The sequence below is a fragment of the Ascaphus truei genome, chromosome 1 (assembly GCF_040206685.1).
Source record: "Ascaphus truei isolate aAscTru1 chromosome 1, aAscTru1.hap1, whole genome shotgun sequence".
Lineage (NCBI taxonomy): Eukaryota > Metazoa > Chordata > Amphibia > Anura > Ascaphidae > Ascaphus > Ascaphus truei.
In genome coordinates this window covers 478,460,400-478,532,488 of record NC_134483.1, presented here as the reverse complement: position 1 = coordinate 478,532,488, position 72,089 = coordinate 478,460,400, and the positions used below count along the sequence as shown (strand labels likewise).

The following is a 72,089-nucleotide window of genomic DNA, read 5'->3' as shown; positions in this document are numbered from 1 at the left end:
TGTGTATATGGGAGAGTGTGTGTGTATATGGGAGAGTGTGTGTGTATATGGGAGAGTGTGTATATGGGAGAGTGTGTGTGTATATGGGAGAGTGTGTATATGGGAGAGTGTGTGTATATATGGGAGAGTGTGGGTGTGTGTATATGAGAGAGAGTGTGTGTGTGTATATGGGAGAGAGTGTGTGTGTGTATATGTGAGAGTGTGTGTGTATATGGGAGAGTGTGTGTGTATATGGGAGAGTGTGTGTGTGTGTGTGTGTGTGTGTGTGTGTGTGTGTGTGTGTGTGTAGGTAGGACACCAGAGGTACCCCCCCCACCTAGTCAGTCAAAGTCACCCAATCAGTCACCTCCTCCCCACCCAGTCAGTCACCTCCTCCCCACCCAGTTACCCCCCCAGTCAGTCAGTTACCCCCCACCTCCCAGTCAGTCAGTTACCCCCCCCCTCCCAGTCAGTCAGTTACCCCCCCCCTCCCAGTCAGTCACCCCCTCCCAGTCAGTCAGTAACCCTCCCCCTACGAGTCAGTCCCCCCCGTCAGTCAGTTACCCCCCTCCCAGTCAGTCAGTTACACCCCCCCCCCTCCCAGTCAGTCAGTTACACCCCATCAGTTACCCCCCCCTCCCCAGTCAGTTACCCCCCTCCCCAGTCAGTTACCACCCCCCTCCCCAGTCAGCTACCTCCCCTCCCCAGTCAGTTACCCCCCTCCCCAGTCAGTTACCCCCTCCACCCCAGTCAGTTACCCCCCCTCCCCAGTCAGTCACCCCCCTCCCCAGTCTCTCTCCTCTCTCTCTCCCTCTCTGTGTCTACCCTCTCTGTGTCTCTTCCCTCTCTGTGTCTCTCCACCCTCTGTCTCTCTCACCTTCTGTCTCTCTCACCCTCTGTCTCTCTAACCCTCTGTCTCTCAAACCCTCTCTCACCCTCTGTCTCTCTCACCCTGTCTCTCTCGCCCTCTCTCACCCTCTGTCTCTCTCGCCCTCTCAGTCTGTCGCCCTCTCTCTTTCTGTCTGTCACCCTCTCTCTCTGTCTGTCGCCCTCTCTCTCTGTCTGTCGCCCTCTCTCTCTGTCTGTCGCCCTCTCTCTCTGTCTGTCGCCCTCTCTCTCTCTCTGTCTGTCTCGCTCTCTCTCTCACACTCTCTGTGTCTCACTCTGGATCTGGATATCTTATTTACCCTATATATCTTAACTGCCCTATACCTACACCGAAATAACCAATACTGCTTTCTTCCAGATCTGACTCAAACTTCACACAGGAGACATCAGGATCCCCCCTAACCCAGAAGACAGGTAGGGAACACCTCCCCACCAACATATAATATTGCGGGAATGAGGTACCTGGACATTGAGGGACTGCGGATCAGGTAAGATCCCAGGTGGGATTGCTGCTTTAGATATTGTTAAGGGGTTCAGGAAACTAATGATTCACATCTGGCTTTTTTTTTTTCTAAATCCGACGTTTACACACACACACACACACACACACACACACACACACACACACACACACACACACACACACACACACACACACACACACGTAACAAGGACTAATTGTAGTATAATGTAATACAATAAATAAACTTATGTCAAAAACGAATGTTGTTCTTACTAGGAATTAACTCCAAAAAAATTTTTAAGCGGGCCTGGGGGACGTGGCTGGGGGCGAGCCTGGGGGGGCGAGCCTGGGGGGGCGTGGCTGGGGGCGGGACTAGGTGGCGAGTAGGTTTTTGGGTGATTTGTCGACCACTGGTCATATGTGTCTTTTGTTATGGTCAGATCTAGGAAGGTTATGCAATCTCTGTTGAATTCATGTGTAAGTTTAAGATTAAAATGATTTGTATTTTAAATCTCTGTTCTAATTCCCAAAATGGCTCCTGGTCACCACTCCAGATTATCAGTATGTCATTGGTAAATATAATCCATAGATCTATCAAACACATATATGCTGCTAAATCACTATTTAATACAACCATTTCTTCCCACCGGCATAAAAATAAATTGGCATAGGTGGGAGCACATGATGTTCCCATGGCTGTTCCTTGGGTTCGTAGATAATATATTTTGTTACACAAGAGACAGACAGAAAAATCCAGAGTTATAATAATGCATGGTTGTAATAAACGAATAAAGGTTATACACATTCAGTTTGCAGATATTTCATGGACAGTCAGGGATATGATTATGGGCATAAGTATTCTCCAGTCTGTAAAACATTTACAGACAGGATTACAATTGTGTTAGAAGAGGTAGGATAGACCTTCAATGTGTTATAATGCATTCACTACCTCTGCCCACCAAACCAATGTGGAAAGGGTTAACAGCATGAGTACAAGAGCCACTTCAAGGACCCTGGGGTCCATCAGTCCCTCCTCCCTGTATGTCTGACTGAGGTACTGTGTGTTGCCATGCTGCTTTTTTTCATTTCCACAAAGAATCTCTGAACAGCCGAGTCGCCCCAAAGGCATTAGCTTTTGACGACAGCCAAAGGGTATTGCCATTTGCTGATGTTTGGTAATGTTGCAGCTGCTCTATTGCTTCCAATACTCACCAACCCCCTCGTCCCCTTTACCCAATGTTTCAATGTATTCTTCCTATAGATTGTAAGCTCCTTGAGGCAGGGCATATCCTACCTCTTGTAACACCATTTTAATCCTGTCTGTAAATGTTACTTATACCCATATTCATACAGTATCTCTGGCTGTCCATGAAATATCTGTAAACAAATGTGTATAACCTTTGTTCATTTAATGCAACCATGTATTATTATAATTCTCTTGTGTAACAAAATCATTGTATTTAATTGTAGTTGTTCTCAAACTGACTGTAAAGTATTGTGATGCTCCTTTAAGTGGAGGCCTTCAGCTACTATAGACAGGGTAAATAGACCTTGGGTACAGGGGATGAGAGGGTTGAGAGTTTTAGAAGCAAGAGCAGCTGTAACATAACTGAACGGCAGCAAACGTCGGACACCCTTTGGCTGCTCTTCAGCTGACGCCAAAGGTTGTCCACCTTTGGGGCGATGCAGATGAAGACTGAAGGGGTTCTGAATTAATTCAGTTGGGCTTTGAAATTCCTTTGTCCAATCATAAACACTGCAGGGGTGGGGTTGCCGAAACACATAGCAGCAAACAAATCCCAAATGTTAACCCTTATCACACTGGTTCTGTGTAGAGGGGAGCAGTTTTTTGGGGAACCCTTTCAGACGTTCGCCTTTGTGGCAACGCAGATATAGACTTAAGGGGCTCTGAATGAATTCAGCTGTTGTTTTTTTTGTAATGGCCATCTTTAAGTTTCAATCAATCCTTCAGTCCGTGAAACTCAGCAGCTACAATGTATCATTATATTACTATGGTACATTATCTATTGTTACGGTTTACAGCTCAAAGTGCTGGGAATATTGGTAACAAATGATCACAAACAGGAAAATGTTGCAGAGATCTTCCACTGCTTGGGAGTTGGGCTAAAACCTGCTAGAGAAATCAAAGGATGCTTTAAAATTCATTAAAAATGGCATTAAGAGTTGGATTAAAAAAAAATATATATATTTTTTTCTTTTTAAGTCACAATTATCTAATATTACACAACTGATATTTTTTTTTTTTAAACCGATACGAGATTTCCCGTTTTGCTGCTTTCATGCATTCTCTACCATAAGCAATTATAATAGTACCTGTGGGTTACACATCAACCTACATTTGAGACAGGATGTTAGTTGGCGTGAGATTTGCCTCCAATATCCAAGGTACATTTTATTTTTTTACCATATCCAATCAGCATTGTATACCATGAACTATCTTTATAATGTCTGTCTTTTCTGACAGCTGCAACAAACAGTGTGTTTTGGGAATGCTGGGGTTGAGCTTTCATTTGCGTATATAACAAGTTGTAATGAATCTGTTGAACGCAAATAAAGATGTGTTACTCCAGCATGTGCGAATAAAGTTTCCTCTTTTATTGAGCAGAAGTGAAAAAAAACCGTCGCCAGGTTCACAAAGTGATACATAAAATACAAAAAACATATCTATATATACCCCTCGTCTCCAAACAATGTTGCAATTAAGGGCCTCCCACATTCCAAAATCATTCAAATGTGCATATAACAGTCTGTAAATAGATCATATCAGCATCATCCTACAGATGCAGTGCTATTTATGTTCAGTTTGGGCACGAGGGAAAGAGTTGATGAACGGAGCCCCCCCACGGCCCGCTCGCAGTCCCCCACGCCCAAAAGCCTAGTAATGCTGGCTGCCCTGAAAGTATTAACACAGCAGGGGTCCCTGCTTCTGAATGAACCTTACCAGGCTGCCACCAGTCTAAGGCTGAGTCCCCAGTCTTCACTGTGGCACGCGCGCCCGGCGGGGGGGGCGGCACATGCACAGCGCTACACCGCGATAGGCAGTTTGAGGAAGGTTTGCGACGGGAGGGGGCGTGGCTATGGGTTTGCGGGGGCGTGGCCATGATGTCCCGCGGCTGGTTCGCCATTATTGGCTGAACCGCCGGCGGGGGCGTGGCCACGCCTCTGTCGCAGATGTTAATTTCAAATTCCCCTGCCTGCCTGAAAACCTGTCGCGCACCGCTGGGGAAAGGTGCGCAACAAGGTAGGGACTGGGACCGGCCTGACTGGGGGGGCGGGGCTTGATAGCACAGCGCACGCCTGTAGAAGTGACTGGGGCCGCCCCTTAAGAGCTGCGCAGAAAGATCAGAGAGAAGCAGCACCTCTCTGTCTCTCCCTGCACAGCTCGTTCAGCAGATCTCACTCATTTTATTATTATTATTTTGTACAACAAGTTTTATTGAATTTTCCATCCATTGTACATTACATAAGGGAACCGTACATCCCAATATAATCTTAACTTTATACAACAGTTGTTACATGTATTATTATTTTTAGTACGCAGTAATGAAGCAGGGGGTCTCCGGAGCTGAACCAGTGCTCCGGAGAGGTACAGGCCTCCTTATGAGTTGCCGGTATCTCCTGCAATTTTAAATCTCACGCGTCATGGCCCACATGACCGGGACATTTAAACAGGCCCATCAGGTATCTCAGGAAGCAGTGGGTTCCCGGACCTGAAAAAAATATGGTTCAGCTCTGGCGAGCCCCTGCTTCAATCCTATGTACTAAAAATAAGCTAAAATCAAAGCTTCATTACCCTAGTGGCTAACTGCTAAGGTAATGAAGGGGTTAAACCCTCGCGCCACCCCCCCACCTCGCCCGGTGGCCTAACCACTCACTCCCCCCCCCCCCCTCTAGACTAATGCCCAATATCCCTATAAGCCAAATATGACTAATAATGGTTTTGGGTATTAACCAAAATAAGAGACACATAGTACAGTTATTACCCCCAAAAATTAATAAAATACATTTGAAACATAAAACTATTGATTGTCACTGTGGATAACTAGACCCTCTCAATGAGTGCCTAGATAGCCACATTGGCAATCAATATTAAGCTGTAATTTAAAAAAAAAAAATACATTAACGATTAAAATACATGAATAATCCCCCTTCAGTATCTTAGTGGCTAACCGCTGTAAGAGCTGTGCTGGGAGACACGGAGAGAGGGACTGCTTCTCTCTGATCTCTCTACGCAGCTCTTACAGACTGGTGCAGCCAGGTAGGATTAAAGCTGCGGGAGTCCCATTCAGAAGCAGGAACCCCGCTTCGTTAGTCCTTCTGGGAAATTCACTCTGTACTGGGCCGTGATCACGGCCCCACTTAGGCCTCGGCCAGGCTCCCTGCAGGCGTGCTGAGGCGCAGGGAAAGCGGGTGCTTTCCCTGCCTTGCGGTTGCTTACCGCACGCGCTGTCAGCGGGCCGTCAGGGGGCGGGCCGGGGGCGGGCATGTCACTGGCCGGGGGCGGGCCAGTGACGTCACGGAGCTGGTTCGCCCTCATTGGGCGAACCGCTCATGTGACCGGCCTGTCGCGCCGGCAAGCGGGGGAATTTTAAATTCTCCTGAGACCTACGCTTCCGCGCGCTTGCGGAAGCGTAGGCGAGCCCCTACTAAAGCCGCTCTAATTGCGGCTGTAGGGGCTCAGTGCTGAGCGGGAGCGCACGTCAGCACGCTTCCGCCAGCAAGCGGTAAACATGGCTGATGCCTTAGGCTGCGCTCCACCCGCTCTAGGTGCCGCACGGTGGAATTGAATCGCGCTACATCTGTATATCATTACAGGGAACATAAAAACAATTGTTAGAGCATAATTCCTTCAATATATATGATAAACATAACGGCATGAGTTACACAGACAGGAATCATATGTATAATATAGCTTAATAAAAGGCACCTATTTAAATATAACGGTAGATCAACTCTCACCCCTTAACAGTTTTTTACATACCAATAAATACAATCTCCTAGGCTTCATTTACCAAGGTTAAAAAGTAGCAGTACCTATCATCGGAAGCTGTACCGGGATATTGAATTTAACTAGCTCTCAGTGGACCTGGAAGATTACAATTGTATCAAGCATCTTGTGAGCAGGAGGATCGTAACTGTGGTTTAGGAATAAACAAAATAGAGTATTTAGCCAACATACGCCTTATGCAATATACCGATGAACAAAAAAAAGTGTATTTATGCAACATTACGTAAGCAATATTATTATACCCTACAACATCTTAAGTATACAAGTTATATTAAAAAAAAAGTAACATAATAGGTAATAATGTTATACAGTGGCATTGATTCCAGACATAAATCTATTATTCCAATATTACCTTAAATTACACTTCAAATTATCCGTTAATTCTCATCATCTACAGCCCAGGCTGAACATAATCATTGATTGGAAATCTGTAAACTCCTACATAACAGATGCTACAGTATATTAGAGCTGCAGTTCAAGCTGCCGTTTTAAAAAAAGATATATATATTTTTTCCCATTCAATATGCGCATCGATACAATCTGCACACTGGCAAGTGATTAGCTAAATTGCAGATCGATCTGTTTTCCTACAATCAATCGCTTGCTCCGGGTTATTTAATTCAGTTCTTGCACAGCATTCTGGGCAATGTAGTTCTTTGAATATGATTGACTGGGCAGTTACTAGATACAATTGGTGCACTGCTAGAGAGTGGGTGGGGCTCAAGAGCCAGAGCCTATCAGAAGGGGAAGGGGGCTGTCACTTTGGAAATGCTTCCTACATTAGAAACATTAAAATGTCTTTAAAACATTCTTTTTTTTTTTTTTTTAATGCTGCAAGTATTTTCTCATAGTACAGAACTGATTTATTAAATAAAACACATGTAGGATATTGTTTGAACTGCTGCTTTAAAAAAATAAGTAGTAGTACTAATCGCAACGTTCTGTGTCAACTCTCAGCTCCCCCGTTCCCTATAGTACAGGGAGATAACTACTAGAACAGACATCCCAGGGATAGAGCATACGTGTTATATGTAGTGTATCATCAAGAAAACTCAACCCTTAGATCCACAGTTTTCTCAAGGTGTAGCAGGAGGAAGTACAACATAGACACACTGTGACATAAAGTGCAACGAATACCTGAATGGTATAGCTTCCATGATTGGAAGAATGACCCAAAACTCCATGTACAGTATGTTAACTGTTAGACTTGCAGGCAGAGAGCAAAGAAATGTTCCTTACAGGGCTGCATCAAGTCAGCATACCACTTTTCATATGCATCACATGTATGCTATTTTGCATGGAGGCACCAGCCATTGCTGTGGTCCGGGTCCTCAGGAATTCCTTTGCACATTTCAATGGCTTATTAAAAAATGTTAGATCTCTAGCTTCCAGCCATTTCTCTTTCAAACAAATATCTACTATACTAAAAATAATCTTTGTCGCTCACTCTTCCTGATCCTTTTACTCACAGTGAGCTGCTCTATGCTTATAACTCAGTGACACATGTCTAAGCCCTGACTTTCCTCATACAGTAGGTGTGAGTCCAAAACTAGTACCTTTCAAAAACATTTCTTTTAGGATCAGACTAAGCTTTTAATGCCTGCATCACTGCTTAAAGTGTGTTTGCTTCCGCCCCAGGCTTTGCAATGCTCATTGTATCATATAACTCCAGTGCCTCATCCCTAATACTGTGTAATAATACGGCACTATTTGTTACCACAGGCTTTTCATCCAGCCCTGCTGTCTTGAGGTATAAATAACATATTTGTGACCATCTGTGCCAATTATCAACCAGATTTCTGGTCAGACATTTAGCCTGGAGAGGTCTAAAATGGTCCATGTTGCATACATTGTTGGAGGCCTAGCTGCTGTATGTCACGGTAGCTTGTGACAGGGTATAATATACACCAAAATATCTGAGTTGAATTGAACACGACTTAGATATAATAAATATAGTTTATTCCTTAAAGAAGGAGAACACACAAGATGATACAAATAACAGACAAGAAATAGACACTTACTTAAGAGTTGGACAATGAAGCAATCAGGTACAGAATTGGCAATTCATTCAGCAATACAGGTTCAAATGAAGACATCACGAAAAGACAATGGGTATAGGGCTTACACTTGTTTATATGGAGTTTCAGCCCTATTCTCTAACATGTGGGCGCCTGAAAGTCTAGCAGACTTCTTTGCAGTCAGGAAACCCTTTTGTCTGTAAGTGTGAATTATGACACTTACAGACCACTCAGGCTCTGCGTTTCTCCGCCCTATTGTACACAATCAGAGTGGCCAGGTCTTGGATCATGGAGGCTGTTTGTAGACAAATGGTCGCCATCCTGAACATTAACATAAAGCAGAGCCAGTAACTTTTTCTGGCTTTATCCCAGCCTTGAAAAACAGTATTTTCTTTACTATCTACATATATTAAAATAATGCGTTCTGTGGGTCTGAACGGGTTCAAATTTGCCAGGTCCTCATGCCGGAGGACCCTCGCCATAGTGGCCATATATCAGCCTTCCACGACCCCCAGAACCGGAGATACCAAAAACAAGTTAAAATCCCCTATTAACTTTAATGCAGGATTCTCCGCTATAAGCTAAAAGAAATCTCTGCTTTTCACTCTCCCATTGAAATCAATGGGTTCCGCCGCTATAGGCTTTCAATGAAGCAACATGGCCATTGAAGTCAATGGGAAAACCACAATTTTTACATTTGCCCATACTCCGTCTGGTTGATCGGAGAGGGCTGGGAATGGCCCTGCAGTCATGCCAGAACAGTGATTACCTGCAACCAAAATCCCAGCCCTCTGGTACTCACAGAACCGGAGATATGGGCTTACACTTTTCACACTTTCGGACTTAGCCATTTCAAAGCCACGCGGCTTTCCTCCATTAGAATCAATATGGCCGGCGCCTCCATAGGAAATGCATGGGCCGGCGCCGCTATAGGATTCAATGGGACCTCCACTCCCATTAGTCAATGGCGCGACCCTCGTGTAGAGCGCGACCCTTTACGGGGGTCCTTCATTCTCGGACCCGGTGGTGGTCGAGTGTGGAGGTTCCTAGGGTCTAGGGGCAAAAAGAATTTTATTCCTGGGTGCCCTAGAACCTAAGTTTCCCATGCCAATCATGATTGAACTTGACCAGGGAGTGATCAAAGCTCTTTTTTAGATAATGTATCCGCTTCTGCGGTCTGGATGGCTGCCAACCTGATCCTGGAGGTCGGCGTCGAGGAATCCCTATTGAAATGAATGGCTCCATTGACTTACAATGGGGAACCGCCGCTCCTCCTCTCGGGCGCCACCTGCAGGTCTTCTGATGAAAATGGGCCCACATCGCCAGTTTCCCCATAGGATCGTATGGAGCTGCAATGGCGACCTGCAAAATGGAGCCTGCAAAGGCGGGAAAATGGAACAAAGGGCTATAATCACTGAATTAACATTAACCCTTTCCCTCTCGCATAGAGTGTGAGTGTTGGTGCAGACACTGGAATGGGAACAATACACATTTACAGGGGAATACACATTTGGATGCTGAAGCAGGTTAAAAACACATAACTGGACCACTGTCCAGTTAACCCCTTGCTTCCCAAGTGAAAGCAGGGGGTGGCCAAATGGGGTGTAACCCCTTTAATACCGGGCCAAACTCCCTCTCCCATGACACTGTAGCAATCAGTAACAGGGTATTATTACTCACAAATACACAGATGAATGCTGACTTCAAGCTTCCAGAGGAAGACTCGGCTTCCTCAGCTCATCTGCTTGCAAGCACTGGCTACTGGGAAGTCTTTTTTAGGTCTCTATAGCAGAGCATATGCTCCTCACTCTGCCCCGGAGTCATCAAAGCGTGATCTGCTGTGTTGCACCCAAATTGCGATGTCTGCGATACAACAGAACATGCTTTAATGACTGCGGGGCTCTGTCCTCTGTGTCTCTGTACGGAAACATTCTTCAGGTACCATGTTGTGTACCATTTACTATGGCAATTTCTGATATTTCTGGGCGATTCACGGGAACATGTTTGCATACCAGGAACCTGTTACATCTTAAACAATGATGTTTACCCTCTTACTGCCTCTGTAAGTTCTCCCTACTTACCACTTACATTGTAAGGTGTTCGTGGAAGGAACCCCTTTTCCTAAAGTTACTTTTATGTCTCAAGCGCTTATTCCCATTATGAGTTATATTATTATGTCACGTGTATTACTGCTGTAAAGCGCTATGTACATAGATGGCGCTGTATAAAGGTATACTGTACATACATACACCATAAAACACAAATTAAATAGTGCATGCAGACTGCTTACTAATGTTCTTGACGCTGCAGCCATTACAGAACTGCCCTGTGCAATGTTTCCACTGTCAAATTTCGGATTTCCTGCTCCAAATCCTAAATAATTGACAAAACAAAGGGTGGGCACTCCGGTGATTAATCACAATAATTAGTCCAATAAAGTGCAATATAATAGCAGTGAAAAACACAATTTACAGTGATACTTAATGTGCAATATTTGTGACCACAAAAAGTGAATTGATAGAAATGCAGCACAAAAACCCTCAATGGATGGTCTGAAGGGTCCACTTGGTAGAATTCGTTCTCAAAAATTAGGGGAGCGCAGGTATCAGTGTAGTATATGAAAAATAATGATAAACAACATAGTGCAAGAAAGTTTTTAAAACAAGTAAAATGGCCTGGAAGATGCTCTCACGAATGGGGACTCGCATGATTCTAAAAATAAATGGGCACATCCAAAACTGTGGCAAATGATGAGTTCTGTGTAGATGAGTGTAGTTCCCCACTTAGATGTAGTTTTTCTGACGTTGGTGTGACGCAGTCTCACTCGGATGGTAACATCAGTGGCAGTATGGGGTATTGATAAACAAGAAAGCCTACAATAGTGTAATCCAGTAAAGATTAAAACAAACTTTATAAACGGATAAAAATCAACACTTATAGTTTCATGAGGTATAAGGCACATAACAATCTGGTGTGCGTCTAAATCAGGTACTCTCTGCTGCCATGTAAGTGACATGCCAGTGATAGCTCCAGCTCACCATGATGATATATAAATATAGCTGGGGTATTTTGATTTTGTGGTAGCCGCCAGAAAGAACTAGTGACGCACAAAGCATGGCGTGCCCCAGAGGTGATCTGGCATCATACCTATACATTTTCAAAAAAGTGATCAAAGGGTGATCACCAAAAGGTTCCCATTATGCTGCACTCAGCCTATTTAGTTCCTTGTAATTGAACAGTAGGTGTCCCTAAGTTGCATTAGTATTGCAGACACCAAGGAGGCAAGTACAATAAAAAATGAAAAAAATAAAATGTTATTAAACACTTCTATCAAAAAACACTCTAATAAAATATTTTAAAACCTTGTCTCTATTATTAGTACACTGTGTGCTAGTTACTCCAATAGTATTTATGCCAAAGAATCCTGGATACCAAATTGCCTCCAGGTGCTAGTATATGCACTGATACGGGAAAGGAAACACCCTAAATGTGGGTATACATCTCAAACTTAGTTTAACATGGTTTCCCAGTCTGTGACAGAGTGTTCATGTGTTCATTTGTATGGTAGTACAGTTTACAAAAGTTCACAGTGTATATGTATCTCTGATACAATCACAGCGACAGTGGATGCTGTATGTCAGGTAATGCTGTTAATGTTATACACATATGAACCCTATGATATAGAGTGTATCAATGCTGTTTCACTCTCGTAACACCTCTCAATATATTAGGATCACGATCAACACAAACAAATACATAATCTGTTTCAGACTCAAGCCTAATAGATAGGCTTGAGTCTGAAACAGATTATATATATGTTTGTGTTGATCCGTAGAGGGTATTAACCCCTTGCTGGACACACAGTGTTTTGGCTGTGATCCTGAGCCGCAACCAGCATCCACTATAGCCATCTGGGAATAACATAAGATAGGCTTGAGTCTGAAACAGATTATGTATATGTTTGTGTTGATCGTGGTACTTCAGTATTAGGTGATACCTTTTTTATTTGGACTAAAAATTGATATTATAAAGAAAAGCTTTTGAGAGTTCTCCTCTCTTCCTCAGGTTGAGCAGAGCAGGGAACTGCTTTCCAGTAAACTATCGCAACTGGACGAAGGCCGCGCTTATAGTCCCGTTGACGCTGACATCACGCTGCGGTCGCTGAAAAAAATAAAATTGAAGTGACTTCCAGCGATCGCGACCAAGACGTCGCGTTGCTCCTACAATACATTTGTTTTGACGCGACGTCGCGTCGCCGAAACTATAAGCGCAGCCTAAGGGTAAGTTTATAGTCCTTGCTACTGCGACGGCGACGCAACCTGTGATGTTACTCGTCGCCGTAGAACAAGTTGCACTCGTGCGATGTAGCCGGGTGCAAGGGGCGGTATCGTAAGATAGGGGGAAGACAGAGGGGCGGTGTGATTGGCTTGCTGCAAGTCACATGGGGCTTCTGTAGCTGCAAATATCAAAATCTTTCAGCTACAGAGATTTTGGTAGCTTTGTCACTGCTCGTTGCCCAAACTATATGCGGTCACTACGGACTACATTGGGTTGTCGCTGTTTCCTAAGGCTGCGCCTATAGTGTTGGTGACAGGACGTCGCCCGAAAACAAATGTATTGTCACCGCCGTGTGCGCTTATAGTAAGCGCGACGGCGACAAAGATGGGGCGACGCGTTTTTTCTTAAGCCGGCAATATTTGATTTTTCAGGGGCTGTCGCCTCATGTGACAGCCCCTGAACCAATCAATGGCCTGGTCGCCCGCGCCGCCGCAAAGCAAAATACAACTTTCGCTAGCGGCGACGGGTGACGTCACGCGTCGCTGGCACTGTACGCGTGGCCTAATGCCGAGCTGAGACAGGCCGCGTTGCGACATGTGTGCGCAGATACGTGCATGTGCATGTCGCAATTTCGGGTTGTTCGGTGGGAATTTTCAAATTGAAGACTCCACCAGCGGCAAAGTGAAATTTGGGGATTCAGTCGCGTGACGTGAGCTGGTTCAGCCAATAAAGGCGAACCAGCACCGTGACATGTTCATTACGCCCCCACACCCCGCGACCAAACTCCTGCAGTTTGAGCACAGATCGCTGGGCTGCAGGAGCGCGCGGCGGAGGAGCGAACGCAAGCACACGGACATAGCATCCTGTCTGAGCGGGGCCTAACAGTCCTGGCGACGACGACCGGGTGATGTCATCTGTCGTCGTTGTAGCAGTGGTTTTTGCTTATAGTGTCAGAGACAAGAGACGGTGGCCTGAGGGTGTGGCCGTGTGTGGTTCACCCTCTTTGTCTGAACCACTCATGTGGCCGCTGATGTCACGCTGATGTCGCTGAAAAATCAATTTTCATTGACTTCCAGCGATCACGACCAATCCGGTGCGCCGCTCCTACTATAGGCACACGCGACGGATTCAATACATTTGTTTTGACGCAACGTCGCCGGAACTATAAGCGCGGCCTAAGGCTTGTAATATAGTGCGCTACCGTGCACGCACGTCAATGATATCAGTGCGTGAGCCTGACGTTGCTATTCTTGAGACGCGCGCGTGCACAGCCATAAGTATTTGTATTTTCACACTGCGAACCAATCACAGCGCGGCCTAAAGCTGTGGGGCACGCCTCCTAGCTACACGCGTCACCGCTTGCCCTATAGAAACTAAACGCGCGCGCCACGTGCAACGCCGGGCGCGCACCCACACACGCACTATATTACAAGCCTAACACGGCTACAGTAGTTCTACTAAATTCATAAAGCGTTAAAGAAAACCGTTAGGTTAGCAGGACTCTTTCCTCATTGTCTTCTTTACCCCATCTCTGCTATTCATGTATTGGGGGAAGTAAGGGTGTTTTTTTTTTTTTTTAAACGTAGTTTATTTAGAAATGCATTTGAATTTGTAATAAATGGTTAAACTAAATACCTACTTACTAACCACTCGCTCTCACATCACTCGCAGCAGCAGCAGCAGCAGCAGCAGCAGCAGCAGCAGCAGCAGCAGCAGCAGCAGCAGCAGCAGCAGCAGCAGCAGCAGCAGCAGCAGCAGCAGCAGCAGCAGCAGCAGCAGCACTGAGAACTCCCTGTATCACGTGACTGCAGGCACGTCCCTCTGACATCACCAGGCCCTTCCCAGCTGTGGGGAGTGTGCAGTAAAGTGCAGGTTTGAAGCCTGTGTGAGAGGAGCAGTGACATGGCGGAGCAGACACACACCACCGGGGATGCCAAGCTGGAGCAGGCCATCACTGACTGGCTGAAATGGGACAAGGTAAGATAGGCCATGTGAAGGCAGAGTAACATGGGCACAAACATACATATATGTCTGCCATTCTCTCCTCTCTACCCCCTCTCTCTTCCTCCTCCTCTCTCTTCCTCCTCCTCTCTCTTCTTCCTCCTTTCATTCCCTCTCTCCTTCCATATTTCAGAGTCTGGAGGTAGCTAACGCCAGCATTAGGTATAACGTCAGGTTTAACCCCTTTGCTGACCTGAATGGCCTTTAGTGCATATGCAGGTCACTGACATGTTTTAGGGGTTAAATCTTGGTTGTTAGTATTATGGAACTCCAGCAACCAATTTTCAATAACTGTCAGTGTACTTAAGTATGGTTAACTTAAAACTTGGGAGGTATTTGCATTCCCTTAGTTACTGCCTTTTGTGTGATGGTGTGCTGCATTAATCAGGACCATCATTTTATTCCACCAATAATGCCATGTCTTCTTTTGGCTATTCTGCTCAGGTTTCAAATGTCTGCATCATTTCTAATTAGGCATACAAATTATTCTTGTACAGAATCCTCAAACATCCGAGGCAATCAAGCAGTTGAAGATTGATGGGAAGAAAGAAGAGCTGCAGGCATGTTTTGGCTCAAAGCTGGAGTTTGGCACAGCAGGTCTACGAGCAGCGATGGGACCTGGGGTTTCTCAGCTGAATGACCTGACCATTATTCAGACAACTCAGGTATTCCATTATTCAGACAACTCAGGTATTCCATTCTGGGAGGGCCTGCTGGGCAGTGCAATGCAGGGGTGAAGATTGCTGCACGCAGGCAGCTCAGGGACAAATATAGCTTATAATAGTTTTTTTCTTGTAGAGTAGACTGTGTACGCAGCGCTGTACATAGAATGTTTGAAGGCACGAGTGCCCCTCTTTGGGTGAACCGTTCACGTGATGCGGCCGTCGCCTGCCAGAAACAATTTAGCAAATCTCTTCAGGAGACTGCCACTGTGCAGCTCCAGGCGGCGCGCTGGTACGTAAACCTACATAGGATTTCTGCAATCTGTTTTTGTGTCGCACTAAGTGACGCCACCAGCGTTTTTTTTTTGGTATAATCCCGGCCCTACACACAATCTAGAGGCAAACAAGGTTAGAGTCAAAGGTTGCAGAAACTCTTAACCTTTTGTGAACATTTGAAGTAAAAAAAAAAATCCATCTACCATCGGAGAGTGCAACAGCCATCTTTCTTTTTTAACATGGGCAGACAAAATTGTGAAGGCTGTCACATGTCCAGTGGGTAATGTATATGCTAATGGGCATGTTTGGGGTTCAAGAGCAATCAATACCGGCTCTCCCAAGATGCACAGATAATGGTAGCCATAAGTATGAAAAAGAAAGAAACACAGCGCACGACTCATAGGGTTAATACGTAATTATTTTTAATTAATAACAAGTGATATTATTGCACGTAGAAAAGTCAGTTTTTCAAGCAGGGCATGTTTGGGGTACATGTTACCACAACTGGACACGGATGACTTGCTTCTTGGGGACTCCTTGGAAGCAGATTGGAGGCGTATGTTCTGTTGGTGTTCCCTGAGGAAATTGTTGAAAACCAAATGGTTTAATTAAATTTAGATGATCATAGTCAACTTCTAGTAATGTCATGTGAATTTTGTAATTGAAGGGAAATGAAAGGAAATTCAATATTAAAAAAAAAACCGTAATAACGTAAGTCATTCTCAAAAAATTAAGTTTCCAGTTTAACCTTATCTACTGTACACAACACTGAAACTGATCTAGAAAAATGCAGTCATTACGTACTTAAAAAGTAGAAGATATACAAATGAATAACAACATTTTACTATGTGTGCAATGCTCCTTGACAGTTTTGAATGGAGAAGTACAATCTTACACAATTTACCTCTGTTAAGGATGAAATATATAGTCAGGTGCATGTTGCAGTGCAATTGGTAAACGCACTTTCCTTTTCATCTCGAATTGTCCTCAAATAGTGGACTGTGATGCAATAAATACTAGAGATGGGCAAAACCGTGTGAAATCAGAACCTACCACAGTACCTTCCATTACAAAACCCTCCCAAAAGTAAAATTTTTCAAATAGAAACAGCAAATATAAATATCACGTGTGAGCACATTCACATGTCTGCAACTCTGCGTTACTCGATCGCTTAACATACAGTGCTTCCACGTCGGCTAAGGATTCTGGGAAACTATATGCAAATTAGCATTGTATGTTACTTTTTTACTTTTTGTCCATTTCTAACAAGGACTCCCCTATAAGTTTGTGCTGTCTGTATTACACAGCTTTTCAGTACAGTAAGGGTTAAAGAAGTGCAAAGCTAGTAAACCTCCTCAGTGACCTCTGTTTTTGACTTTTTGGGTCTCGTCAGCGTGAGGATGGTTCTACTGGCTTATATGAAGCTGGGATAGGTGTCAGCCACACATTAAATAAGTTATAGTTGGTAAAAAAAGTTTCAAAGACCCTTCGTGTACTGTTCGTCAAATAAAAATATCGCTTAAGGACACACAGGGCTGCAGACAAATTTCCCGGAGCACGGGATTACAGTTCTGACCGCCCCCCAGCCCCAATGCAAAAAACCTTCCAAACACCAAATGCATACAAAAAAATCCCCACCCCCGCAAATATATACAACCTCCCCCACCCCCCCAAATACATACAAAAAACACACCTACACAATACATATAAAAAAACAATACATATAACTCCCGCATACATACACAGAGACTCCATCCAATACATCTAAAAAAAGAGCCCAAACCATTAAAAAGAAAACAATACATATAAAAAAACAACCCTCCCCAATACGTATAACAAATATCCCAACCCATATAAATATCCCCCCAATACATATAAAAATACAGACTTACCTTGGGTCTGGACGGGCCCGGTGTCTGCAGGGGTCCGCTGGCTGGGGAGACCCGGCTGGCGCTGCAAATTTCCCCCGCCCTCTGGCAAGGCCCTGTTGCCGGTCGCAGCCGGGCCCCGACTCTCAGCTGCCTGTAGGACATTTCCTCTCTCTGTCCCACGCCACCGAGCTTCCACTACCGGCGCGCGCCCGGGCTCTGACGTCAACGCACAGCGTGCTGGTCGCTGGGCCAAGCTTGCTGACGTCAGCCCCGTCGCGTGCTGGCGTGGGACAGAGAGGAAAGGTCCTGCAGGCAGCTGAGAGCCGGGGTCCGGCAACAGGGCCTGGCCGAGATTGGGGGAAATTTGCAGCGCCAGCCTGGCACCCCACCACCCCAGCCAGCGGGCCTCCCCGCCCTTTCGGCGACCCTGAGCACACATTCACATATCTCAGACAGGTCTGCAACCCTGCTTTTCACCATTACCGCTTAGTATACAATGCTTCCACTGCAGCCAGGGATACCGGGAAATGGCATGCTGGGCTGCCGACAAGGGGCGGGGGGGAAGACAGCCGGGACAAGTGACCTGGGCCTGGTGGCGAGACGAAGCAGTTGGGCCTGACCTCTAGTTGCCCAGCTCTCCCGGCTGCGGGCCTCCTTCCACACTGACTGTCCCATGCTTCTGATGTCAGTGTGCGCCGGAAGCTCCGCCCGGCTTACTTTCGGCGCGTGCTGATGTCAGAGAGGTCTGGCATGCGCCAAAAGTTTGGTGTGGGGCGAGCCGGTGCCCTTTGGCAATGAGATGAGGACCGGTAGCCGCCCCCTCCACCCAGCCAGAGGCCTGACACATATGTTTTTGATATATATGTATTTGGGGGGTGGGAGGTAGTATGTATTGGATTTTTTTTATATGTATTGGGGGGGGGGGGGGCGTTTATATGAATTTATTTTTTTTGTATTGGGGTTTGTTTTATATGTATTTGTTACATTTATTTTGGAGATTGTACCTATTGGGGGTTTGTATATATTTGGGGGGGGGGGTTGTGAAGGGGTTTGTATATATTTGGGGGGGGGGTTGTGAAGGGGTTTGTATATATTTGGGGGGGGGTGAAGGGGTTTGTATATATTTGGGGGTGGGAAGTTTTGTGTATTTGGGGGTGTTTTTTTTTGGTATATATTTTGTGGGGGGGGGGATTGAGTGACAGTGGGGTAATTGATGGGGGGGATGAGTGAGGAAAAGAGGGAGTAAGCGTGAGACGCAGTGTAGAGAAATGCATGTGAGGTGGGGTAATTGATGGAGGGGAGATGAGACGGAGGGGAGAGAAATACATGGGAAGAGGGTGGGAAATAGAGGGGGCTCGCGAGTTGGGAAATGGCGGGGGATCGTAACACTGCTGATGGAGGTGGGGCCCCAGAAGGGGTCTTGGGGGGGCGCCGGGGGGTGTGGGGGGTGAAGGTCGTAACACTAGTCCTGGGCCCCCGGGAAATCTGTCTGCAGCCCTGATGGCATGCAAATTAGCCCAAATGGATTAGAAGCAAAAGGTGACACTGCTCATGTGCTTGTCATTTCTTCGAATCCCTGCTGCATTGGAAACACAGTATGCTAAGAGAACATTGGGTGAAGCAGGTTGCAGATCTGTCCAACGTGAATGTGCTCACAAGTGATATTTTTATTGTTATACAGTGGATGGTTTTTGGTACTTATTTTTTTTTTACCCACCATATTTAATGTGTGGTAGATGAGTTGGGGCTAAAACCAGAACACCAGGCCAAGTGACATTTCTAGGTGTTTCTCATCATTTCTGCTTTTAAAATATTATTTAACATTTTTTTTTGTTTAGATTATTTTCTTTTCCCAATTCTTTTTGATCTGATACTTTCATGCTTGATTACTGTAAATATATATATTATATTGCTGCGCTTCTTTTATGAAAAACAGAAAGTTAATCCCTGCGCTTCTCCCATTGGGCTAACAATATATGGTGAAAAATATACATTTTTAAACCTGTCTGTATGATAAAGGAGACTTTTGTTTTGAATCTTTTGATCCAATCATGACAAGCCTGCAAACCAACATCAAGGTAAACCCCAATAGCAGGTCCCTATGCTACATGCATAAACATTCTAGTGAAGTACAGTAGGGCCCCGCTTCTCAGTTTTTCGCTTCTCGGCGATCCGCCAATATGGCGGTACCAAGAGGGGGGCTGCCGAGTCTGTGCATGTGCAGAAGGGGTAGGAGACGCGGAAAATCCCCGGTGGACATGGCAAATGCTGTCTTCCGCTTTTTGGCGATTTTCGCTTTCCAGCGGCACCCTGGAACGGAACCTGCCGTATGAGCGGGGCCCTATTGTGTGTGAAATATGCCATGATAGGGCCAATAAATAAAGCATATGCTTTGTGACTTTGTGCAGTTAAAAACTGGTATATTCCAGCAGGCGCCACTATTGGGGGGTGGTTAATGCATTTAGTCAATCCACCTGTAACTGCTTATTGAGCAGCTTGTGGGAAGTTTGTAGCCCCTCCCTTTGATGTATACTGCCTCCAAGTTCACTTCATGTCGCTTTCCACTTTAAACGTAGTGAGTGTCCTAAGACTTGCCTATATGTGAGTATTTTTACAGGTGTGTATATACCAGTTTTAAACTGCACAAAAGACGAGTGAAAGTGCCACCCATCATAAAATCGCAGGAATGCGGAAAGCAGTTGGGGCAAACCTCACCATTAGAGACGCGGCCTAATTCTGCACATGGCTGAACTATAAAGAAAGTTTGTGATTGAAATGATTTGAGTGGCCGCTGTTTTTATATCTTTGGATCACTATACCCACGGGCCTCCTGTACCAGGAAGCCCAGATGCACCATATCTTATAGTCCTTATGTACTATGTGAGTATTTGAGTACATGCTCTTCCCTTGACCTTTGGTTATATTTCACACTATAACAAGAATGGAGCCTTTGCAGTTTAATGCTGTATTGTACTGTGGTATCAAAGGTACAATAAGTCCTTTATTTCCATTGCGAACCATTCAAATAAAAGTTTGACTCCGTTTCCTGCATATTTCCAATATAGCTATTAAGTAACAGACGTTTTATTACAGTATCTTATTTTTATTTAAAGGTCATATATTTTGCAAGAGAAAACGAGTTAGTCTAGCTTGAAAAAGAAAAATTGTGCCTATATCTAACATTTCCAATAATATTTGTTAATTTATGGGTATTATCTGTTTACAATGCTTGTGATTTTTTTTCTCTTTGTAGGGATTCTGCCGATATCTTGAAAAGAATATCAGTGATCTCAAAGACAGAGGCGTAGTGATTGGTTACGATGCCCGCGCTCACCCTTCCAGCGGAGGAAACAGCAAGAGGTAAACTAGATCTGAGTCCAGCTTTTGTGGCGACTTTTCAGGTTATTTAAAGCAGCAATCTCACGTGAGACCAGTGACCCCGTAAAAAGAACTATGGCTTTGTAAATAACAATACAGTACTTTCCTAATATTTGCAAGGCCCATGAAGGCTGCAGATTTGACGCCTATGTTTTGCTCTCTTAATTATAAGAGGCTTCCCAGGAGAAGATGTAACTCCTTCACTCTACGCCCCAGAGAATGATTTTGGGAGGTTTATCCTGCTTTTGTATCAGGTATCACTGCCAGGATTTCTATGGATAATTATATTTGCATGTTTGGTCACGAATGGAAAAATTGCTAAATAGGAAGTAATTCACTTTTGATGCCTTCACTACCAGTGATGGTTGCAATGCGCTGCAGGCTTCACTCTCAGTATAAAGCGTTTCAGTGCGCAGTAAAGTGACAGTGCATAGAATATTCTTTACCATTCTTGCTGTTTGTTTAATGTATCATCCTTTATCAATTTAGGCCAGAAAACACCACCCCATTGAAACTCCAGTTTTGACAATGAATGCTGCAGTGCTTCGTGCAGCTGCTAGATTAAATATTTAACTATCATTTATTTATTTTTTCTTCACAATAATTATTTTGGGGAAGAAAGGAAAATGTGTGTATTGGCGCACACATCAATTACCAGCCCACCAAAAGCATGTATGGGAGCGCCCTTGTGCCAAGAAGACTGTGAAAGTTTGCTCTTAACTACAATCTGCTCTTATACGCTAAGCCAGGGGTACTCAACTCTAGTCCTCTAGATCCCCCCCCCAACAGGTCAGGTTTTCAGGATATCCCTGCTTTATCACCGGTGGATCAATCAGTCCCTGCTTCAGCACAGGCGGCTCAGTTTTTGATTGAGCCACTTGCGCTGAAGCTGGGATATCCTTAAAACCTGACCTGTTGGGGGGGGTCTTGAGGACTGGAGTTGAGAACCTCTGCACTAACCGATGTACTCAAATGTACTCCTATTGCTTCTGTTACTCTTGCCTCATGCCAATTAGATTGTAAGCTCTTGGGGGGGAATGGGTGCCTCTCTCCCAATGTTACATTCCCTTCTTGATGCAAATATCCCACCTGTATTATTATATTCCCTATATTATAATAAAAGTAAAAATAAAACAAAACTGGTAAACCGCTGGTTACGCTCTGGCCGCTATAAACGTACATAGTAGAGTTTGGGCAATATATCAATAGCATGGCAATAAACCGGCAATGTAAATGGCCGTAACTAGATACCGTTAGTTATTACAGTGGTATTTCTGCCTGCCAGATGCTGGGGTCTCGGGGGCACTTGTTTGAAGCTGCACTGTGTAAAAACCTCTCCGCATCCAGACACACTTCCCCCACTTCTGCCTGCTGCAGCAGGGATGGAAGTGACCGTTAGTGAGGAAGGGCTGGGATGCTGTTTGGAGTGATAGACATTTCCACATCCTGCAGCTTCAAAGAACCCTGCTCCTACTGGTAATCTTGGCGCCTGATCTCCTTTGACCCCTTCCTCCCCCGAGCCCCTCCACGTCTTCCTCCACCCCCCACTCCCACGCACATTGGCCCCTTGATCCCTTCCTCTCTACCCCCTCCCTCCCCGCACCCGTTGACCCCTTCTTCCTCTCCCTCGCGTCCATTGACCCCATCATCCACCGTGCCCCCTTGACCCCCTTCCTCCCCATCGTCCCTTTTCTTTCCCCTTTCAGCCCATTCCCGCCCCTTAGTTACTCATAACACTTTCCATCCCTGCACCCCTTAACCCATGCCTCCCCTCTAGCTCTTTATTCTGTTGCACACTCCTAATCCCCATTTCTTTTTCCTTACCCCCTTCTCTTTCCCCTTGGCCACTTTCCTCTGGGCCTCATTGCCCATTTCCCTCCCCTTTTACTTGCCCTGGCCCCTTAGGCTTCTCCGTTCTGTCGGGCACATTGAAAACGTGACCAGTACTCTCCCCGGGGACTTTGGTGCCACTCGGAGTGCAGCATGAGGTTCCAGGGGGCATCTTTCAGGCTTTTAATGTTCCCAGCAGTGTGGGGAAAGCACCGATTTACCAAAACAATTGACAATTATTAAGTGAAGCAGGCTGTGGTGGTCATATTGTTTTCCAATGACTACAACATATGTTCTCTTATTTATGTCTTTGTAACCGAGGGTCCCCAGGACTACTGGTAGCAGCTCCAGGGGAACTACCCGATTTTAAGACGGTTGAAAAATGAAGAGCAGTGTAGATTGCTGTTTTAAAGGCAGTAGGAATGGCATACATGAAACAAAACAATTAGAAACACTTGTATGTTCTCTCAAACAATGCAACAAGGCCAGCATGTAAACCAATATACACGGTTACCTAATAATAACAGTAGCATTTGATAATAGCGCTGGTGTCTTTCAGTAGTGTCAGGTGACAGAGCTGTCAGCCCTGTGATATTTGGTTTCCTAACATTTGAGCTAAATTAACCCTTTTAAAAGCGCTGCCCATTCTGGGATGACCGTGAACGAAGGTTTCTGGCTGGTTTAATGGTTTAACAGGTTACATTTGAGCTGATTAACACCACTTTTTTTTTTTTTTTTTTTTAGAAAAAAAATCTGTTGCGTTTAAATATTAAAGTACAAAAAACTGGACAGGTATTATTAATCTTGTCACTTTTTTCCCATGCAAATAAATGCTTTTGAAGGTTTTTGCAATCTTTTATTTAATGTTTTTTGCCTGTTTGTCTGTCCTCAATGCCACAGGTAAATTATTGTTCTCTTTGAAATGTCACTATGAAGCCATCATTAGTCAAACAGAAACAAAAATAGCTGAAATATCTGTAATCAGGGCAGCCAGAACAGAACAAACATATTAATTTTTCACATCTTTTTGAGAACCCAATTACACTGACAAATGGCTCAAACATTTGTTTGACCTGTGTAGGTTTGCAAGACTTTCTGCCACCACCTTTGTCAGCCAAGGAATCCCAGTGTATCTGTTCTCTGCTATCACACCAACGCCTTTTGTGGTAAGTATTGTTTCTGGGGATTCAGGAGCTTGTCTCTTTTGTGACACGGATTCTTTATGGTTTAACGGCGATTAAATAATGTGGCCGGGAACAAAATCTAATACTTTCTAATGGGCTGAATAGATCAGGAGAGATGTGTCCATTGTTCTAAGCCCCACATTGCCGAGGGATTTATTCATCACGTGTTGATACGGGTTAATGCACCCAAACGGGCGTCAAATCGCCACCAAGCCCATTAGTTTACTATAAAATATCTCCTCTTTGCTCATATCTGCTGAAGCAAGCAGTAAAACAGCAGTATACATATGAAGAGGTTAAAATGAATCTCTCCCCAGAGTGCAGTCTAGTGGTTACCATGGTAATCTCAGATGCCCGCGATTAACCCTTTGAATGCCGTGGAGCTACTGAGCCCGAGTGCTGCGGCCCTCCAAAGAAGTTATGTGATCAAGATGTCACTGATGACTGAACGTAAGGGGAGAAGTCATCCCCCTGCCATCTGCCATCAGTTCAGATCGCTACATAGGAGCGGAGGACGCGATCTCCCTTCAGAGGGCCATATTGTTGCCCAGCCAGGGCTGCTAGCGGCATGACCTACGGAGGGAAGTATCTCGGGAAGCAGGGGGTCCTCACAGCTGAAATTAACGGGGTTCAGCTCCAGAGATTCCCCCTGCTTCCCAAACAATCATTTTAAAAAACTAAACCTTTTTTGGGGTATAATACTGAACAGGCATTTTGTTCCATAGTACATAATAGTTTTTGTTACTTAAAGCTGCAGGCCCATGTTAACCTAGCAGTGTTCTGCCACAAGACACCTTCCAGGAATATTGGAGCCCGTTGACCTAAATCGACTGCAAGGTGCCTTCCACGCGCTGCAAGGTGCCTTCCACGCGCTTCCGACTACTGCTTAGTAAATCCGGTCCATAATGTTTACAGAGTTCCAATGAGAAATTGAAGCAGGGTTTCAGGGTACTTTGATTACTTGTTTGTTTCTCAAAATCAATTTGATGTGATTTTAATATAATTGACTGCCCATATTACTAGCAACATAATGAAAGTATGGAGTGTTCAGTAGATGTATTTAAATGTAATATGTTGTTGTATCTCCTTTTTATAGCCCTACACTGTGTCTCATCTTAAACTCTGTGCTGGAATCATGGTAACTGCTTCACATAACCCAAAGCAGGACAATGGATACAAGGTATTTCTCTACTGTAATTATAATCAAAATAGCACTAGTCAAAAAAGCAGATCTGCCTTTCACCTAAGATGCACACCCACATGAACTAAAGAGGTCATTTGTAGCTATTGGGATACTAGTCCTTTCAAAAGACATCAGACCGGTATCGGTATTTTAAAATATTTGTTAGAAGTTGTGACGGAATAGAAACAATGTAAATTGAGACATTGCGGTTAATTTACTTCCCTTGCCCCTTCTGGCTTTTAATGCACGGTACTGTATCTTCCCCTACCATCAGGATTCACGTTTACACCTAAAAAATCCCAGACACTCAGGGGCCGGCTGGCAAATGTTAGCCTGGGGGGCAAACTGTAACGCCTGTATGCCTGCAGACCTGGCCAGTCCCCAGTACTGAGGTGGGTAAGGGTATAACACGCACCCACAGCAGTGAGGGCGTGCCCGGAGTGTGGTAGTAGCGTTGCCGGGCCTGCAGAGTAAGGGTTAACGTATACTTGCAGAGTCCGGGGTGTCAGAGGTCGGAGGGTAATGTCCAAGTGCCAGAGTTATGGGGTTGGAGAGAGCAGCGCAGTGATGTCCGGATGCCAGGGTCCAAGGGCAGGAGAAAGCGTAGTCCAGTCCAAAGCAGAGTTCAAGTTCAAGGCAAGGAATCCAAACGGGCAGGGACAGGAACCAGAGCTGAAACAGACAAGGGAGCTAGGCATAGACACTGCGCACACAGGAGCTACAGGAAAGCTATGCAGAGCAAGGACTGAGATGAAGGAGTGGGGTTATATGGGATGAAGGACCAATGGGGGTGAGGGGAGGAGCAGAGGTCTGAGTGGGTAATTGCAGAGATAGGTCTGTGAGAGCGGGGAGGAGTCAGGAAGGTAATCTAAGGTAATAGCCTGCAGCCGACGGGGGGCGGGGCCAGAGCTTGGGAGAGGTAAGTAAGTAGAGCGGGTGCGCGCGCCCTCTGTAACCCTGCTATGCGCGTGCACCAGAGCGTGGGGGAAGACCAGCGGAGGAGGCGCAGGCAGAGTGTAAGCCTGGACGTGAGGATCGAGCTGTGGAGGAACGGCTGAGGGAAGAAGGTAGAGTTTGGGGACGTAGGGGAGCGGAGGAACTAGGCACTGGAAGCTGGGGTGACGGGGACACGCTGGGAACTGCGAGTCCCCCGATCCGTTACACAAACCCTACAGACTGGCCCCAGAATCAAGCGGCCCACACACCAGACACCACACACAGGCGTACGCACACGAGATACACGCACCATACACACCATACAATAGCAAGCCCCATTCCCAAATAAACACATGTTAACAACGCTCACCAAAAAAAGACAACATATATACATGACACATACGCGCACAGACCTGATGCGCGCAGCGTGAATAAACACACTAGAAGCGATCCTCTGTTATCCGACGGAATCCGTTCTGCAAACTGCCAGCGGATAGTGACAATGTCGGAAAGCGAATCCCATGTTAATGAGCATCGGAGAATCCGTTCCGACATTGGATAATGAACGCATTGATGCGTCGGATAATCCGTTCCAGCATTGGATAATGAACGCATTGTGACGCGTCGGATAATCCGGGGAGGGAGAAAAGGGGAAGAAAAAGAGGGCTTGAGGGGGGTGGTCATCCAACACGTACTCCAGAGAATATTCACCCCTGCTCTTCTAGCTGTTTTTGATATAATATTTTTTTTATTTCCCCTGGTAACTCCTGTTGGGGGGAGTCTAATCTTTATCTTCTCAGATAATGTTCTTTGAGTCCTAACAATGCCACTATGTGAGAAGGGATTAGCAGCCATATTAATTCAGGCGTGTGAGTCCTTTTGTGAGGAATACATTACAGTTAATAAAAATCAGTGAAGGGGAAAAACTGGATAGCTGGAAACAAATGCTACTTTGTACAGTATTGTGATAAAACCTTTAAAAAAAATAAACATGCATGGGGACCTGCCCCTTTAGGGAATGGATGGTTTGCCACCAAGTACAGCTTTTTCCTCCGGACTTTGCTTTGCTAGCACCCTCTCATTATCCTTCAGACCATTTATCAGATAGAATACCTGATGCTTTGCTGGCCTTTTTTATGCATTGGTCAGAGCTGCACAGAGTAACAGAGCAAGGTCTTCAGCAGGCAGCAGCTACAAAATGTCAGTGCGGAGATTCTCTCGTTCTCAGTCTATTGCTGGCTCCTCCCATACTTATAATTACAATTATACACCAGAATGCATCAACTTCACAGTGCCATGGTGCTTCTGCACTCCCGGGTCATGTGATTGCTCCAGGAGCGATCACATGACTGCGCCAGGCCCAGGTGCTAGAAACACAACTGGAGGGGGCTCCCCTTCCGTTTGGATCGGACTGTCTGCTCGACTGGAGAACATTGCTGATATTTCATTAGGGCCTCTGGCGTGCCAGGGACGTCATAAAGGCACAGTAAATGTTAACTATTTTCTCTAAACGATGATAGATAAGCGTGGAATCGGACATTGGGTTGCGGCCATCTTGCCGTGACCAAGTCTCCGCTGGTGTTCGGCCGCTCTGGCACTGGACGCTCAGCTGCCGGACGTTTCGCTAAGGTAATTAAATGTAAGGGTTAATTTAGTGGTTAGGATAGGAGTTTTAGGGTAAGGAGTTTTTAGGGTAGCGGTTAGGGTTTTTGGGTAGGGGTTGGCTTTATCATTAGGGGTTAAGATTAGGGTTTTTTAGGGTAAGGTTAGGGTTAACCTTTGTGACAATGCGGCCAGCGGCAAGAGATCCCGGTGGCGAGGTGAGTAGCAACTAAACACCGGCGGAGATTTGGTTGCTGCAAAACAGCCGTGACCAGATGTCCTAGCCCGGGACAATCATGTGCACTTGTGTGTTTCCATGTCAGGGCTGAGATGTAAAATATGAACCAGTGCATGGAAACCCAGGCTGATGTATACAACTACTTCTACATCATCTTTGTCCCTGAATTGCACATTTTTGTTATTTTAATCTCTAGGTTTATTGGGAAAATGGAGCTCAGATCATATCTCCTCATGACAAGGGAATCGCTCAGTCTATCGAGGAGAACCTGGAGCCATGGCCTAAGGCCTGGGATGACACTATTATTGACAACAGCTCCCTTCTTCAGGATCCATACAAGTCTATTAATAAGGATTACTTTGAGGATATTCAAAAGTATTGCTTCCACAGGTTAGTCTATGACAAATGATAGTATATTACCATCTTCCTTGCACGAGAGTGATGGCAAGTATTACTTTCCGATTCATGCCAGACACTTGAGGCAATTAATATGTCGGCAATTTCCTTGCTATACTTAACAGTATACCTTTGAAGCTGCAAAACCTGTCAATATCGCTGCTCTACACTGGAAAAAGTGTTCTGATTATGCAAGAACCTCCCACCCAAAAAGAATATAGTAGCATAGTATGTTTCTATAAACTGGCTATCGCAATGCATTTTGCAATCTAAATATTCTAATTCTTCCTTTATGCCAGAGACATTAACAAGGATTCCAAGCTCAAATTTGTCCACACGTCCGTGCATGGAGTTGGCCATGAGTTTGTGCAGTCAGCCTTCCGAGCGTTTAGCTTCAGTGCACCACTTGCTGTTCCAGAACAAAAAGACCCTGACCCGGAATTTCCTACTGTGAAATATCCCAATCCTGAAGAGGGTAAAGGTGTGCTGGTAAGGATATCAAACCTACTGTATTACAATATACGTTTTATTAACACACACATTTTGAAGATTATTTTTCCTGGTGCTAAGAAAGCAAAGTTTTGCGCATTCAAGTAATCTATTCAAATTATAAAGTGTTTTAAAGGAGCACAGCTACATTTTAGGCTGTGTGTTCGGGACATATATCTCTCATATTCATAATATTATTTATTTTCATTCGATTCAACTGGCCTTTAGACATGTACGTGGTTTTATATTCTGTGGCACCTATGAAATGTATTCTTATGGGAGTCCTTGTGTAAAAGCAAAGAACTAAACACGTGTATTGTATTGTTTTGCAGAAACTGTCTTTTGCTTTGGCTGAGAAAGAAGGGGCCAGAATCATTTTGGCAAATGACCCGGATGCTGATCGGTTAGCAGTTGCAGAAAAGCTAGAAAGGTAAAATATAAGGGAGTACGGGTCAGAAGAGACAAGACCACGTTTCCCAGATATATCTCTAATATATTCATATTTGTCTCATGTAAAAGTGGGTTGGTTGTTGAGATACAGTATATCATCTTGGAAACTGCGTCGATCTGTGACAGCTTAGGGTTTGTGTTACTTTCACCTCCACCCCCTTCTTTCAGCTGAATCTGTCACCGGAGGCAGGGAGGGAGGATCGGTCGCTGTTGTACCGTGAAGTATCTTTTTTTGTTAACTTTGCTGCTGATAGAGGAGCAAATGTTTCCCTTGGCGTATGTGTGGTATCTGTAGCTTTCTTATTTCATTGGCGTTACCTAACACTACTTTATGAACCTTTAAAGAGGCAAGCAGAGTGGGCAATTTGACGCCAAGGAGCAATCCATGAGCTTCTTTTTATTATTTTTGTTTTTAACGTAGGATTGAAGCAGGTGGTCTCCGGAGCTCAATCACATTACTTTTACCCCCTGCTTCCGGAGATGCTTACCTGTGTAGGGGGTGCCGGTAGGTGTAATGGCGGAGTTTCAAAGCTCTCGCACCCTGCAGGCCAATAGGAAGCCGTGACATCATCGGGTTCAGCTTCCCATTGGCCGGCGTGATGCGGGAGCTTTAAACTTTGCTGAGATACCAGCACCCCCTTTGGAGGCAAATATCTCTGGTAACAGGGGGTCCCCGGAGCTGAAATTAATGGGATTCTGCTCCGGAGATCCCCGGCTTCAAACCTAAGTTCAAAAATTATAATAAGAAAAAATAAGCGAATTAATTGTTCCTTAAGGAAAATCTCATTCAACGCCATTTCCTATTCTCCATCTACTCACCTCCTTTTTTCGAAATGTCTTCCCTTAAAGCTGTTACCTTCTATTACTAGAGATGTTGTTATACAGGGAATGAATGCATCTTCAAATATGATGACTTGTACGTACAGTACAATATTTTGAAGAATTTGAAAAAGATCCTCCCGTGTTTGTTTTGTTATTTTTGCAGGTATTTTGCACAATAGAAAATGTTTAATACGTCTTTTTTTTTTTTGTTGGTTGAATTTTCAGTACAAGCAGGTAACTTTGTTTTTGAGTGACCTCTAGACATCTATGACACAAAAGCTTGTGTAAAACATCTGTGTCATGTTTGTTTCCTTCTTTCCACCATGATGATGCTGTTTATTTGAGATGTATTGTTATATTGGTCTAGTGGAGGTTTTCAGACTCACGATCGGTTAAGTATTCCTACCAGATATGTCCATATTCTCAGTATGTAGAATGGTGGATTTTGATTGTACCTCTGTAGCATAGAATTTTGCCTCAAGAAAAGTGAATGCTTACACATGGTTGCTAAGCTTCCCAGCCTCCCTGCACACATGTTGTAATGGCATTTTGCCTGGCAACAATGCTGCAAGCCAGTTTGGGAGGGGCAGAAAAGTCGATGACTTTCTCAATCTGTTGCTCATCTTCTTGTTTACGAAGTCAAACAGAGCATGTATAAAATATGAATTAAGTACAGTGGTTGGAGTGACGCAGGTGTTCATTAAAAACAAAGGTGTACAAATGACTAAATACTTACTTTTGGGAGTTAGCAGCACATTCCTGTACAATCTCCACTTCCAGCAGCCGAGTTAACATCTAAAGCTATTGCACCAATATTGTTACTACTATTATAGTATTTATTAAAGTACAGTATTTTTTTTGCTTGTAGAGTGCCAACTACGTACACTAACAGAATTAGCATACAGAAATTACAATTTGGGGAATGTTTAGACCGTATTGGGAGAATAGTAACAGGCAATAAAATAAAGTTTTGAGAACGTGACCTTATAATCTAAAACGGGGGTAGCCTCCTCCAGAGTTGCCAACAGTTCAGGTTTTCAGGATATCCCTGCTTCAGCACAGGTTGCTCTATCAGTGGCTCAATGAAAGACTGAACCACTGAGCCAACTGCGCTGAAGCAGGGATATCTTGAAAACCTGACCTGTTGGTGGCCCTTAATGTTTAGAGTTGGCTACCCCTGCTCTACCCGGTCGCAGACCATCCTATATTTTGTTTATTTATCATTGCTGAGATCTTTCGGACAAATTCATTTTTTATTTTATTTTTTAGTGGCGAATGGAAAGTGTTTTCCGGCAATGAGCTTGGTGCCCTTTTGGGCTGGTGGATCTTTACGTGCTGGAAAGAGCAAAATCAGAACCCAGATGCCATAAAAAATGTGTACATGCTGGCTAGCACCGTGTCCTCAAAGATCCTCCGAGCCATTGCAGTGAAGGAAGGCTTCCACTTTGAGGTACATTAACAATGGCATTAATTTCCTGTACTGAACTGGCATGTAGAAAATATATTGTGTGTACTGTGTCATATCTGTGACGTATGTGTCCTTTGTATAGGAAACATTGACCGGATTTAAATGGATGGGAAATAGAGCAAAGCAGCTCATTGACAAACAAAAAACTGTGCTGTTTGCATTCGAAGAAGCAATAGGTATGAAATCAATACTGTTGTCAATATAGTGTATTGTTTAAAAGTTCCGGCACAAATGCCAAACTGACATTCAAACTTCTAACAAATAAGCATAATTTATATGATTGCCAGAAATAATATAGACATGGCATTACATATTAGACCTTGCTGCACAACATAACATCTTAAAGACTTTAATTCTGTGTTTAGAATAGATTGTTGCAGCACAAGCATGTGTTTATTTTTACTCCTGGAGAAGTGTAAATTCATTGTAGATTGTGATGAATCTTGGAGACCAACATGAATATTATGCATAGATTAAATTTATATTATGGACTAAAGTGTTAGAAATTCCGGGCATTATTGAAATCCCTGATCTGATTGGTCAAAGTTGTCATACACACTGAGTGAGAGTAGCACTCAGACAGGGGAGGTGATTGGACAGGAGGCACCAGCCATGCACTGACTCCTCCCCCGCCCTGCCTGCAGAGAGCACTGCATAGGAGAAAGGGGGGGGGGTGTGGGAGGGGGAGCTGCTGGGTGGGTGGGTGTATTTATTGAGGGGGACTGGTGTGTGTGTGTGTGTGTGTGTGTGTGTGTGTGTGTGTGTGTGTGTGTGTGTGTGTGTGTGTGTGTGTGTGTGTGTGTGTGTGTGTGTGTGTGTGTGTGTGTGTGTGTGTGTGTGTGTCTACAATGTCACTTTAATAAACAAGTACAGTACAGTAAAAGCGTAACAAATTTGTAGAATATAATGTTGATAAATGTCAATATGACTGATCAAAAGTGTCTTATGAAAAATATAGATTTTAAAAAGCCTACAATAGTAATACTCCCCTCAGAACAGGGCATTACTGGCCATAATGCCTGGCTGGGTTAAAGTCTATCAGCTTCACCTCAGGCTTTCAACTGTTCTTCTGAGATTATTACTTAATTATAGGCTAAATGGTTTGACATTTTGGGCATTATTTAATTCCTTTCTGATCGGTCAAAATTTCAGGCATTTTTCATTCTGTAATGCCTGAAAATGTTGGCACCTTGCCAAGTTTTCATTTCCAGTCAATCCGCTTTCACTTACAGTATCATACAGTGAGTGAGAGCTGCTCTCAGACAAGGGTGGTGATTGCCTAAGAGGCACTGGCCAGGCATCGACTCCTACCCCTTCTTGCCTGTAGAAAGCTCTGCATAGGTGTGTGGGGGGGAGTGAGAGAAGGGGGAGACAAATAGAGGGGGGGTGAGAATGGGCAGTGGAAGAGAAAGAGGGGGAGTCTCACAAGACTGCTGATCCGGGAGGAAGGGGGCTGTAAAAACTCTAGTCCTTGGCCCCCTGGAAAGCTGTCGGCTTTGTCCTGGGCCATGAACTTTTCCAGCCAGGACATTATTGGCCAGTAATGCCCTATTTTTCAGGGATTATTACTTAAGTACACTACGTTTTTAACAAAAAAAACTAAAACATATTGGATCAGCACTGAAAAACCATCTTTCTTCTTTCTTCACCTAAAGGTTATATGTGCTGTCCTTTTGTCTTGGACAAAGATGGAGTGAGTGCGGCGGTAATAGCTGCAGAACTGGCCAGTTATTTGGCAACAAAAAAAGTGACGTTGTACCAGCAGCTGAATTCAATTTTTAATAAGTAAGTTTACATTCTATGGTGAGAAGAAAACTGCTTATTTTACTGACCTATTTAGCAAACATCCTGACGGTACATTAAGTATAAAAGTTAAAACAACTTCTCCTTGCATAGCGCAGTGTAGAACATAAAGCTGGGCTGTAAGTTTTAGTTTTTAATGTTTTTTTTTTTGTTTGTTTTTTTTGCTTTACAACCCTGTACGAATACATTTTTTTTTTAAAAGAATATTATTAGTTACAAATGGGCGAGGAGGGATGTAACTCAAGAGAAAATTGTAGTCGAGCTTACTACTCCCATAATAATGTTTCTACTGCACCATCACCGGTTACATATTGTGTATAGTGAACCTGGTAAAGCTGACAACTTGAACGATGTAAAATTCTGCATATGTGAACCATCGGAGTATGGGCATGTACAGTATGTGAGAATCTAATAGGTTTAAGATTCATAAATCCTTTTACAGGGACTCCTCCTGGCTTTATTACATTTCTTGTATGAACTTCAGGTGAGGCTTAAACAAATAGTGGAGATAAATGTAGTAGAGCGGAGGCAGGCCTGTATAAACAGGTATTGGCAGTGGTTGACAAATCACCAAAAAATCTACTCGCCACACAAAAAAATCTACTCGCCACCTAGTACCAAACGTGTGCTGCTTGGGCCAATATTTACTCGCCCGGGGGTTAAATCCACTCGCCCGGGGCGAGCAAATGTATAGGTTTGTCGAACACTGGGTATTGGGTTAGTGATACCTACTACATTTCATGCATAATCTTAGAGATAAATCCGCTCGGTATTGTTTCTTTTGGCTTTAGTTGGTTTTAATTTTCATTGGATTTTCAATTCGCTCCTCGCTCTCCTCAAATGGGCTCTTACCCCCGTTCTTTACCCTGACTTTCTTATGACCGGTTTCCTGTGGCTACCACATATATGGGTATGGAAAAAGGCACCTGGGCCACAGCTATGCAGGGGCAGAAAATAGGATTGTGTGCCCAATACTTTCAGCCAATTTAAAACAAAAAGGTGACCTGGACCTGTAGAATAAATCAATATCTTAATGCAGCAGTCTGCACTGATCGCATAATATTAAGTATCTGGGCGATTAAAATTAAGCTCTCTTCAGAGCCAAATGCAATCTAATGGTACCAATCTTAATCCCCACAGCGAGAGATGAAGAAAATCATGTTTTTTTGTTTTTTTAGATATTTATTTAAAAAAAAAAAAAACATGCTCAGTGGAGCAAGATACTAACATTTATACAAGTTAAACTTGTATAATCTTCTGAAGAGGCTTTAAAATAAATCTTGTATGTTGTTACCATCTCCTTAGTAAAGTAATTGGTTTCATGTTTTTTAGAATGATTTTTGCCTCCCCATTAGCCGCCTATATGTTTCTTGTTTTATTTTTCTTGTTTATTTTTCACATATTATTTGCACATGATTTGCAGGGGTCCTACACTGTTGAGGTTTGTCCATCTCACGCTGGAGAAAAACATTCCAATCCGTAAGGGTGCCTGCTGTTGACCTCACCGATTGCCTTGTCTGTGGGAAGCTCCTTGGCAGCCATCTTGAAAATGGCAACTGCCCTCCTCTGGGAGGGGGAGGCAGGGATGAAAAAAAAAAAGTCTTCTGTAATAGTGTAAGGCAGGCCTGTACAACTCCAGTCCTCGAGGGCCGCAAACAGGCCAGGCTTTCAGGATATCCCTAAATCAGCACAGCTGGCTCAATTTGTGGCTCAGTCATACTGACCCACTATTGAGCCAGCTGTGCTAAAGTAGGGATATCCTGAAAACCTGTCCTGTTTACGGCCCTCGAGGACTGGAGTTGTGCAGGCCTGGTGTAAGGCCTCGATTATACCAAGCGCTGCAGGGCAGCAGCGCTATCCTGTGACGTCACCCTACGCTGCCACCAAGCAGCATCTTGATTATACCAGGGAGACAGGAGAGAAGAGTAGCAGAGGAGGCGCGGCCGTGAGCGGTTCGCCCTCATTGGCTAAACCGCTCACGTGACACGACCGTCGCCTGCCAATAACAAAATCCTCTGTCTCCTCACCAGTCGCCCGCCCTGCAGCTCCAGGCCGGCGTTTTCCAGTATAATTTTATTTATTTATTTATTTATTTATAAAATATTTTACCAGGAAGTAATACATTGAGAGTTACCTCTCGTTTTCAAGTATGTCCTGGGCACAGAGTTAAGACAAATAATACATGGTTACAAATACAGTTACATAAATGAACAAGGTATACATTTATATACAAGACATTGCATGCACAGTTAAAGAAAATATATATTATGAGCGTATGAAACAGTTACAGACCAGATTAAAGTGTGAGACAGCCTTAGATTTGAAAGAACTTAAGCTGGTGGTGGATATGAGAGTCTCTGGTAGGTTGTTCCAGTTTTGGGGTGCACGGAAGGAGAAGGAGGAACGTCCGGATACTTTGTTGAGTCTTGGGACCATGAATAGTCTTTTGGAGTCTGATCTCAGGTGATAGGTACTGCATGTGGTAGGGGTGAGGAGCTTGTTCAGGTAGCTGGGTAGCTTGCCCAGAAAGTATTTGAGGGTGAGACAGGAAAGGTGAACTTTGCGCCTAGACTCTAGTGATGACCAATCTAGTTCTTTGAGCATTTCGCAGTGATGTGTGTTGTAGTTGCATTGGAGAACAAAACGACAAATTGAATTGTAGAGGGTGTCAAGTTTGCTAAGGTGGGTTTGAGGAGCCGAGCCATATACTATGTCTCCATAGTCAATAATTGGCATTAGCATCTGCTGTGCAATACGCTTTCTGACCAGGAGACTTAGGGAGGATTTGTTCCTGTAAAGTACCCCTAGTTTGGCATAGGTCTTGGTTGTCAGGGTATCAATGTGCATCCCGAATGTTAAGTGGGAGTCAAACCATAAGCCCAGGTATTTAAAACTAGTGACAGGTGTTAGGGTGGTTTTAGCGTTGGTTCTAATCAGGAGCTCAGTCACTGGAAGCTTTACAAATTTAGTCTTGGTCCCAAATACCATTGTTACAGTCTTGTCAGTGTTTAAAAACAGTTTGTTTTGGGAAATCCAGTTTTCGAGTCTCAAAAAGTCAGACTGAAGTATGTGTTGAAGGTCAGAGAGGCTATGGCTGTGTGCATACAGGATTGTGTCATCTGCATACATGTGTATTGAGGCTTCCTTACAAGCTGTGGGAAGATCATTAATGAACACTGAGAAGAGTAGGGGCCCCAGAACAGAGCCTTGCGGGACACCACAAGTGATATCACGGCCTAAGACAGCTGCACCGTCAGCCTTGCTGGTTAGACATAAAATGAGACTTACAAGGAGCATGGCAGCAATGTCCTAAAATAATACAATTCCAGTATAACTGTTGTAATTGTTTTTTTTTTTTTTTAAAGAAATGTTAAAATAAAAATATTTCTCAGATACTTCCTTGTAAAAATATTTTTAAAATGATATACATATTTTTGTCTGAACAGATATGGCTACCACATTAGCAAAAACTCCTATTTCATATGCCACGATCAGAAAATAATAAGAGACCTATTTGAAAAACTACGTAATTATGACGGCGACAACACTTATCCGAAACTTTGTGGTACATTTGTGGTTTCTGGAGTGCGAGATTTAACTACTGGATACGACAGTAACCAGCCTGACAACAAAGCTGTAAGTATTAAATGGTAGCTTCAAATCAGACTTGCTTTTGTTCCTGGCAGCCATCTATCTTAGTAGCTAAATTGTAGTCACACTTGTTTGGCACAAACAATATGTACATTTAATTAAATTCACAAGTACTTGGCTCTGTTGGAGACCTTTTTACATGGTCAATAATCTTTGTAAATTCTCTTAAAAATGCCGATATGTTTTTGAAGAGCTGATATATAACTCGCCCCAAATTACTACATTATTTCTTCCTCGCCTAAGTATATGCCATTAAACCAGATGTGATATATGTATTATGGTATTTATTTTTAAGTGAAGCATCAAAATCCTGTTTTTGTTTTTTTTAATAACTCAGTTCTTTAGTATTAGATACATTTGACAGTATTTGTTTTTTGCTCTTTTTAATTACTTTGAATGTGTTAAGCTTCCTTAGGCTGCGCTTATAGTGCTGGCGATGCGACGTCACCCGAAAACAAATGCATTGCTGCCGCCGCGTGCGCTTATAGTAAGCGTGACGTCGACGGCAAAATTTGATTTTTCAAGGGCTGTCACCTCATGTGACGGCCCTTGAACCAATCAAATGCCAGGAAACCCGCGATGCCGCCGCCCAGCAAAATATAACTTTCACCTGTGGCAAAGGGTGACGTCACCCGTCGTGTCGCCATCGCAATCGACGGCACTATAAGCGCGGCCTTAGGTTGCTTTAGCAACCATCTAGAAAAGCACAACACTTCCTATTGGGAAAAACAGGCAGACATATTGCAGTCTCGGACAATTGGTCGAGGCTGTTGTGTAATTTCTGTTATATTGGGTGCCACGGGGAGCAGAATCCTTTGCCGATCGATCGCGGGGGAAAGAATAGATTGGCAGTTTAGATAATTACGTTGACATAAAGGTTTAGAACTGCTGCACTTATTAAAAAAGGGCAAAAGGGAACGCCCCTTTAAGCTGCTTACAGAGACAGGTTTTTGGGCCTATATTGTAAAACTGTTAAAATTATAAAAAAACATTCATTACAAATTGTAGAGAAGGTTATACTGTAAATGTTTTGTACTATCATTTTATAGTCGGGTCTTAAAAATAGCAATGACCTCCACCAATCGACTAGAAAGGTCACTTGTCCAACACGGTGCATGAAATCGCACTATACACGGCTCATCATCAGGAAGCAGAGCAGTGATTGACAGCCCTGCTGCCAACACCGTTTTACTGCACTTTCGTTTACACCTAATGTTTCACTTGTCCTTATGCCGGACGAGTCGACAAGTAGATTTTGCGATGCCTGTTTATAATATTAAAGGATTTGTTGTTTTTTTTGCTATGCTAACAGTCTCGAGGTTCTACGTAGGATTTTTCTGACGCATTAAGTTTTATCTCATTTTTGGCATCCAAAGCTCCGATTTAAATACAAGGCTTTGTACATAGTTCTGGCACCAGATTTCAAATAGGGCTCTCTCGCATATAAAATATAGAGCACATATTTAAGTAGGCAAGTATATATTTCAGGCACTTCAGTAGGTACCGTATAGCTTGCACCTTTTTTATACCATTTGGATTGTGAAATTGCTGTCTCTGGTTTGAGACAATGACTTCATGTGACCCTGGGCAAATGTGTTTAGAACACACTGCCTTGTGTACAATAAGGATTGTACATCTCTGGGACGGAGTTAATTGTGGCTTGATTGAATCTTCATGGTACAGATATAGCAATACTTCTGTTCTCTGTACCTGGGCCTGGTGCAATATTCCTCCCGCGGGATGACTTGGAAAACCTACAAAAAGACCTCACGCGGTTAGTTTTTATTTCAATTGTAATTTCAGCATCTGTCCACCAGATGGCACAGTGCATATCTTCATCGATGGCCATGGTGAGGCTATTGAACGGCACAAGTACAGTATTGGCCTGAATATAATGCTATGGTTTTTTTCTAAAAATGTCCTTTCGAAAACTGTACTCGTATTATATGCGCAGCCTAACACCTTTTATTTTTCATGTAGAACACCTTCAAAACTTTCATGTAGAACACCTTCAAAATATATTGCAAGGTCGCAATATATTCGGGCCAATACGGTACTTTGCAGTTCAAATAATATGGGTTTTAATATGGTTTTACACACATTTCTAATATTATAGGGTTTATTTTAAGATCATATAACTTTTCTTAAGGGAGACTAAACATCTGTTTCACCATAAGGACCCTTCTAAACTATAAAGTTCACTACAATGTTTCATTTACAATGGTTTCTTTTAAGAACCACCTGTTATGTGAACCCCGTACTGTATTCTCTGCATTCCAGGGAGATGAGTACATCTTTGCTTCCCTTTACGCACTGCACGTACTGTGCTACACAGTGGAACGTATGTATGCATGTGATGGCTTGTTGAACAGTTGTCTACACATGCATGTCTGGTGCGTTTCGTTTTCTAGCATTGAAAGAGTGTATGGAAAGAAGAGGTGGTTATGGGCATCTTAAAAACAACTTGCGCTTCTCTTATCAAGTACTATACAGAACGTGCATGACTGTAGCAATTGCCTCAGAATACTTTGACATTATCTTGCCTACACACTAGCATCACCTATCGTTAATTCAAATTGCTACGGAAGCCGCAAACTACCCCTGGGCAGCCACGGCTGGGCCGTGAGAATGGGGCTGTGACATGCAATGAAGTTCTGAGGCATTTTACTTATTTACCTGTGCTTACGGGAACAGTAAGTCTTGCTACATCTGTACAGTGTTGCACCATTTTAAAGTCACTCAATGGGCAGTGAAGTTGACTTATCTTCACTTCAGAAAATGTCAGCCCCATGTAAATTAACGGAATGTAGATCTTTAGCGTAAAAGACCTCTTCACCGCGTATGAATAGGGGGCCAAACATAGATTAAGACAAATTAAATTACATTTTTCTCGGTTCATTTTATTTATTTATTTATTTTTACCACAAATGAAGGTTTTTTCGGAAAAGCCGTAACATTCCCAATCACATGTTTAGGGTAAGTTTATATAGAAAAACATTGGTTTCCAAAACTTCATTAGAGAGTCGCACACTGTTTTTTTTTGTTTTGTTTTTCTCTGTCTCCCCCCACCCCCCATATAATTTTGAATTGCACTACAGTAGACCTTGCCAAGAAAAATGTTTTTAATCGGTAGGCTATATAAAAAGGGTTTTTCGGTAGGTGACACACAAACGTTGCCTCGTGCTGCTTTTATGCAATTCATCTACTTTCTAATAGAATACAATAGATTTTTATTTTTTTTTAATTATATTGAAGTTGAATTTTAGTTTTTTTTTTTTTTAATTGTATTTTTTACGCAATGCTTTACTACACAAGTCCAATAGACAAAATATCTAGTGAAGTCAAACGATTAAAATATTTTCTTGTACGAAAAAAAAAATGAAATAAACATATTTACTAGAAGGGCAGCGTCTACTGCTCAGGTGTCGGTAGTTTGTGAAGATAAAAATGTTCTGCTATCGCCATTTTTTAATTTGCTTCATTATATAGTATAGGTAAAGCTGCACATCTACCTCCAGTGTTTGTGACTACAATCTAATCTAATACTTATATCGAGCTTTGTTATATTTGTTGGTTGTTTCTACGTTGACTGCAGATTCTTCCCACCAGTAAGAGCAGTCAGATGATCACCTTTACCTTTGCTAATGGAGGAGTGGCTACCATGAGAACCAGTGGGACAGAGCCCAAAATTAAATATTATGCCGAGCTCTGCGCCGCCCCAGGAAACAGGTATCATCTGTGCATTTAGTTTTACATCTTTAATCGCCTTCTTTCCAAAGGAATTTAATAACGCCTACCACCTCCGGAAGCATGCAGTAGGTTTTTTGTACATGGAGTGTGTGTGTGTGTGTGTGTGTGTGTGTGTGTGTGTGTGTGTGTGTGTGTGTGTGTGTGTGTGTGTGTGTGTGTGTGTGTGTGTGTGTGTGTGTGTGTGTGTGTGGGGGGGTGGTTTTGTTTTGTTTTTTGTTTTGTTTTTTTACCTATCAATGTCATTGAATCTGCTTTTAAAGGAAGTCGATCACTTTTTAACTTTTTTATTTATTTTTCACAAGTTGCCAATAAGAAAATGGTTTTTCATTTCTCCGGGGACACTGGATTCAAAGATATCCGCTGATTAGGCTTGGGACTCATGGTGGCATCATAAATTCTTGGCAACAAAGAACAAAACGAAAACAATTTACCTGGAGCTTTTGGAACTAGCCAGCAATCATCATATCACTAAAGACCGCAAACACCTCCAATATATTTGTTTACCATGGAAAATGTTTAAAACGTAGTTAAAAATACGATTATTGTTCTTTTTTTTTAAAGCTCTCAATTGGCTACATTTAATCTTTTAAATCTGCTGCTGTCCATGGTTTACTTTTGTTCTGGAAAAACTGCCATTTTAAAAAAGCATTGTTAAGAGGCTTTTTATTGTGTCTTGCAATAAGTAATATCATCTCAGAATGAGAGGGAATTTTTCATCAAATTCGTGCCTGTATTTTTACACTGAAAATTGTGCAGATTTCCTTACAAAGAGGAAGAATACTATAATTCACATTTTTCTCAAAATATAGTAAATTGACCTTGTTCTGATCAATACCAAAAATGTAATTTTTTTTTTTTTTTTTTTTGAATAATGTAACCTTCCTTGCCAGGCTTTTAATGCGTTTACATCGTGTGTGTAAACAATAATTACATTTTCTTTCAAATTTAATGTATTTACCTGCCCCATTGTGCAATACATATGTTTTTCGTATTCTAACCCTTTCACTGCCAGATTGTCCTACAATGCATTATTGCAAGCCCTTCTCACACCGAAGAGCTTAATTGTTAGCCCACTATACTGTGTTTCTATACAAAGTAGCAGTACTTGTGAGACCTCATTTCTAATCGTGTTTACATCTACAGCTGCCCATGAGTTTATGCATTATATGAAGCAGAATGTGAAGCAAATATTTCTGACTTTTTTGGACGAGCACATAGGCCCATATCCACAAAACGGTGCTAAGCTTTAGCACGCCTTTACTCTAATTCATATGAATGGGAGCTGAGGCGTGCTAAAGTTTAGCACCGTTTGTAGATCTGGGCCTTCTTAGTACAGTACTGTTACTCTGATTACTTGTGCGGATTGTTCCTCTTCTGTATGGATAGATTAGGGACCAGCTTTTATTACTGCATGAGGGTTGCATGTAGTGTTCTTAATCCAAGGCAAATAGAATACTTGATGCGCTTATTTTTCACCTGTCCTAATATAACAGAAATACCGTTTGTTTTCAGTGACTACAATCAGCTGAAGAAAGAGTTGGATGGTCTTGCGGGTGCCATTGAAGAGCATTTCTTTCAGCCACAGAAAAATAAACTGCAAAGTAAACCAGAATAAAGACCTTACACATTATATATGTTAAGACAAACTTAAACTGTTTTATGTATTAAGTAAACATTTATTGATAGTCCAAAAGGAGAGGTGTGCACTCCAAAACAAAGATGTCTTTCAAAGTATGCATAAGGTAATTTATTAGAAGTGACTTGAAGAGGTGCACTTGTACAGACAGGGTAACACACAGACCCTGGTCCAACAATATGCAAAGAAAAACTAAGCACTAAGTACCAGGCAACACTCAGATTATATCATAACAGAATGAGTTTATTCTCATAAGGGACCATTATGACACTGGGGACCTTTTTGTAATGCTCCCCTGCTCTAATATACCATATAAAGCTGACACTGTCTGAGATTCTGCGTTTCTGGATCGTACCTATACCTAGTCTGAGCTTTGCCTGGAACTACTTTTACTTGTTACATTAAGTAAACAGAGACATTATTTATAAATGACAAAAAAACAGGAGACTAGAAACTAACATTTTAAAATATACTGTAGTGCAATGCTTTGTTTTTCCTGTTATTTAATACAGCTCTTCTTGCCTTCTTCCCCAAATGTAGTCAATCTCCATTTTCTATTGGCTATTTAAAGAAGTGCACCTGTTTCTCGCAGCAGCCGCACTTTTAGCTGGTTTGTTTGCCTTGCATTTTTTAAATATTTGCTTTAAATATTTACGAGGTTAAAACTGGATGTCTCCCCAGTGCATGCTCAGGTCACCATGGTAATGTCTGTTGCTAGAAACTAAGAAAACGTGTTAACACCAATACTGTAAATGACAAACAAGCTCAGGGGTTATGATACTAGTTACATTTATACAGGCTTTTGGGAGGTGGGGGGTTGCTGCTTTAAAGATGCAGGACAAATAAGGTTTATACAATCACTTGTAATAAATGAAACATCTCTTTTCCAATATGTGTTGGTGTCCATTCTAATATACATAATCTGTAACACAATATTAAAATACATTTCCAAAAAAATAAAATATTTTTATGTTGTCATTGTATTATTTTCTAACTCTTTGAAAAGAATAGCCATTCAGGAGTGTCATCTTAAGCCATGCTTGGTCCATATCTACCATAGCATCCATTTTGGGTTAAGTGTAGGAAAATGTTACTGTCACGATCAGGGTTGATCGGATTACTGAGGATCTTTGAATCTTCAGACAGACCACAGAGGTTTAACAAACCAGAGTTTATTTAGCCAGAGGTAGCAGTCAAATCACACAGGACATACACACAGAATTATATAGTACCAGCACTCGGGGACAACGGAGAACACTTAATCTCACTAGGTGCCAGATGCTGCCGTAGCTATCTTACCTCCCGGAGTCGTCCTAGTCCCAGAACAAAAAGTTTTTCTTTTGTGCGATTAAGCAGTTTTGGAATAGGCTTGCAGGCTCATGTCCAGGCAGAGGAAACACACAGCCCTTACCCAGGCAGTATGTACTGTATGCAGCTAACCTGATCACACGGGACACAGGGCTGAGTTACAGGAACTCAGAGGAGAGACACACACACAGACCCATCCAATAAATGTTAAAACTGTCACAAGATTAATTTATCCGTTTTCACAAAATATGCCGCCGGGTGGTTGCATCACCTTAGAATGTTTTCCCACATCTACACAGAGTTATGAGGGTTTAATTACAGACGTCCATTTGGCAGCAAATTCAGTGTCAAATAATTTCCTCAGATTTATCAAAGCAAAAACTCTTATTGCTCTCAATGAAATTACTTTTGTTTGATACTTATGGTGCACTGGTTCGCCCCAGTTTTGCCACTGGGAGATTTTAGTATCCACCATTAACTTTTCCTATCACTTACTTTTTTACACATGAATTTCTATTCCTTCCCCTTATTAAATAAAAAATAATAATAATCCACTGCCATAAGATCAAATGTTACATAATCATGTGTGGTTCTCCTTTGTCTTCTACATAGGAATCACACAATGTCTATTATGGGATCTAATGGACGCATTCACCGATTTAGTTAAAGAAAACATTGATTACTCCTATGTACATTGGCACCCTGTTCAATGTGCTATGAATTTGTCTTTCCTTTGCTCATAATGATCTCAGCCCCCATCAATTCATCAGAACAGGACTCTTCCTAGGTTTGAGAAGACCTCTTCACAGATCAGTATATTAAACATGACCTTAAAGCAGAAGAGTTCAAACCGTCTGTACACATTTTGGGATGACAACACTTCATTCCAACCACAAGGAAAAACTTTAGTCTTCTCATGGCAAATATAGTGTTCAAAGATTTTAGAATAAAATAGGAACGCTGGATCATTGCTTTTACCAGATCTTAGAAATATTGATGCGTTAATTGGCGGTTACTTACTAAACAAGCACTTCTGACACAAGAGATGCAGGTCATTATTTCATTGTGATTACATTACTCATTTAATTTGAGACAAGGAAATAGAGCGTGCCCTAAATATACTGTAGCTGAATACGAAGGTATTCTATAATGAACTTTTTGTAATAAAAAGATGGTCAGGATGAGGAGAAAGCTGAGGAAACCTGAGCAATGAGTACATGGAACAGTTCCTTTAACACATTTGGTACACTTGTCTCTTAACTAAGTACAGTATCTTGTTACTTTTATAGATCAAAATATCTAACGGTACAACAAAATGACAAGGAGGCTCCGCGGCGTACCCCACAGGAGGCTGCCATGGAATATTTGTGCACCCGCAGCAGAGTCTTCGTGCATGCGCAATGGGAGCGCAAGTGGCGGCCATTGGAGGCAGACTCCACGCAGGGACTACATGTCCCATGAGCCTCTGGGAGATCGCTACATGTGAGGCACAGCAGACAATTGGGTGGCCAGGATCCCCTGCACAGGGATTAGAGATATTTGGCGCGCCTGGCACCACGCTTCAGTCGGGAGCTGGATAGAAGAGAGTGAGGTGCCAGTTTCCCTGAGACTAGGCCTAGAGTCCCCCAGCTAGGCCCTGACTCACCATCAGCTTGTGGGTGCGTTAGGGAAAGGAACCCTCAGATAGGAGCATTTCCCCATTAGCCCAATAGTGTCAGGGACACAGTAAAGACGCTGTGCAGTGACGTGCAGCCTGTGGTCTGGGACCAGATCACCACCGCAAGTGAGAGACTTAAAGGTGAGACACTCCAACGGGAGTTCACCCTATGCAGAGGCGGACGTCTTCATTGGATCAGATGGATCCTTTCATCAGTCGGTGGTATCCGGGTACTGGAGCGCCCAGCAAGTATCCATCTCTACAAGTGCACCAATTGCCACACACACATATTCTGTGGGTAACGCTACTACACACTTTGGGGTGGGATTGGCTCTGTGGACACCTCCGTACTTTGGGAGAACCTCACGGGGTGTGTATAAGGTGGTGGTTGGAGAGTGGGGGCACTTTGTGGGTATGGCCTGCGTGGCCTGTTCAGTACCGTGTTTTGTAGTTATTCCCTAAGTTGCATGCATGTTCAGTAAATACTCTTATCATACCTGTGTGTGTGTTTACTATTATATTGTCTTGGGAGGGACTATCCTATTGTATTGGGATCCCTCACAGGAGGAGGCACTGTCACCAGATAGAATGAGGTACACACCAGGCTCCCTGCAGCGGAGGATTAGGCCTCCTGTAAGCCAAGCAGGTAACGCACCACACGTAGTTTCCCTAGACACGGGGGAAAGGGGGCTACAGTTAAGTTGTATTTGAGGTATTTCACTGGCTGAAGGATTGATCCCATGTTGGCCATTACATGAACCCAAAATATTCGCTGATCAATATGCAGCTTAGATAATGAGATTTTATTAAAGGTAATCATATGTTGCATATATTAACCGCTCCCCCCGCCACCCTACCCCAAAAAAAGAAAGAAAGAAGTGCAGCGGATAATGCTGCTTGAGGATTTCAGGGGAAGTAAAGCTATCGCATGTACCCTTTGAAAACATGTATAAAAAAGCTGTGTGTGCTGTGCACGCGCATAGTAAGTGAAACTTCTTTGACTTTTGTCACAGAAATTGTATTTGTGTTGGTGATGTTTTAATTAAAAATCAAAATACAATTTCATTGACAAAACGCAAATAAATTTGACTTAGAATGCGCGTGCTCGGCACACATCCCCTGTATTAGCTATTTGCACTAAGTGTGAATTCCTCATGTGTGCGTGTGACTGAGAGTGTGCGTACCTGAGAGTGTGCGTGACTGAGAGTGTGCGTGACTGAGAGTATGCGTGACTGAGTGTGTGCGCGACTGAGTGTGTGCGCGACTGAGTGTGTGCGCGACTGAGTGTGCGTGTGACTGAGAGTGCGCGTGTGACTGAGAGTGCGCGCGTGACTGAGAGTGCGCGTGTGACTGAGTGCACACGTGACAGAGTGCACGCGTGACTGAGTGTGCATGACTGAGTGTGCGCGTGACTGAGAGTGCGCGTGTGACTGAGAGTGCGCGCGTGACTGAGAGTGCGTGCGTGACTGAGTGTGCATGACTGAGTGTGCGCGTGACTGAGAGTGCACGCATGACTGAGAGTGCGCGCGTGACTGAGAGTGCACGCAAGACTGAGAGTGCGCGCGTGACTGTGAGTGCGCGAGACTGTGTGTGCACGTGTCTGTGTGTGACAGTGTGTGTCTGAGTGCTCCTGTGTGTAACACAGGAGGAGAGTTCGAGTATATCTGAATGACGGATGGCAACGCTGGGCCCCTCCTCCACCTTGATCGGGTGCTCGGTGTAGCAGGAAGAGCCCTCCCTGTAGTCCTCCTATGAAGTTGTCCTGGGATGACTTGGGCCTCCCCTCTTCCCCAGGGTGGGGCGGCTCCTCGTCTTCCTCCTCGGCCCCCCTCAGCTCCTAGGTCTCCGCTTGCTCACCTCCCCTGCACGGGAGTCCAGGGGGAGACGCAGGATCCCGGGACTCGGGTCGGGCAGGATCCCTGCACGTCCGCCTCCCCCCAGATGTCCAGCAGGGTCTCCATGTCCGACAGACATCCCGCCGGACAGGGGGTCGGTGACCGGCCCGGAGATGAGCTACCTGCAAGAGGCAAGCATGTGGCGTCCGTGAGCGTCGCCATGACTACCGCATGCACGGCATGTCAGCGGGCGCGGGGAATAGCGCATGCGCGGCATGGCAATGCACGTGTGGGGGGAATGGCGCCGCTGCCAGCCGCTTCTGTGCATGTGTGGCGTCCGTCAGCGGCGCCATCACAACTGCGCATGCGCGGTATGGCAGCTGGGAACGGCGGCCGTTAGGAGCGGCGCAGCAGCCGGCCGTGTGAGGAGAGCGGCGCCCGTTAGTCAGCGGGACACAGGGAAGCGGAGGTAGGGAAGAGAGAGGCTGAGCAGTGGCTCCTCCTCTCTCAGCCGGAGTACTTGAGGGGCTTCCGCCATCTTATTACACCCGCAGCACCGGAAGCACTGCGGCAGCCATCTTGCTATACCCATGGCAGTGGCCGTGTGGGGGGTAACAGCGGCCGTGTGTGGGCAGCATGTCACAGCGGGTGTGTGTGGGGGAGCAGCGGCTGTTAGGAGCGTCACAGTAGACGCGGGGGTTGTTGGGGGGAGCCGTGACGTCACTTCCGTTTCACATTTCGCCCCCAACTCTCCCGTTTTACCCCATCAGAATAGGTGCCACTAAAGAAGTTTCACTTCAAAAATATGCACTTAGACTTGAATTATGTAAATGTTTATATAAATGAGTGTTCATGAGTACAGTGAGTGAATCATTGTATGAGTTAGTATATCTTTGTCATAGTTGTGAAGTCTTTAAGGGAAAGAAATAGCTGGTACTCTGTTGTTTATGTATGTATGTATGTATGTATGTATGTATGTATGTATATCTTTATTTGTATAGCGTCATCCATGTACATAGCTTTACACAGCAGCAATAGACACAACATGTTCTGTTCAAGTACGTTAATAACAAAAGGGCAATCAAATTCGCAAAGATTGAAAAGGATTGCAATAAAAAGTAAGATCTTTGCTAAAAAGTACCTTAATAACCAAAAAATGAGAAAGAAAACATAGGAGCCTTTCAGTGTGAGATGGGCAGGCAAATTATTGGAGATAAGGAAAAAGCCGAGGTATTCAACACATTTTTTGCTCTGTATTTATCAGAGAAGAATTAATTGCAATAGTAGTGCCGCAGGAGGAAGCCACAACCTCCATATTAATGTGCAATGGGTTAACTGAGGAAGAACTTCATAGGAGCCTTGATTAAAGTAAATAAAGTACCTGGCCCCAGGTAATAATTGTTTGTTCTTGTATGGCGCTGCTAGTTTTACATAGCGCTTAACAGAGACATTTTGCAGACACAGTCCTTGCCCCGTTGAGCTTACAAACTATGTTTTTGGTGCCTGAGGCATAGGGAGATAAAGTCACTTGCCCAAGGTCACATGGAGCAGACACAGGGAATTGAACGAGGTTCCCCTTCTTCAAACTTGGTGCCAGTCAGTGTCTTTAGTCACTGAGCCGCTCCTTCTCCCATCCGAGAGGTAAGGAACCAGTAATAGCCAAACCATTACACTTAATATTCAAGGACTCCATTTCTACAGACTCAGTACCACAAGATTAACGTAAAGCAGACATGGTGCCTATATTTAAACAGGGAGCTAAATCACAACCGGGGAATTAAAGACCTGTAAGCCTGACATCAATAGTGGGAAGCCACTTGAAGGTATAGTACATGATAATATTCAAGAATACCTAATGGATAACAACATTATTGGAAATAGTCCGCATGGATTTATGAAGGATAGGTCGTGCTATCACATATAAAAAGAGATAGTTCTTAGCTTTGAGTTGCTGGGCAATCCCTCCCAGGGTCTCCAGGCAATTCCTCTGGAACATCACATTTATGAAGGAAAAATCATGCCAAACTAATCTTATTATTTTTGTTGAGGAGGTATGTTGGAATTTTGACCAGGGTAATGCAGTTTATGTGGTCTACTTAAATTTTTCAAAAGCTTTTGATACGGTTCCACACAAGAGGTTAGTGTACAAAATAAAGGACATTGGACTAGGTAAAAATATTTGCACCTGGTTTTAAACCTGGTTGAAGGATAGAGAACAGAGGGTTATCATAAATGGAACTTTTTCAGTTGGCTAAAGTCGTGAGTGGAGTACCTCGAGGATCGGTACTGGGACCTCTGCTTTTTAACTTGTTTATAAATTACCTTGACGTTGGCAAAGAGAGCAAAGTCTCCATCTTTGCTGATGACACTAAATTGAGTAAGGTAGTAGAATCAGAGCAGGATGTAATTTCTCTCCAGGAGGACTTGGATAGACTGGAAACTTGGGCAGGTAAATGGCAGATGAGGTAAAATACAGATGTAAGGTTGTGCATTTGAAAAACAAGAAAAACAGGCGACTTACAAATAAAATGGGGAAAAACTAGAAGAATCCTTGATGGAGGATTTAGGAGTGCTTGTAGACAGCAGGTTTAGCAATAGTGCTCAAAGTCATGCAATAGCTGCAAAGGCAAATAAGAGCTTATTTTACATTAAACAGGGAATGGATAGAAGGGAAGTAGGCATACTTATACCCCTGTATAAAGTATTTATAAGACCACACCTTGAATATGGAGTACAGTTTTGGCACCCCTTCATAAAAAATACATTATGAAACTAGAAAAAAGCATTCAAATTAATAAAGGGGATGAAAAATCTGATTTATGAGGAGAGACTAGCTACTGATGCAGCCACGAGTGTCCGAACACTCAACACCCATTCAAACTGAAAGATGCTGCCAAGGACCCTGTGACAGGGTGAATGAACGTCACCAGCCATATACCTGGCAAACATATGTCTAAGTTTGCAGTGCAGCAGTGACAAGGTTAACTTTCAGTGGAGAAGGGCTGCTTAATGAGTCTGACCCCAGCTGCATAATCAAGGTGTTTAAAACCCTCAGGCTACACACACACACACATGTAAGCTAGCTGGTCAGGAGACAGGACTGAAAATACTGAAGAGATTACTGCTATAAGGTCTGTGTTGCAAAGTACATATGTGATGAACTGTCTGTATCCTGCATGCAAAAGAGAAGCTGCCTTGTTTTCTAAGCTGAAGAGAAGCTATTTTGTTTTGTCTGCTAAACAGAAGCTATTTTGTTTTGTCTGCTAAAAACAAGCTATTTAGTTTTGTCGGCTGAAGAAGAAGCTATTTTCTTTTTGTCTGCTGATGAGAAGCTATTTTGTTATTGTGTGCTGTATGTTTTAAGGCACAATAAAGTAGGCTTATCAAGAGAACCCGCATGTGTGGTTGCATGTACCCTGCAACATATGGTTTTAGAAGTGGGATTTTGAGAGGCACCTGCAGTTGAAGGGCCAAACATACACACAAAAATGAGAAAAATGGAAGACTTTTTAAAAGAGTTTCTGTGCGAGCAGACCAGACAGCAGGGACAGTTAATGCAGGAGCAGTCCTTCCAACAAGGAAGAAGTAAAACCACCGGGCACCGCCGAGACCCTCATCCCCTTCCTGAGGTCAGCTGGTCGCCAAATGAGAGGAACAACCGAGGACGTCGCAAACAGGAGCCACCAGATGCCGGGTCTCCAGTATCCGGTCCAGCGGAGCGCTATCCGCAGCACCCTCCTGCGAGGGAACCCTCTCCATGTTCTGCCTGCGGAAAACAAGGCCATCGGCATGTGGACTGTCCACAGATGGATTATTTCTTCAGCAGGACCGTCGCCTCGGCCTTCACTGGAGAAAATTACAAGATCTGGCTACTTCCAGCCCAGCTTGGGAGAAAAACCATCCAGGCCCTTGTAGATTCGGGCTCTGGGAAAACTTTGGTCTTCCAGGGACTGTTATCGCCTAACATGTGTTCTTTTGACTCCCATGGAGTATAGAATGTATACACGGCGATATAAAACGGTATCCGACGGCCAAAATCCGGCTACAGGTAAAAGGCCAGGAGGCCTACCTCGAAGTAGGAGTTGCTCCTTGGCTCCCTGCCCCCGTTGTGCTCGGCCAGGACTGGCCTTTCTTTTCAGACCTAATGGCTGCAGTCTCTCACAAGGAGCCTTATCTTATGGCTCAGGAGAACCCTGGTAAACTGTTCCCCTTCTCGGCAGACCTTTTCCCCAGTAGACACAGGGTGCAAAAGACTCGGAAGCAAAGACGCTCTGATAAACAGGACTGGTTGCAGAAATCTGGGTCTCAAGGTGACCATACTAGTAGCCAGAAGTCACAAGTGATGGCTGGGGATGGCCAGAAGAAGGGGGATATGGGCCCTGGAGATTTACCAGACCTATACCTCCCTGATTTTCGCCAGAGGCAAAGGGAAGACCCAGTCCTGGCCAGACAATATGATAAAGTGGTAAAAATTGATGAGCAGATATTGAATGCACAGGGGGTGATAGTATTCCCCCATTTTGAATTATCAAATGATATCCTGTTTAGGGTGAATAGGCAGACACAAACAGGGGAGGTCACCAGACAGATATTGGTTCCCAAGACGTTTGTTAAATCTGTGTTCACTCAAGCCCATACTGTCCCTTGGGGTGGTCACCATGGTAGGGATAAAACATTGAACCGTATTTCATCCCGATTCTATTGGCCAGGGATGCATAGTGATATTGATGTTATGTGTGACATGTCCTGAGTGCCAGCTAACTAGTCCGAAGGGACAAAAACCAGCCCCTCTGGTTCCTCTACCCTTGGTGTCAGTTTCCTTTGAGAGGATTGGGGTAGACTTGGTAGGACCTCTAGAACCTTCTGCGAAAGGACACAGGTTTATACTTGTAATAGTTGACTATGCGACAAGATATCCTGAGGCGTTCCCCCTGAGGACAGCAACGACGAAGCAAGTAGTCAACAAGTTGTTGGAACTGTTCTCACGTGTTGGACTCCCCCAGGTTATGTTGACAGACCAAGGTACAAATTTTATGGCTAAACTGATGCAGGATGTCTTAAAATTATTAGAGGTCAAGTCGTTCGGACATAGGTCTACCATCCACAGACTGACGGATTGGTGGAAAGATTTAACCGAACTCTAAAAGGGATGCTGAGAAAGTTTGTAGATTCAGAGAAGAGAGCCTGGGATGAACTTCTCCCTTTTCTGCTGTTTGCAGTGCGGGAAGTTCCCCAGGCCTCCACGGGATTCTCTCCATTTGAACTGTTGTATGGCTGCCAACCCCGGGGTATCCTAGACCTCCTAAAGGAGTCCTGGGAGGAACAGCGGTCCCCTTCTAAGAATAACCTGCAATATGTACTAGACCTTAGGAAGCGCCTAGATGTGGTTGGCCATTTTGCTAGGGAGAATCTTAGATCAGCCCAGGACAGTAAGGAGAGGCATTACAATCAGAATGCTCGCATGAGAGTGTTTCACCCGGGAGACCAGGTGCTGTTATTATTACCCAGTTGCGAAAGTAAACTCCTGGCCAAAGGGCAGGGCCCATTCGAAGTACTCCGCCGCACAAGTGATGTCGATTACGAGATCGCTCAACCAGGGTCCAGGAAAGGTAAAAAATTTACCATGTGAACTTGCTGAAACCCTGGAAGATGCAGTGGGCTCTATTCATCCACCCAGTGGAGGAGGAAACGGACTTGGGTCCTCAGCCCCCACGGGAGAACATCGTGGGTGACAATAAAATCCCAATGGGTAGACAGTTGTCCTCTGAACAAAAAGGGGACTTGTTAGAAATAATTACACAATTCCATGATGGTTTTTCTGATTTGCCAGGGCAAATTAATTTAATTTCACATATGATCGAGACAGCACCTGGGGTAAAAGTACGTTCCTGTCCTTATAGGTTGCCTGAAAGTCGTAGGGCCCAGGTAGAGAAGGAGGTTCAAGAAATGTTACACTTAGGAGTGATTGAGGAATCATGCAGTGAGTGGTGTAGTCCACTAGTTATGGTCCCTAAACCCGATGGGAAGGTAAGATTTTGTGTGGACCTCCGAAAGGTCAATGCAGTATCCAAGTTTGCCGCATATCCGATGCCAAGGGTGGACGAGTTAATTGACGCCCTTGGTAACGCGGAATATATATCCACGCTGGACTTAACAAAAGGATACTGGCAAATACCTTTAGAAGAAAAGTCCAAGTGCAAAACAGCCTTTGCCACTCCCATGGGTTTATACCAGTTTGTGACAATGCCATTTGGACTGCATGGAGCCCCAGCCAAATTTCAGAGACTCATGGATAAAGTGTTGAGACCCCATAGGGCTTATGCCGCAGCATAGCTAGATGACATTGTCATTTATAGTAAACACTGGCAGGCCCATCTAAATAGGGTGAAAGTGGTCCTCAAATCTCTAAGAGAGGCAGGGCTCACAGCCAACCCTAAGAAATGTGCCTTAGGTAAGGCGGAAACCAAACACTTAGGGTATGCAGTGGGAGGTGGAAAAGTAAGGCCACTAGCCGACAAGGTAGTTGCCCTGAAAGAAGTTCCGACCCCCCAAACAAAAACGCAGGTACGCTCTCTGCTGGGTTTAGCAGGGTACTATCGGCGGGTCATCCCCAACTACTCGGAAGTTGCAGCCCCATTAACGGACCTCACAAAAAAGTGTGCCCCTACACAAGTGGTATGGTCAAGGGAGTGTCAGAGAGCCTTTGAGGGCATTTTCTTATTGTGTCCGATCATGTGACTGCACCTAACTCCCTCAGATTCTACGGTCCGCATGTATGTACATGTACATGTTTTTCCCCCCCAGGCTGCTTTGTTCAGCATAAAATTACCATTAGTTTGGCATAGTATGATATTTTTCACAGAGTATATTTTATTCTTTACTAGCTTTTGTGACCGGCTTTGCCCGGGGAATGTAATATAGAATACGTCAACCCGCTGCCGGCACATCTCACCCAGGCCCCCCCCCCCCCACCCTCCTGGTGCTGGATGAATTCCGGGGTGAGATTTGCCTCTGTGTGTGTGTCTGGTGTGTGTGTATATGTGTTTCTGTCTGTGTGTGTGTGTCTCCCCCCGCTGCCGGAACATGTCCACGGCCCCCCTCTCCCCTCCCCCCACTACTGGCGGCCATCTCCCCACGCTGCTGTGGCATGTTCCCTCGCTGCCGGCACATCTCCCCGCCCCCCCGTTGGTACATCGCCCCCTCGCTGCCGGCACATGTCCCCCGCCCCACTGGTACATCTCCCCACGCTAGCTGCCACATCTCCCCCCTTACAACCCGCTGGCATATCTCCCCCGCATATCTCACATCACACACACACAGAGACACAGAGACACACACAGCCCCGATCCAGACAAGGACACGTCCCCTCCCTTAGTAGCCACGCCCCCTGCTCCTGCTCTAACAGATTTGCGGGACAGCTGAGGTACACTTAGAATGCCCATAATTTGGGAGGTGAGTCACATTGGAAGCTCAAAATAGTTGTGTTGACCTACAAATCTGCAGCAGAAATTACAGTGAAAGTTTCGTTATGCTACGTGGTGCCGTTTCTGAGATTTCAATGCTTCGGACATATTAACAAACAGACGGAATCCAACTTAGAATTATAGTATAGATACAGCTGCCGGTGTGTGTAAACATTGTTTTCTTTGCATGCCAGTATATACTTAGGCACGTGATACAAATGTACTTCTAAGGCCCGTAATATAGTGGGCGCGCTTGCTGCGTCGTGCGTGCCCGTGGCACTTTTAGTTGGCTGTGGTTAGTCAGCCTTTCTATAATAAAGACGCGTGCGCACGGCAGTTAGCGCGGAGCCGGCCGACAGGTGGGAAGACAGAGAAAAGTACATTTTCGCGCTGCAACCACTGCTGTAATGTATGTATGTGTGTGTATGTGTGTATATATATTTATCAACATTGCACAATAAAAATAATTTTTATTCATTCATGTGGTTTTTTTTGCTTTTTTAAAAATATTATTTAATAAATGATTAACTCACACAATCTATACACACACATATACACACACACACACACACACACATATACACACACACACACACACACATACACACACACAGTTACCCATTGACACAAACACACACACCGTACCTTCACAGCCTGTCGCTCCCGCCAGCATGGACCGTACACACAAAAAGTGTGCGTCACGTGCAGGCGCGCGCTCGCACCTACTATAGAACAAGTTTGAGGCCGCAATTATACTCCTTACTTGCGCGCGCGATGGACCGCATAGCGTCACGCACGCCTGCAGCCCCAGCGATCTATGAACTTGGTTGCAGGAGATTGGGGAGGCGTTGCAGGAGATAGTGGCGAACGCGTCATGAAGCTCGTTCGCCCTCATTGGCTAAACCGCTCACGTGAAGCTGACGTCACTCGGCCACGCTTGAAAAGACAAAAAAAATTGTCTCTTCAAAACGCGGTCGCGCCATCGCGCTCTGTTGTGCGCACGCACGCATGCCCTAGGGGCGGCCGCATAGGGATTAAGATATTTGTGGGGTTTTTGCGAACGCCATCGCTCGCTGTATAATCGCAGACTACGTCTCTTCCAAGTTGCTGAAAAGTGATGCTACCCTTTAATATGAGTTGTTTGTGCTGGGCTTGAAGTCATTAGTAGTACATAGTGTTCACATTGACACCCAAGTTGTGTGATCTTTAGGGTATGGGCATCAGCCTGGGATTTGAGGCATACAGCTTGTCTATTTATACACCCAGGAGTCATATTGCAGAACTCCTTTAGAATGGCAGCCCACGGAGGCCAGTGAGAATTGCTTATCTTAAAGCTGCAATCCCACATTGTCAGGCAGTTGAATTTCTTAGGGTCCTTTTCAGAGAACCAATAAAGTTAAGGGCAGGTGAGAGGGGGGGGGGGGGGGGGGGGATGGGTGAATCTGGCTGTCCATGTACATCACATGAAAGGGAGCAGCCAGAGGAAGTATTAAATGCATTAAAAATACTTAAAGGTGTTAGATTTGGATAAAACAATGTATTCATTATGCAAAAGAGAACCTTTAAATGTGTCACTGGAATTAGTTCACTTTGGTCCTGTCAGGGATTGCCCCTTTCAATTAAAAAAGACGGTTAATCTGTTGTGTGATTCCTCTCTACAAATATTTTTAACATTCGTTTTTCACTTGAAAAAAGAGCTTTGAAGGCAAAATAAGTTATTTTGTTTTGATATATTTGCTCTATTTCCTGCTGTCCCAGTGAGCTGTATGTATGCTATGGATGAGCTGCTTCAAAAGTCAGCACAATTCATTGACAGCGAACGTGTTCGTTACAATCATTTGCACATATTTTGTTCTCACTTCCCCCTACCCCCAATAACAAAATCTGTGTTTCCCAATTTATGATGAGAGGGTTTGGAGAAAATAACAGAGCACTGCTAGGAGTATCCAAACTTGAAAAAATAATTTATAAGAGAAAAAGTGTGTTTTCCATAAAAAGATTATTTATTGGTCATAAGACACAAAATGGACAATGGTATTGCCCCACCAACGCGTTTCACGCCAAAAAGAAGCGCTTTCTCAAGGTATACACATAATGTTGTCAACAATATATATACAGTAGGTAAGAAATAAACTAACTCACCAATCACAAAACATAATTAGGTAGTAAAAACACAATGCAGTTTATTCGGGTAAACCAGCGTACAACACAAAGAATACACAAAATACAGATTAAAGCACACTTACTGGGGGTCTGGGATGAAATCTAGGCTCTACTATGTGCAGGCACCTGCTTCAGTAGGCTTACTCTGGCCGGGATATACACCGGGGCTTCCTGGTCCTCTTTTCGGCTTCAGTTCCTAGCCGCAACCGCTACGTTCTAAAATGAGAACTTGGACCTCGCGTCCGACTTAGTCTCTGCAGGGCAGACTTTCCTGGCTTCAAAATGAAGCCGGTTGCTCTGCTGTTCGTGACTGAGCAACTTTGAAAAGCCCACCCTAGCTTCAGCGACACAAGCCACTAGATCAGGGCTGCACAACATACGGCCCGCGGGCCACATGCGGCCCGCCTGCCCTCTCTGTGCGGCCCGCTATGACTCCGGCCGGGCGCCACTTAATTAAATAAATAAATAATAATTAAAAAAAAGTAAAAAATTTTGTTTTTTAAATGGCGGCGATTCACCCCCCCTCCTTCCCCCTCCTCCCCCCCCTTCCTTCCCCTTCTCCCCCTCCTCGCCCCCGGGTTTTGCGGTACGCGGGGGCAGCAGCAGCAGCAGCATGAGGGGGAAGCCCTGAGTATTTTTTTTTTTCAATAGCAGGATGCCGGGGGCGGGGCTTAGTACCAGGGAGAGGGGGAGAGGATGTGCTGGGAGAGGATGTGCTGATGCTGATCTAAGAGAGGTGTGTGTGTGTGTGTGTGTGTGTGTGTGTGTGTGTGTGTGTGTGTGTGTGTGTGTGTGTGTGTGTGTGTGTGTGTGTGTGTGTGTGTGTGTGTGTGTGTGTGTGTGTGTGTGTGTGTGTGTGTGTGTGTGTGTGTGTGTGTGTGTAAACGGGCTGGTGGGGGAGTGAGTGGGTGTGAAAAACGGGCTGGTGGGGGGGTGGGTGTGAAAAACGGGCTGGTGGGGGGGTGTCTGTGAAAAACGGGCTGGTGGGGGGTGAGTGGGTGTGAAAAACGGGCTGGTGGGGGGTGAGTGGGTGTGAAAAACAGGCTGGTGGGGGGTGGGTGTGAAAAACGGGCTGGTGGGGGGGTGGGTGTGAAAAAAGGGCTGGTGAGGGGTGGGTGAAAAACGGGCTGGTGGGGGGGTGGTCTGCTGACATGTGAGGGGGGGGGTGAGCTGCTGACATGTGAGGGGGGGTGGGCTGCTGACATGTGAGGGGGTGTGGGCTGCTGACATGTGAGGGGGGGGTGGGCTGCTGACATGTGAGGGGGGGTGGGCTGCTGGCATGTGAGGGAGGGGGGTAGGCTGCTGACATGTGAGGGAGGGGGGTGGGCTGCTGACATGTGAGGGAGGGGGTGGGCTGCTGACATGTGAGGGAGGGGGGTGGGCTGCTGACATGTGAGGGAGGGGGGTGGGCTGCTGACATGTGAGGGAGGGGGGTGGGCTGCTGACATGTGAGGGAGGGGGGTGGGCTGCTGACATGTGAGGGAGGGGGGTGGGCTGCTGACATGTGAGGGAGGGGGATGGGCTGCTGACATGTGAGGGAGGGGGGTGGGCTGCTGACATGTGAGGGAGGGGGGTGGGCTGCTGACATGTGAGGGAGGGGGGTGGGCTGCTGACATGTGAGGGAGGGGGGTGGGCTGCTGACATGTGAGGGAGTAGGGTGGGCTGCTGACATGTGAGGGAGGGGGGTGGGCTGCTGACATGTGAGGGAGGGGGGTGGGCTGCTGACATGTGAGGGAGGGGGGTGGGCTGCTGACATGTGAGGGAGGGGGGTGGGCTGCTGACATGTGAGGGAGGGGGGTGGGCTGCTGACATGTGAGGGAGGGGGGTGGGCTGCTGACATGTGAGGGAGGGGGGTGGGCTGCTGACATGTGAGGGAGGGGGGTGGGCTGCTGACATGTGAGGGAGGGGGTGGGCTGCTGATATGTGAGGGAGGGGGTGGGCTGCTGACATGTGAGGGAGGGGGGTGGGCTGCTGACATGTGAGGGAGGGGGGTGGGCTGCTGACATGTGAGGGGGGGTGGGCTGCTGACATGTGAGGGGGGGTGGGCTGCTGACATGTGAGGGGGGGGTGGGCTGTTGACATGTGAGGGGGGGTGGGTTGCTGACATGTGAGGGGGGTGGGCAGCTGACATGTGAGGGGGGGTGGGCTGCTGACATGTATGGAGGGCTGCTGACATGTGAGGTGCAGGGGGGAAGTGATGTGAGGTGCAGGGGGGGGAGAGTGATGTGAGTTGCAGGGGGGGAGATAGTGTCATATTGAGGGGAGGGGGAAAGAGTGTCATATTGAGGGGAGGGGGAGAGTGTCATTTAGGGGAGGGGGAGGGAGAGAGACAGTGTCATATTGAGGGGAGGGAGAGAGAGTGTCATATTGAGGGGAGAGAGAGTATCATATTGAGGGGAGGGAGAGAGTGTCATATTGAGGGGAGGGAGAGAGTGTGTCATATTGAGGGGAGGGGGAGAGTGTGTCATATTGAGGGGGGAGAGAGTGTGTCATATTGAGGGGAGGGGGAGAGTGTGTCATATTGAGGGAATTGTGAGAGAGTGTCAAATTGAGGGGAGGGGGAGAGTGTGTCATATTGAGGGGAGGGGGAGAGTTTGTCATATTGAGGGAATTGGGAGATAGTGTCATATTGAGGGGAGGGAGAGAGAGTGTCATATTGAGGGGAGGGAGAGAGAGTGTCATATTGAGGGGAGGGAGAGAGAGTGTCATATTGAGGGGAGGGAGAGAGTGTCATATTGAGGGGAGGGGGAGAGAGTGTCATATTGAGGGGAGGGGGAGAGAGTGTCATATTGAGGGGAGGGAGGGGGGTGGGCTGCTGACATGTGAGGGAGGGGGTGGGCTGCTGACATGTGAGGGAGGGGGGTGGGCTGCTGACATGTGAGGGAGGGGGGTGGGCTGCTGACATGTGAGGGAGGGGGTGGGCTGCTGACATGTGAGGGAGGGGGGTGGGCTGCTGACATGTGAGGGAGGGGGGGTGGGCTGCTGACATGTGAGGGAGGGGGTGGGCTGCTGACATGTGAGGGAGGGGGGTGGGCTGCTGACATGTGAGGGAGGGGGGTGGGCTGCTGACATGTGAGGGGGGGTGGGTTGCTGACATGTGAGGGGGGGGTGGGCTGTTGACATGTGAGGGGGGGTGGGCTGCTAACATGTGAGGGGGGGGTGGGCAGCTGACATGTGAGGGGGGGTGGGCTGCTGACATGTGAGGGAGGGTGGGCTGCTGACATGTATGGAGGGCTGCTGACATGTGAGGTGCAGGGGGAAGTGATGTGAGGTGCAGGGGGGGAGAGTGATGTGAGTTGCAGGGGGGGGAGAGAGTGTCATATTGAGGGGAGGGGGAAAGAGTGTCATATTGAGGGGAGGGGGAGAGTGTCATATTGAGGGGAGGGGGAGAGTGTGTCATATTGAGGGGAGGGGGAGAGTGTCATTTAGGGGAGGGGGAGGGAGAGAGACAGTGTCATATTGAGGGGAGGGAGAGAGAGTGTCATATTGAGGGGAGAGAGAGTATCATATTGAGAGGAGGGAGAGAGTGTCATATTGAGGGGAGGGAGAGAGTGTGTCATATTGAGGGGAGGGGGAGAGTGTGTCATATTGAGGGGGGAGAGAGTGTGTCATATTGAGGGGAGGGGGAGAGTGTGTCATATTGAGGGAATTGTGAGAGAGTGTCAAATTGAGGGGAGGGGGAGAGTGTGTCATATTGAGGGGAGGGGGAGAGTGTCATATTGAGGGAATTGGGAGATAGTGTCATATTGAGGGGAGGGAGAGAGAGTGTCATATTGAGGGGAGGGAGAGAGAGTGTCATATTGAGGGGAGGGAGAGAGAGTGTCATATTGAGGGGAGGGAGAGAGTGTCATATTGAGGGGAGGGGGAGAGAGTGTCATATTGAGGGGAGGGGGAGAGAGTGTCATATTGAGGGGAGGGGGAGAGAGTGTCATATTGAGGGGAGGGGGAGAGAGTGTCATATTGAGGGGAGGGGGAGAGTGTCATATTTGGGGAGGGGGAGAGAGTGTCATATTGAGGGGAGGGGGAGAGAGTGTCATATTGAGGGGAGGGGGAGAGAGTGTCATATTGAGGGGAGGGGGAGAGTGTCATATTGAGGGGAGGGGGAGAGTGTCATATTGAGGGGAGAGAGTCATATTGAGAGGAGGGGGAGAGAGTGTCATATTGTGGGTAGAGAGACATGGGGGGGATGCTGACTTGGGGGGGCTGCTGACATGGAAAGGGCTGGGGATGTGGAGGGGGTATTGTGTGTTTGATGTGGAGGGGGGTATTGTGTGGGTGAGGGGGAGAGATGGGGGTATGAGAGATAGATGGGGAGTATCGTAAAGGTTGATAGTGAGGGGATCTGGGGGAGATATGAGTTTGATGATGATGAGAGGTGCTGGAGGAGACATGATGATGATGATGATGATGATGATGATGATTTAACGCGTGCGGCCCAAATTTTTTTTCCTTGGAGCAGTTCGGCCCTTCTCACTTTACGAGTTGGGCAGGCCTGCACTAGATCGTCTGTTTCTCTGACTGGGGCTTCTCCTTACATACACTCCGCTGAGCTATCCTCAGCATGGAGGTAGGAGGAGCAACCAATCAGAGTGTGGGAATTTCCTGGTGCCAGCCAATAGATTTAGGGGCTCGTCCTTTGGCTGACATCATAGGAGGGGTGTGCAAAGCTGGCTTGGGATGTCCCTTGGCCGGGACATACGAATTGACCAATGGGAAACAAGCCGACATTCTGCCGCTTCCCCCATTCAACCCATTGCCACCTACTGGACAGGCTCTACTGAGTCTGACAGACCAGAGTGTCCTCCCCGCAGGGGTCTCTGTTCTTCAGACCCAGTATTCTGCCCCGTCCCATTAGCACCCCGACACCTCTCAACATCCCGTCTCCTCCATGAACTCCGAAGTCTATCCAGACTTCATGGCACCTATATGGCTCACTGCCCTTTTTGTGCTGAATAGTGAAGTCAAATTTCTGCAGAACAAGGCTCCAGCAAAGCAACTTTCCATTTACGAGGCACTCTTTTTCAATAGTGGCATAAGGAATCGCTTGCTGTAATTGGGTGCTGCCAGGATAGGAGCACTAGCCAGATGTTACGCCGGTGTTCGCCACAAACCGGGACCAGAGGTGGGGTTATATAATCACCGACCATAGTCCGCGCAGACTGATCTGAAGTGCGCAGTTCATAGTCGTACGTAGCAGGGTCAGGATTGGAGAAGGCAGCATCGTCGTTATTCAAGCAGGAGTTCGGCAACAGGTAGTCAGGAGTTCCCCGCTTCAGCTTAGGAGCGTGGGAGTGGCCTCTGTGCGAGGAGCGGCCTCGGCCCATGACGCTGGTCTCAGCATGGGGAGACAGCAGGCTGGCCGAAGTACACCGCTGGGCAGCGTCGGGGAAACCAACGCTTCAAAGCAGGCCTCTGCATGGAGAGTAGCAGCAGGCCTCAGGAAACGAAGGGTAACCTCTTCTAGGGGAGAATGCAGCAATTACCAGTGCTGGCTAAACTACGCTTCAGCACAGGAGTCAGGAACAGGCCTCTGCGTGAAACTAGCAGCAGGCCTCCGGAAACAACGCTTCAGAACAGGAGTCAGGAACGGGCCTCCGCATGGAACGAGCAGCAGGCCTCAGGAATTTAGGAACTAGGGATGAGAACTAGAGAGGTTAGTACACAAGGAGACAAGCCAGGGCGGCTTGTGGCATAGACAGTAACGTCCAGAGAAGGATTTATGTTCGGCCCTGATTCAGAGCCAAAGCCCAACATATAAAGGGTGGAGATCCAATCACAGGGGAAGGGTGTGTAAGCATTCCTCCAATGATGGAGCACAGAGCAGGAGCTGCAATGAAAGGCAGCACATGTGCCATTGATTGCCAGAGGAAGCTTGCAACTGCAGAGGTCTGCAAGGCTATAGTCAAAGCCAGGAGTGGATTCCTTACAGTACCCACCCCCCCCTCAGGTGAGACCTCTGGACGAACATGGTCAATCACATATTTGGGGGACATGGAGTTGTTTCTAAGCCTCCTTAGGCGAGAGGTGGCGTTGAAAGCCCACGGTTTGTTGGGATTCCTTACAGTACCCCCACCACTGGGTGAGAAGCCTGGGTGGACAGGACCATTCATAGATCTGGGAGACATTGAGTTGTTTCTGAAGTGTCTCAGGCGAGATTTAGGTCCAAAATCCAGGTGTACATTGGCGAGTGCCGCAAAGGACAGTGGTGGCACTGCAGTTTTTGGTACATGGGCAATGGGACCAGGGGACTCCGGAATAGGGACATCAGAAGGGCAGCAGCCAGGTGTCCGGTGCATAGTAATAGTCTAAGGGACACAGGACACTGATTGTCGGACAAAAATGGGCAAGGGACCTTCAGAGAAGGCAAAGGCTTTGGTGGAATCAGCACGAAGGAAGTTGCGAGAGTCTTTAGCTTCCAAGGAATTCCGGGTGGTGATTAGCGAGGGAATGGGGCGGGAGGGTTCACTGCAAACTATTGACGCGGTACTCTTGATACAAAGCAGGGTTGCTATCCCAAGAAATTCGAGAGAGTCTGTAGCAGTGTATACGCAATTCTTGGTCGTGGTACTGGCCGTTGAAGAAGGGTCCGCTTATTTTGGTCTGTGATCTTTAGAGAGAATCAAATCTGAAGTTGTGTCCTTGGCGAAGGGCATAGTATGCATCAAGGAGACAGCATGTCTATACCCATAGTGGACCCATAGAGAAAAGGGACAGAGGCTTCAGGTAAAGCGACGAGGTCCAGTAAGGGTGTCTTCGTTTTAGAGAAAGGCCAAATGCCATCCAGAAAGGGCACTTTAGGCACCGCACAGAGACCTGCGAGTAAGGAGTCTGTTTGAAAGGTGAGAAAACAGATTTAATCCAAAAAAACAGGAAGGCGGGTAAGCGGTGCATCAGCCTTAGGAATAAAAGTCTTGGGGTTAAAGCTGGGTACCTCCAACACAGAGAAAGAAAACAGAGAACTAGAGCTTGGCTTAGGAGTGGAGGTCCCAGGTACCCAGGTCTCGCATGTTACTGTGGGAGAAGCAATGCTAAATATTACTGTTTTAAACATAGGGTTCTTAACATCGGTAGCTCCAGGCACCTTCCTGAGAGGTAACCCTAGTTTTGCGACAGGACAGTCAATGTGGAAGACACAGGGAAATATAAGTTCATCTTAAAGACGGGGTTTTTCGAAAAAAGGGACATAGCGGGTATTACTGAAAGTTCCAAATGCGATTCCCCTGAGTTTGTGGTAGTAGACTTGCAGTCAGTAGTGGATACCCCGAATACTGTGGGCGAATCAGCGTGAAACAGTATTATTAAAGGAGTGGACATCCCAGACTTAAAGTCATCTTTAATCATCCCGGAGGCTGTGGCATGATCCGTGAAAGAAACTGGGGTAGACTTTCCAATAGAAACAAGGGACATCTTGCTTGTCACTGAAGTGGTTGATTGAGAACCAGGAGGAACTGAACTAGCTACTGTAATAAAATCAGAGGACATTGTGCTTGTTTCAGAATTGGATCCCTGGGAATCCCTAGTGAGGGCATCAGACTCCATGGGAGACTCAGTGACAGGGGTCTTGAAACCAATTAAAGGAATTGCAGGTATCACAGACTTAATAGGAGAAATACCTTGCAAAAGAGGAATTTTAGTAAAGGTGATAGGCATCTCACAGACTACCGCAGAGGTGGAGAGCAGGCAGTCAGGCTCTACCTCAGGAGTCAGAGAGAAGCCAAGGGTTAACACAGAAAGTGCTGGGGAGACTCTAGAAGCCATAAGGGGAGACTCAGAGCGTAGTAAGGGATCAGGGGCAGATAAGCTGAACTCTGAAGTGATAGCCTGAGGGGCCGTAGAAGAAAGGCTAATAGCTGTCACCGGTTCCGAGGAGACCGACTTAGAGTCAAGGACAGGAATAGCAACACTCAGAGACATAGGAGGAAAATCATTGGGAACAGGCATAACAGATAGGACAAACGGAAGTGAGCTCGGGAAGGTTTCTTCTACAACAGAAGATTTAGTAGCGGCAGAGCTTAACTCAGCGGCTGCTGGAGAACTTTTAACTACAGTGAGAAGGGACTGCAGGTTTACAAAATCAGGGGTAAAGGGAGTTTTAAATTTGAAAACCTGATCCTTCAAAAAGGAGGGGCCTGACTGTAATTGTACTAAGGGAGCAACATCAGATACGCTGATCTCAGAAGGGGTCACTTGGAAAGGGGCATAATATGTACTGTTCATTTTTAACCCTAGGATTTGAGAAGAGGAGAACACAGACAGTACAAGGGGGGCAACCACAACTGTGCTGGTCTCTGAAGTGGGTATTTGGGAAAGGGTGTCTGGGACATCAGAAACGACTACAGATTCCATGAAAAGGGGTCTATGCTCAGAAGCAGGGATTTCAGCTCTCTGAGTGACAGACGGGGTCAGTGAAATACCTAGGAGTGGGGATTCTACGAACAGGTTTAGGGAAACAAACGGTTCCAGAATACTTTTAACTGGAGCCAGTATTATTGCCGAAAGTTCAGGGGGCGTAGCCCTGAGAATTTTAGTTGAGTCAGGGGACTTATATGTATACCAGAGAAAAGGAAACCTAGTATTTAAGCACTCAATCACTGCTGATGTATAATGATAATATTAAAATACTTTATTTCCAAACAATGAATTAAAATAATGGGGTATAAATTAAAGGTAGATCAAACAGCTCGTGACTGTGGATCTGTTATAACATAGCTCTGGCAGCTATGTAGATGAAACGTATGGGGGATCCCTGATAGATATTCAGGATCCCTTGCCGTATGCATGCAGCCTACTACTGGTGTAGTAATAGGACCAATGTTAAACCACTCTTCCAAACATAATAAACACTCTGCTAATATGCACAAAGTGTAACCACCTATATCAATGATACATGCATACACATTCAGTGGTGGTGAAGGTAAGTATAGAGCTAGGTACAGCGATGTGAGTTATACTAAGGAGTGTACTTGGCTGGGTTTGAAGAAACCCTTGCCACGGAGGCACCCCTAAATGAGGATTTGTATAGACAATAAAACCTCCTTTTCAATCAACATGAACTGCTGTTGGTTGTCTCAAGAGTGAACATGTAGTGCTAATAGTACCCTTATAATGATAGCACACAGCTGTTAGAACAAATCTACAGCATGTGGGAGGTGCCGTGAGTCTGGTCTAGTTAGGATAATCTCCCACACAGATACCCCAAGTAGGGGAGTGTTGATACTCACAGACACACACTACAGCAGTATGAACCAGGTAAGTCCAATGCTATCCTGGTGTTGCTCAAACAGCTAGTGGTGCAGTTCTACAAGAGTTAGTGTGCTGATAGCACACAGCTGTTAGAAAAGATCCACAGCCTGTGAGAGGTGCTGTGAGTCTGGTCTGATTGGGATAATTCTCCCACACAGATACCCCAAGTAGGGGAGTATAAATGCTCACAGACATACAATATAGCAATTTGAACCATGCATAATTATGCTAACCTGGTGTTGCTCAAACAGCTAATGGTGCAGTTCTACCGGAAGCAGTGTGTGCCGTCAGTGAGCTCTGTCAGTGTGGATTACTGTCCCACACAGAGCTGCCCAGATAGGGAGAATGCTAGGTGTATCAGGATAGGGTAAGGTAAGGTAGGCACAGGAACCAACCAATTCAGTAGAAGTATAACTCGCAATGCATTGTCCCCTACATCAGCGCTGATCATTGATATATCAGCGTTGATGTGCTCGAGGACATGCCTAGCTAGGATAGTGGTATAGACAAAGGCTCCTAGACGTGGGAGATCGTGTAGTGCTATGTATGGCACACAGGGTCAATTAACAACAAGCCCTTACGTGCCCTGAAGAAGCGTTTGAACACGTGAAACGCACGCGTCGCCCACTTACCCCTCACACACGCGGGACGCGGGAAGCTTTCTTGTTTGAAACTGCAACAATTACTGACATTGGGTCTCATAGTTGCAAAGTCCCGGCGTCTCTGCGGCTTGTTGATAATTGATCCTGTGTGCCATACATAGCACTACACGATCTCCCACGTCTAGGAGCCTCTGTCTCTACCACTATCCCAGCTAGGCATGTCCTCGAGCACATCAACGCTGATATATCAATGATCAGCGCTGATGTAGGGGACAATGCATTGCGAGTTATACTTCTACTGAATTGGTTGGTTCCTGTGCCTACCTTACCTTACCCTACCCTGATACACCTAGCATTCTCCCTATCTGGGCAGCTCTGTGTGGGACAGTAATCCACACTGACAGAGCTCACTGACGGCACACACTGCTTCCGGTAGAACTGCACCATTAGCTGTTTGAGCAACACCAGGTTAGCATAATTATGCTTGGTTCAAATTGCTATATTGTATGTCTGTGAGCATTTATACTCCCCTACTTGGGGTATCTGTGTGGGAGAATTATCCCAATCAGACCAGACTCACGGCACCTCTCACAGGCTGTGGATCTGTTCTAACAGCTGTGTGCTATCAGCACACTAACTCTTGTAGAACTGCACCACTAGCTGTTTGAGCAACACCAGGATAGCATTGGACTTACCTGGTTCATACTGCTGTAGTGTGTGTCTGAGTATCAACACTCCCCTACTTGGGGTATCTGTGTGGGAGATTATCCTAACTAGACCAGACTCACGGCACCTCCCACATGCTGTAGATTTGTTCTAACAGCTGTGTGCTATCATTATAAGGGTACTATTAGCACTACATGTTCACTCTTGAGACAACCAACAGCAGTTCATGTTGATTGAAAAGGAGGTTTTATTGTCTATACAAATCCTCATTTAGGGGTGCCTCCGTGGCAAGGGTTTCTTCAAACCCAGCCAAGTACACTCCTTAGTATAAATCGCATCGCTGTACCTGCCTCTATACTTACCTTCACCACCACTGAATGTGTATGCATGTATCATTGATATAGGTGGTTACACTTTGTGCATATTAGCAGAGTGTTTATTATGTTTGGAAGAGTGGTTTAACATTGGTCCTATTACTACACCAGTAGTAGGCTACATACATACGGCAAGGGATCCTGAATATCTATCAGGGATCCCCCATACGTTTCATCTACATAGCTGCCAGAGCTATGTTATAACAGATCCACAGTCACGAGCTGTTTGAGCTACCTTTATTTTAAACCCCATTATTTTAATTCATTGTTTGGAAATAAAGTATTTTAATATTATCATTATACATCAGCAGTGATTGAGTGCTTAAATACTAGGTCTCCCTTTTCTCTGGAATACACTTATCTCCCTACCTAGGTAGCACCTCACCGTGGTTCACAACATTAGCTGTGCGGGGGTTCCCTTTTATGTGTAGTCAGGGGACTTATAGCAAGGAGTATCCAAAGGCTCAGCAACTTGAGCTTTAGGGGAGTCATTCAGTGCAACCCCTGCAGGGAGACGTGAGGGTTCATTCTCTGATGCAAAGAAAGACACATTAGCCTGAGGGCAGTAAGGATTTACAGGGGTTAAGGCAGATAGTACCTGAGAACCAGAAGGGAGATTTGTCTCCTAAATTGGGGACATACGGGTTCATCCTCTGAAGCTAAGGAGGTGTCCTTGACTGGCGGACTCCAGGGATTTACCAAGGGAGGTTCATAGGGCTGACCTGCAGGGGTTAACACAGGAAAAACCTCAAGGGTTAAGTTAGGCTGTACCTGAGAATTAGAGAAAGAGAAGCTAGTCTCCGAAAGTGGGGACATAGGGTTTTAGCTTCTTGCCCTAGGGACCTAGCATTAGTCTGCGGAATACAAGGGTTAACAATGGGGACCTCACAGAGCAGACTAGCAGGGGTTAAAACAGAAAAAACCTCGGGAACAGAACTTAGAAATTCTGGGTTAGAAAAAGAGGGCAAACAGGGTTCATTCTCTGGTGCTAGGGAAGACACACTGACCTGGGGGATGCAGGGGTTTACAGTGGGGGACTCATAGGCCTGACTAGCAGGGGTTAAGACAGGAATAACCTCTGGGACAAAACCCAGAGAGGTTAACTCAGGACTAGGGCAGCGACAGGGAGATGATTTGGCCATTCATAGGAGGGGGTGGTACCCCCACGGGTTTAGTAACAGGGTTGGCAGAAAAGAAATTGTGATTAGAAATTCTGGGTTAGAAAAAGAGGGCAAACAGGGGGCAAACAGGGTTCATTCACTGGTGCTAGGGAAGACACACTGACCTGGGGGATGCAAGGGTTTACAGTGGGGGACTCATAGGCCTGACTAGCAGGGGTTAAGACAGGAATAACATCGGGGACAAAACCCAGGGAGGTTAACTCAGGACTAGGGACCGTGGCAGCTTCTTCCTTAGCGGGAAGCGACAGGGAGATGGTTAGGCCTTTCTTAGGAGATGGTGGTACCCCCACGGGTTTAGTAACAGGGTTGGCAGAAAAGAAATTGTGATTAGAAAGTGCGTAGGCAGCGAGAAGAGGGTCCCGCTCACTTATGATTAAGTCAAAATCTTGGTATAACACACAGGCGGCATCTAGAATCTGATCTAGAGTCTTTCGATCTGAAGAGGAAAAAACCCGGGACCGTTGGGAGAGCAGGGCCTGTTGAGACTTTCTTTCCTCTTTAAATTGCTGAGATCTAGTAAGGAGTTCTTTACGAATCAGTCTTTCCTGAGGGGTTAAACCTTTATACAGGCGGAGGCAGTCTCTCAAACAGGTATGGTCTTCCAAACAGGGACTGGTCCGCAGCCTGGGACATAGGTACAGTAAAACATTTACCAACCCCCGCCACGGCGAGGTCCGGTTTTGTGGGGCCGAGCATACTGTTATGCCGGTGCTTGCCACAAACCGGGACCGGACCGTGGGGCTGAGGTGGGGTTATATGATCACCGACCTTAGTCCGCTCAGACTGATCCGAAGTGCGCAGTTCATAGTCGTAAGTAGCAGGGTCAGGATTGGAGAAGGCAGCATCGTCGTTATTCAAGCAGGAGTTCGGCAACAGGTAGTCAGGAGTTCCCCGCTTCATGCTTAGGAGCGGGAGTGGCCTCTGCGCGAGGAGCGGCCTCGGCCCATGACGCCGGTCTCAGCAGGGGGAGACAGCAGGCTGGCTGAAGTACACCGCGGGGCAGCGTCGGGGAAACCAACGCTTCAGCACAGAAGTCCAAAGCAGGCCTCTGCATGGAGAGTAGCAGCAGGCCTCAGGAAACGAAAGGTAACCTCTTCTAGGGGAGAATGCAGCAGGTACCAGTGCTGGCTAAACAACGCTTCAGCATAGGAGTCAGGAACGGGCCTCTGCATGGAACTAGCAGTAGGCCTCAGGAACTTAGGAACTAGGGATGAGAACTAGAGAGGTTAGTACACAAGGAGACAAGCCAGGGCGGCTTGTGGCAGAGACAGTAACGTCCAGAGAAGGATTTATGCTCGGCCCTGATTCAGAGCCAAAGCCCAACATATAAAGGGCGGAGATCCAATCACAGGGAAGGGTGTGTAAGCATTCCTCCAATGATGGAGCACAGGGCAGGAGCTGCAATGAAAGGCGGCACATGTGCCATTGATTGCCAGAGGAAGCTTGCAACTGCAGAGGTCTGCAAGGCTATAGTCAAAGCCAGGAGTGGATTCCTTACATCAGAGCAGACTTCAGAGCCTGGAATGCCTCTCCAAAAGCGGTAGACCAAGCAACCAGAACAGAGTTTTTTCTGCGTCAAGTCAGTCAGAGGTTTATCCAGGACGCTGTACTGGGGGACAAACTTCCTAAATATTAGCCAGCGGTGCCTAAGAAAGCCATAACTTTCTTCTTTGTTCAGGGCACTGGCCACTCAAGAATTGTCTCTACCTTAGCCGGCTCCGGTTTGAGATGCCCCCAGCCTACTCTATGCCCGAGGTACTGTACCGCTGCCATCCCGACTAGACACTTAGATGGTTTGAGTGTCATCCCTGCTTCCCTGATTCTTTTCAACATACTGTATTGGTGTGATAGGTTCTATATCTCCCTGTCTCCTGATATAATTGTTCAACATAGTTGCACTCGTTCATCCGCCGGAGAATCATATATGGGCAAGCCCAGGCAGCCATGAGTTTGTTCTGCCGAGTGGACTTCAGAATAAGCACTTGTTGCCCAGGGATGGACTCTGCTACGGGCATTTTTATCATATCAATGCTTCTGCTTGGTCTGAGCATCCTTCAGGTAAAACATACAGAACCCCTATAAGCTCATATTGAACCCCCAAAATAACCACAACATATATATATGCGTATAAGTGTCAAAGAGGAGTGCTACTGAGCATGGCAATATATATATTTAAAACCAAAGACAGAACATGAAACACAGACAGAGCTCAGTGCTACATCCATTGACACAGATACACGGTACAGTGCCTATATATATAGAGAGATATCTTTTGAATAAAATGGTCTTTTAGTTTAACTCTTTGGCCAAAGTGTCGTTAGCCCTTGAGCCCCTCCAAGACAGACCACGTCTCAAGGGTCCTAACACTAATATAAATTCTTAATAACCTGTACATTACCAGAAAGAATGATTTATAATAAATCTGTGAAAATTAGTTGCATAGTTCTAAGTCATATTAACCTGTACAATGCCAGGAAAAGCACTCTGTATTAGATTTGTCACAATCAAACTGCATGCAAGTTCCCGTGAGTGTGGAAGGTGAAATGGAGTGAGCTTTAACCATTTAAAAGTGGGAGGGGTGAGATTCAAACATGGGAAGGAGGAGCCACCCTCCAAATCATCCTTCAGGTAAGCCTGTGCTAACTCTATCAGTGTTTCTAACTGGTCTCTGAGAGTTACTACATACTGTAGCACAGAAGCATCCATATCAGTAGTCTCCCCTTCCCATCCCTCATGGAATAGGTCAAGCGGTCCTCGGACCCTGCGACCATAAAGGAGCTCAAAAGGTGAGAACCCGATGGACTCTTGCGGTACCTACGTGTATGCAAACAGCAAATGCTATAAATGAGCCTCCCAGTCTCCCTGTTCAGCTTCTACATATTCTCGCAGCATCTGCTTCAGGGGCTCGTCCTGTGGCTGACATCAGAGGAGGGGGTGTGCCAAGCCGGCTCGGGATGCCCCGTGGCCGGGACATACGAATTGACCAATGAGAAAAGCGCCGACATTCTGCCACTTCCCCCAGTCAACCCATTGCCACCTACTGAGCAGGCTCCACTGAGTGTGACAGACAAGAGTGTCCTCCCCGCAAGAGGTCTCTATTCTCCGGACCCAATTCTCCACCCTGCCCCGGCCCATTAGAACCCCGACATCTCTCAACATCCCGTCTCCTCTTCGAACTCCGATGTCTATCCAGACTTCCCGGCACCTATATGGAAGCCCAGGCTGACTGAATAGATATTTATAGTAAAAGCACAAATTAACTAAAACATACTTTAATACATAGGATCACTTGGGGAGACATATTTGTAAGGGAAAT

General features: G+C 45.5%; 1 protein-coding gene and 2 long non-coding RNA genes across 3 annotated transcripts; 1 reads left to right on the top strand and 2 right to left on the bottom strand.

The window, feature by feature from the left end:
- Positions 1–8,301: 8,301 nt before the first annotated feature.
- LOC142472045 (uncharacterized) lies at positions 8,302–10,861 on the bottom strand. The gene is made up of 2 exons (XR_012789577.1): positions 10,668–10,861; positions 8,302–9,753 (listed from the first exon to the last, which is right to left on the bottom strand). It is a non-coding gene; the product is annotated as an uncharacterized LOC142472045 (long non-coding RNA).
- A 3,610-nt stretch (positions 10,862–14,471) lies between these two features.
- PGM2 (phosphoglucomutase 2) lies at positions 14,472–43,243 on the top strand. Its single transcript, XM_075567973.1, has 14 exons — positions 14,472–14,632; positions 15,154–15,321; positions 20,719–20,825; positions 23,755–23,839; positions 24,954–25,037; positions 28,013–28,206; positions 28,512–28,701; positions 29,034–29,131; positions 31,243–31,423; positions 31,524–31,617; positions 33,097–33,226; positions 36,691–36,880; positions 40,491–40,624; positions 42,158–43,243. The coding sequence occupies exons 1-14, from the start codon at positions 14,558–14,560 to the stop codon at positions 42,258–42,260; spliced, it is 1,833 nt and encodes a 610-aa protein (XP_075424088.1). The 5' UTR covers positions 14,472–14,557; the 3' UTR covers positions 42,261–43,243.
- LOC142464610 (uncharacterized) lies at positions 40,875–43,857 on the bottom strand. The gene is made up of 3 exons (XR_012787688.1): positions 43,581–43,857; positions 42,145–42,239; positions 40,875–41,042 (listed from the first exon to the last, which is right to left on the bottom strand). It is a non-coding gene; the product is annotated as an uncharacterized LOC142464610 (long non-coding RNA).
- Between the last annotated feature and the right edge of the window lie 28,232 nt (positions 43,858–72,089).

What these genes read in the sequence shown, in the direction of transcription:
- PGM2 (XM_075567973.1), top strand. Translation starts at nt 14,558, where the DNA reads ATGGCGGAGCAGACACACACCACCGGGGATGCCAAGCTGGAGCAGGCC. An exon ending in ACTGGCTGAAATGGGACAAG is followed by an intron (nt 14,633 to 15,153) that starts GTAAGATAGGCC and finishes ATTCTTGTACAG; the next exon opens with AATCCTCAAACATCCGAGGC. An exon ending in TGCGCCGCCCCAGGAAACAG is followed by an intron (nt 40,625 to 42,157) that starts GTATCATCTGTG and finishes GTTTGTTTTCAG; the next exon opens with TGACTACAATCAGCTGAAGA.